General features: G+C 40.4%; 3 protein-coding genes across 4 annotated transcripts; 1 reads left to right on the forward strand and 2 right to left on the reverse strand.

Moving 5' to 3' along the window:
* Positions 1 to 746: 746 nt before the first annotated feature.
* Positions 747 to 32,634, reverse strand: LOC133530217 (titin-like). Its single transcript, XM_061868084.1, has 10 exons — positions 31,559 to 32,634; positions 22,877 to 23,051; positions 20,685 to 20,877; positions 19,884 to 20,138; positions 10,599 to 10,827; positions 10,001 to 10,249; positions 8,620 to 8,848; positions 6,107 to 7,913; positions 1,741 to 3,285; positions 747 to 851 (listed from the first exon to the last, which is right to left on the reverse strand). Exons 2-10 carry the CDS (start codon positions 23,048 to 23,050, stop codon positions 784 to 786), a joined length of 4,749 nt encoding a protein of 1,582 aa, XP_061724068.1. The 5' UTR covers position 23,051; positions 31,559 to 32,634; the 3' UTR covers positions 747 to 783.
* A 4,341-nt stretch (positions 32,635 to 36,975) lies between these two features.
* LOC133530215 (acrosin-like) lies at positions 36,976 to 45,782 on the reverse strand. Of its 2 annotated transcripts, XM_061868081.1 has the most exons (4): positions 45,694 to 45,782; positions 45,386 to 45,541; positions 40,620 to 40,871; positions 36,976 to 37,121 (listed from the first exon to the last, which is right to left on the reverse strand). In XM_061868081.1, the coding sequence occupies exons 3-4, from the start codon at positions 40,868 to 40,870 to the stop codon at positions 37,025 to 37,027; spliced, it is 348 nt and encodes a 115-aa protein (XP_061724065.1). In that variant the 5' UTR covers position 40,871; positions 45,386 to 45,541; positions 45,694 to 45,782; the 3' UTR covers positions 36,976 to 37,024. The 2 variants fall into 2 exon arrangements, with proteins under 2 accessions (XP_061724065.1, XP_061724066.1); XM_061868082.1 differs by lacking the exon at positions 45,694 to 45,782 and having other exon boundaries at positions 45,288 to 45,386.
* LOC133530211 (coiled-coil domain-containing protein 102A-like) lies at positions 37,205 to 45,684 on the forward strand. The gene is made up of 3 exons (XM_061868076.1): positions 37,205 to 37,569; positions 42,898 to 43,799; positions 45,071 to 45,684. The coding sequence occupies exons 2-3, from the start codon at positions 42,927 to 42,929 to the stop codon at positions 45,365 to 45,367; spliced, it is 1,170 nt and encodes a 389-aa protein (XP_061724060.1). The 5' UTR covers positions 37,205 to 37,569; positions 42,898 to 42,926; the 3' UTR covers positions 45,368 to 45,684.
* Positions 45,783 to 52,361: the final 6,579 nt, after the last annotated feature.

Below are 52,361 nucleotides of genomic sequence, written 5' to 3' on the forward strand. Positions count from 1 at the left end.
CGGTGTTAAACTGATCTGTTCCTTTAACCACATATTTGAAACCGCACGCCGAATACCTCCTAACAAGTAGGTTAATATGAAAAAGAAATTTACTAGAATCCATTGCACATTCAATGATTCTAAACAATTTTGGGGAATCAAAGGAGGTTCAGTTTAAAACCAAAAGACTAAACTCACAAATACACCGGAGGCTTTACATCTGACAGCTAAAACGCCCGCTAGCGGGCGGGAACTAAATATACAGCGTTTCCGTTATAAGAACTAAATTCAAACACTCTATATAGGCATCGTAACGAGAGTTACACACTGCTATTGCAAAATTACTGAACGTATTGATTATTCAATAAATGTCGAACGTTTTAACTATGCGCATCAACTTTGACCAAATGTGCTCGTTTACATAAAATTTCTCAATTACATTGGATAGTTTGTTGTATACAAATGCTTGCCTGGCCACCGATTACTTTGCATTCGGCGTCCAAATCGGTGTGATGATGATGACCCTAAAGAATTGTGAAAATAACGTTGAATTAACCATTAACATTTGAGGTTACTCTCGCTGCGATATCTATAGTACCCCAACCACGAGTTCAACACGGTTGTCACTCGCGTCTGCGTAAGCCGCCGGCACCAACACATCAGTATAAGGTCTCACGGTAAGGGCACAGCGGTCTCCGTCGCGGCATGGCGGCCTCCGGTGCGAGCGAGTCAGTCGCCCGGGTAGAGCAGGACGGGCGCGGGCGCGACGTGCGGCGCGGGGCGGGGCTCCGCGCGGCGCCGCCGTCACTTGCCGTCGCGCGACGCGCGGCGCCGGCGCACGCCGCCCGCCGCCGCCAGCGGACCGGCCTCCACTGTACAAACATATTCACGTTATGGGTATGCGTATGGGGTTTATCGACCGTAAAAGAATAGTTTCAGAATACGAGACGCCTAGGTTAAAGCAAAGCTCGGAACCGGTTTTAAATGGTAAGTACCGGTTTACTCCGAACTTTCATAAAAACGCGAACGTGTTAAGAACTCCGTTGTAACCAAACCGGTTTATTCGACGAGTGACAAGACGGCCGGCCGGCCTGGTAGCGTGCCACGTAAACATAGGAAGAAATAGGTTTTTATTGTTCTAAACCGATGAATCTGACAAGAACTTTATGGAAATGTAGGAGAACAGAAACCGGTTTAAAAATAACGATTTTACGAACGAAACTAAAATTAAAAGGTTTTGCGCCAAGATAACGGTTTGGAAATTTAGCCCGTTTCCGAGCCATGGGTTAAAGAAACCTAAGTAGATGCCGAATACTACCCCAAATTTTTAGGAATAAATGTTGTCTTTCCCATACAATTTGACACTCTTTAACAGCGTACGGCGTCTACTATATGAGATCAATATCCATAAACGTAGTCATATCATACGTAAGCTATCATCTGATTATCCAACCGAGAAGGGATTTGAATTGTTCAGTTTCCTCATGGTATTTCTCTTCAATAAGAACATGATGGTTGCGGCTATATAACGAAACGACAAGATACGTCCCTTTTAGATTTTTGACAACTCTTGATACTGAAAGCCGCGTCTGACATTATTTTGTCATAGTGCGATAACAGGGAACCTAACACTAACACACCTGTCAAATAGAAACGACCAAATTATCTAGTCGTCTAAAATAAGCCTGTCGTGAATGCAAAAAAGTCGGCAAGAACGCTAGAAAGCTGATGTTGAACCTAAAGGATGGTGAAGGTACTCACCGGCACTCCTGGTTTTCCTCCTAGCGGGCGCGTCGGGCGGCAGCGGCGGCGCGCCGGGCGCCTGGCGGCCCGAGCGCCGCGTGTTCACCCCCTCCGCGCCCGCGCCCTTCCCCTCCGCCTTCACCGCCTCCACCGGCCCCTTCACCGCCTTCACCACTTTGACGACTTTTGCTGGTGTCTTCCCTCGCACTTTGCAGATTAAAGGCTCGTCGCTGTCGCTGTCAGAGTCCTTTTTTCGGCCCTCCTTTTGGCCTTCAGCGCCGGGCGTTTGCTGTTTCACGCCATCGATGCGGCGGGGCTTCTTTTTAGGTCTTCCGGCTGGGGATAGGCCTTCTTCGCAGCTGATCGTGCTCGCGCAGGAGCTTTCGGACTCTCTCCGCTTCCGTTTCGCTCCTGGCGCCGGTTTGACCGGCACCGTTGCGACAGCGTTCACGGTTTTCGGGCTCGTTTTATCCACTGAGCCGCTCCTAAGGCAATTGCGTGGGGGATTCTGGAGCGCGGGGGAGTCGGACCTAGTTTCCAGTTTGGGTATACCGGGGCTGAGCCGCGGCGTTTTGGGCCCGTCGGCGGGGCTGTTCATCTTGCTGCTGGACCTCGTCCGGACGCTACTCCTGGCCACCCGTTCCAGCGCCGACGGGGACGGCGACTCGGGCCTTTTCGCCACGTAATCCGGAGTAGGGATCTCTATGAGAAGTTGCTCCAGTAGACTTTTATCGGGGAAGTCGGCCTTCATCGGCAACCTCTCCAGTTTGGGGTCCGGTTCCTTGTGTTCTTCCGACGCCTCGCCGTTTTCCGCTACAGGTTTTTCCTCTTTCACTTCCTCCGTCGCGCCTTTCTCTTGGTTTGAATACGTATATAACGGCGGGCTAACCCTGCTCGGGAGCGGATCGAAATCATCTGCTTTCTCCTTTTTAGGCTCCTCTTTCACGCTTTCCTCCGGCTGCGGTTCGGGATCAGGGTCGCGGCGGATCGGAGTCGGAGGTCGGGGTGGATCTGGGGGTCTGCGCGGCGCGTCATCGCCATTAACTTTTGGTGAAGATTGGTCGTGGTCGCCGTGCATTTTCGCCAGCTCCGCCTCTATATCGCCCAAGTCATCTAGATCGGGCGGCGGCTCGTACCTCGGGGGTGCAGTTAACGCTAACCTCTCCAGGAGCTCGTCCGACGCCGGCGGAGGGACGCCGATGATGCGATGTACGGAGGTAGGGGAGGTGGAGCGCGGCATATCGAGGCGTTCCTTCCGCTGCGGGCCGGGCGGGCTCTGGCTGGCCTGGTTGGGGGATTTCTCGGACAAGGCATCCATGGATTCTATGCCCGAGTCCTCGCCCTGAGCTTGGCCCGGCGAGCGCGCGACGAACTTGTCGTCGACGCGGTCGCCGCGGTCGGGGCGGTCGGGGCGGTCCTGCGCGGCGGTGGCCTGGCGGGCGCGCTCGGCGACGAGCTTGCAGTAGGACTTGTCCTTGGGGCGCTCGCGGCGGCGCGGCGGCGAGGCGGCGGCGCGCGGCGGCGACACGCGCACGGTGCCCACGTTGGTGGACCCCACCGGCTCTGCAAATCATACCGGCACTTGAAGGACTTGTTAATCCTGATGAGATTTATAGTCCAAATTATTCGTTTTTTGGTGGATTAACTTTCTCTTGATTGTAACTCTTAAATCACTCCTTAAAACCAATTTTTAATGCATCTGATCTTTAGGGTGCGTTTCGTCCAGAGCTAAAACGCAGCTCCAGCTATGTTTCGAATGTATGAAAACATAGGATAGCACGTCTCTGGCCGAAAGGCACCCTTAAGTCCTTGACAAATACTGGGTATATTAGTAAGATGTGTTCGGTAGGTAGATTTCTTTTAACAAATTGTGCTACTGTTGTTTCAGCACTACTGTATATCAGAATAGAATAACTACAAGAGATAGTTAATCCACCAGTTTTACACAAACCATGTGTTATATCTGTTTTTTTTTTTGTTATTGTATTACTATAAGTGATTCAGAAAGTCTAGTTAAGACGGTTATTTTAAATTGGAGCTTCTTAAAAAGTATTCTTAATCACAAGTTATGTACGAATTTCACCGACCGGGCAGCATCGGAGCGCATTTCACATTTATACAGCCGCGAGCCGGTCAGCTCCTCGTGGACGCGATCAGCTCCGGATGGACTCCATCGCGTCTGCCGTACATAATATATTTCAGCCGGTCGGTGGGAATGCGTACTTTAATAGGCGTGTCCAGACAAAACAAACAGCCTCAACAAATTGCCTCGGAAAACGGCTCTGTCTGTGTAGATTCGTCACTCGAGGCGAATGCAAGCGCGGCCCTGGACTACCCGTCGGCAGCCGATCGTAGGATCAGGCAGATAGTTTAATTCCTAGACATATTGTGAAACGTCAAATATTTTCTCGTACCCTCGAAGGAGCTCCGCTAATTTCTGGACAGTTTGAGAGTTCTGGAGTACGATCGATATGTACGTATACGTTAGGTTGCTTCAGATGACGATATTGGTTTAATGAGACTACCGTCAAAATATTACACAGGAACATTACGATCTGCCTGATCTTACGATCCGCCGCCAACAAATACATAAACTGAATCGCACCGCGCGGCCATTTCATTTTGGTAATGAGAATTGAAGCATTTTGTTTAACATTAGAGAACAGGAAGGTATAAAGAAGGCAACCATATTTTCAAGAAGTTTCACTTCTTTATCACACTCATTTTTTAAATTAGAAATGTCATTTAAAAGTACAGCAACTACTTTTGCAGCTGGGTGTACATTGTGCATGTAAGTACTTATACTATACCTCCTATTTATATAGTACGTTGTCTTAGGTAATTGAGCATTGGTCATGGTATACTCCATGCAAAATAAAGAGACACCATAATAGTATTTGTGATTTCATTTTAATCCAAAAGGACTCCAACAAGTTACATAGTTATGTCATAGGCACTACAAATAAATATATCATCTAGTTTTAGCTATACCATATGTATATTTAATTAGGATAATAAATACAAGAAATATAGCTATAATGGTGTCACTTTATTAACACCCAGTTGCAAAGTTATTAGTACATCTTCGATAGTTCATTCGTCGATTTGCCTCCATCATTCTTGCATATTAAAATAATAGAAAATGAAGCGAACGATCGAAGATGTACTTGGTAACCCCCCTGGTCCCTCACTATGATGTAACGTAACAAATAGTTCTTGCACACGGTGCATGTAGCTTGCACATTCCCAACATACTTTCACCAGTTACTGGCATGTGCTTGCACATCATGCATGTAACTGGCTCGAGGTACTTGCGTAAGGATGGTATTCCACCTGTCCAATTTCTTATTACAAGGTATATTTTCATCTCTAAGCAACATGCGCAAGTTACTTGCACCAGTTACTTGTGTATGCTTGCACATCATGCATGTAACTGGCGCGGGGTATTGTGTAAGCAGCATGCGCAAGTTACTTGGTCCAGTTATGCAGATCGCGCAGGTTACTTGCACATGGCTCCCACTTCGTCATGTGGTGAATATAACCCACGCATGTGCATGTTTTACATGTGCAGTATGCAAGAGCCATATTTATTGAATGATCCTTTGTTGTTCTTAGCTTATGTCGAGTGAACATCATAAATATGTATACATTTTGAACATAATATCGATATGAAAAACGTGAATACATATTTACGACCTTCACTGCTGCAAAACTTGCATATATGTGTACTATACATAAAAGGAGCCAAGATGTTAGTGCATGATTCATGCAAAATGTCTTTCACCACCTTGGCTGCTTTCATACATCTTTTGGTGTCTATGATAATTGCTTAACAGAGTTAGTGAAAAAAAAACATAAAATACAAATTTGTACTCTTGAAATTTGACCCTGATTTGTGTAAAATTGACCCTAACAGGCTAAAGATTAAAGGTAACAGGGTAAAGCTTGTTGTTTTTCAGTGTGTTGCCCCTAAGATTGCACATTTGTTAATGGAGAACCAACCCTGTGCTTATAGCGCCGGCTGTACACAATCGTCGAGTCTCGGCAACACTCTGATCCATTTGATCAATGATTGCGAGACGAGACGAGGAAGAGAGACGAGAAGGGAGTATGTACATACTTGTTCTCGGCCTGTCTCGGGGTGTCTCAACAAGTGTGTACAGCTCGCATAAACATTACGCTAATATTGTAAATGTCAGTTACCCTACTACCCTTATTTGCTTGACCAACTGTAATCCCACCACTTGCAAGGGACAGTCATACATCAACTAACTTTAATATCTATTTTGATTATTTCTCCATCAATATCTGTCTAATGTCTGCTAAGCAAAGAAGGCTGTAAAGGTATCCCACCTTTACAATATTCATAAGCAGATATACACACCTGGACAGGAACTATGGCTAATCTTCCTCTTCTTCTCCGTGATGAGCCCGTTGGGCGACACGACGCCGTCCACAGTCCGTTTGAGCTTATTGTCATCGCTGCACTTGTCCGCACTCTCGTCCGCACTGAGCGTCCGTTCCTTATGACACTTGAGCAACCTACTCTCCAACTCACTAGCACCACTAACACTCTCACTGTTCGGTTCCTCTTTACTGTCCGTTTTACTATCACATTTCGCGTCCTTGTCAGGTAACTTCTTCTTAGCCTCGTGGTTGTTCGGCGTCTCTCTGTAGCCCTCGTTCTGGGCGTACTTCCCCTCTTTGTCTAGCATGTCGTTCTTCCACTCTTTGTCGCGGTCCTTCTCCATGGATTTCCCGCTGTCGGTGAGCAGTTTGGACTTCTTTTTCTTTAGACTGTCTAAGCTTTGGACTTTGTTGTTGAGATGCTTGTAGTCCTTTGTGACTATGTGGGCGTTTTTGGATATCGTTTTCATGCGATAAACGACGTTGTTGTCTCCGGGGATCTCGGTCTTTATCGAGTCGCCCTCGTAGTGGTTGTTGAGCTTTAAGCTCTTCACGTGGAGATACTCGTCCTTCGAGTTCTCGGTGGGCTCGACCGGCTTCGAGGGCGTCTCGTCCTCCCGGCGATGCTTGTCGTCGGACTCCGAGTTTTTTCTGATCTTCAGTTTCTTGTGGAGGTCCCCCGGAGCGAATTTCTTTTTCTCCTTTTTGGAGTTTTTGATGACGGCGGAGTTCCTGCCCCGCAGGGAAATGTGGAGGGGAGGGACACGCAACTCGGGCTCGCCGGGCCGAGGGTTCGTGAAGCTGACGTCCGCCTTGTAGACGGGCTGGACCACGGGCTCGTTCTTATCCAGTTTAAGCCTTAGCTTTATGGATTCCTTTTCTCCCGGCGAGCGAGGTGCTTCGGGCGCCGTGGTCGGCCGCGGCGGGGCGGGCTTAGCCGGCTTAACGTCGCGCACGATTTTGTCCTTCAACGTGGCGGGTTTCTCCTTAGCGCCAGTCGTTCGCGGCTTCCCGCCCTTCTGCGCGAGGGGGTCCTTTTTCCTGAACTTTAGCGGGTCCGAGCGCGAGTCGTCCTCGGTGGTGGTGGTCTTGGCGATGCCGAACATCTCCGGCTCGCCGCCCTCGCGCTTGCACTGCGCCACAGTAAGCTCCTCCGGCTTCTTGTCCTCCTTCGGCGGCGGGATGTCTGTGTCGTCGCGCATGAGCGTCTTGATCAGGTACTGCTTGCTCTGCTCCTCGATCTCCCGGGCGGTGGCCTGGGAGCCGACGGTGGCGGTGGCGACGGGCGGCTGGGGGCGGGGCGGGGCCCGCACGGGCGCGGGCGGGGGCGGCGGCGGGGAGCGGAAGGGCGCGGGCGAGGGCGGCGCGGGGGGAGGGGGCATGTCGTCTTTAGAAGGCACTGGCGGCGGCGGGGCGCTGGGTGTACTGGGGGCACTAGGCGTGCCGGGGGCGCTCGGGAGGCTCGGGGAGTTGACGCTCGGCGCGGGCGACTCGTACGGCCCGTTGAAAGGGCCGGCGATCTCTTGCAGTATAGCGTCGGGCGTCGGCTGCTCGCGCGACTCGGTGTACAGGAGGTTGTCGGAGATGGAGGCGAGCGCGGAGTCGTCGAGCACGTCGAGCGTGGGCTGCAGCTGGTCGAGGTCGATGTCGGGCAGGTCGGGCAGCGCCAGCGCGAGGGAGTCCCGGTAGGGCTCGTTCCAGTCGGCCGTGGTGCCGGAGGCCCTCGCGCTGGCGGAGGCGGCGCGCTGCCGCGCGTTGTACTGCTGCTGGTAACGTTGGAATTCCTGCGGAATTAACACAGGATATATACATATACACAGTATATGAAGAAACTTCATTTCTTTAAGTCTCGGTGTTTTATTCAAATATGTTATGATGTCTATAGAGGCCTTACGCATCCAATGTTTGCTAGGAACATAAAAAGATGTGAATTGTATTGTTATGAAATATACAATACAGAAGTGAAGGACCGCCATAACTATGAAGCTTGGGCGGTCCTTTATTAATATATGGACATTTTTCAGCTGAGGAAGCCGAAAAGAACGCGTGACGCCGAGCAAGACATGCCCAAAAAATTCACCATTCGTTTATATCAGAAAGTTCAACCAAGATGACAATAGTTGATAAAAAACACCAAACAATACTTAAATAATACATGGAAATAGTCATATGACTACATATGACGGATCATCCTGAGTAGTTTGTCGAGGTGCGATTGTCATCTCTGCTAGGCGTGCAGATGTTGTGGTATCGGGGTATATAGGGAGCGTGCATGAACTGTAGGAGGCATCACATGAGCCGTCAGATTTTTGGCGCGAGGCGTAATAGTGATGTTTTTTGTTCCGATGTAGCCCACAAGATGGCAGAACCTACTATGCACAAGAAAACACGTGACATGTGCATGTGTATGGTTCCGATTCAGGCCACGAGATGGCAGACCCTCCAACGCGCACGGTCCCTATAGGTTGTCGGTGTGAAGGTCCCCCTCACCTGGAAGCTGGACTGCGTCTTCTGGTCCATGGAGGTGGTGGAGGGCGGCAGCAGCGCCTGCAGGTCCTCGTGCGTGACGCCGGGCTGCAGGCGCGGGCGCGGGTACTGCTTGTAGGGCGGCGGCGGCGCGAACTCCGCCGCGTAGCCCCCGGAGGGCGCGGGGAAGCGCGCGCGCGGCGGGCCCGCGGCGGCGCCCGCGCCGGCGCCGACCCCGGCCGGCAGCGCCGCTCTGTGGAAACATTACAACTTATAATATTTTTCACATAGCTTGGGTTTTGTGACAGCTGTCATCTCAATACAATTTAGCATTTTTTTTTAATGTTAGGCATTTTAAGGTTATAAATTGTATTGAGATGACAGCTGTCACAGAACCCAAACTATGTGAAAAATATTATAGTACTTGTATATAACTGTGAGGAGTTATATTTTGTGCATGTTTCTAAATAGAGTAAGTATAAATAGGTAACGCTTTTCTGAGTAAATGTCAGTATTTACGCGGTACTCGTATTGTTTACATGCTGTGCTACTTCCCGGCCCAGGATTCGAACCTGGAATCTTCTCATCCCGCCCCACAAAACTGCGGTATATAGTTGTCATGTTTTTTTAAATAAAAGGTGGTTGCATTGCAAACTAAAATTGTAAATATATTTTGATAATTGGAACAACATTACAATTTACCTGTAATATTAGTTATAATGACATTAATAAGTTTTTTGCAAAAATTTCATTTTTGGTACAAGCTTTTATCGCTGACTGTACTTTTTTTTCCATGGGCAACTTAATACTCATCGAGACCCGAGAATTCTAAAAACCCCAAACACAATTAATTAGGTTGCGTTGTTTTATCACAGAGCTCCTATGGCTACCTATCCTGTCTCCATCATCAGATCAGCTTGATGGTACCATAATATTGCATTGTCACCCGACTTACATATGTATGCAAATTTCCAGCTTCATCAGAAACCGGGTCAAATTTTACTTGCAAGATTTGTCCCATACATACTAAGAGGGCAAGTTAAATAAAACCTTGTAATATTATGTAAAAATTTCATAATTTTTCTTTCGTAAACGTAGGAGATAAGGATGGAATGGTATTTTTTACATTTTCCTGCATAAAACAATTTACATGTTCACTGTAAAAAAGTTTTGGAATGTACAATCGCCATCATATATATCTGAACACGCCTCTATTGTCAAGGTCAAGGCGTTAAAGTGCTTGTTCAAATATTTTTGAACACCTTGGCCGCTCCGATATATCTGATGGTGACTGTACCACTTAAGTTCTTGAGTACCCCACTTGAATTGGTAACTAGACGGCGTATGCATATTTTAATTACAACTTGATATAACGTCGATCTCTGGTTATAACAATGATACTAACCTGTAGACCGGCTGCTGCGGCAACTGCGGCCTCTGCGGCGGCAGCGCGCGGCGCGGCGGCGGCGGGCGCGGCGCGGGCCGCGGGGAGGCCGCCGGCCCCGGCATCGGCGTCGGCGTCGTCGGCGGCGGCGGCGGCGGCGTCGGCCCCAGCGCCGGCGGCGGCGTCGGCGCAGGCGAGGCCGGCGGCCGAGGTAAGGGTGGCCGCGGCGCGCGGTATTCAAACGGCGCGCGACCCACGGCTAGTTTCCATCTGGAATACGGACGTTTCTATATCATGAAGCTGACACATCTGAACCGTGCACATCATAGGCATTCAAAGGTTTAAATATGCAATGTGATTTGCTGTTTACGAGGTTCAAATTCCTTTGACTACAAAGACAGGCGTTGCGTTGTTTCATCACAGAATTCCTCTAGCCACCTCCTATGTCCATCATAAGATCCTGTGTCTAAAAGCTTCCATAAAAACAATCTCACCTTGGTCGGCTTGGATAGCTTGGATCTCAGCACGTCACATTCACGTCAAATAATTTAAGTAGGTTCGCTGTCGTCGGTAACCAACGAAAATTTCCATAATGTCTCTCCAAAATATAAAAAAAAACCTTACCTGTCCGTCCTGGCTGTCCAGCTTGGCCGTATGCGGCTTGGGCAGCTTGGGTCTGGGCGCGGGCGCGGCGGCGTCGTTCTGCAGCAGGTTCACCAGCAGCGGCGACGACATGGCCACGTTGGGGGGTGTCGGCTTGGCGGGGTAGGGCGGCGGCGGGCCCGCGAACGACGTGGAGGGGCGGGGGAACTCCGCCGGCGGGCGGACGGTCGCGGGGCCGGGGATACCTGTGGAAGAGGGAATTTATTAACAGATATATCATACATATATTCAAGCCTTTTCGGTGCCCAAGTCTGTAAAAAAATGTCAACAATATGGGTGCACCCTGAAACTTTTATGAGGAGTTTCTGTGGTAGAGCACAGCACATCGGATGTCATTCCAGATCTAGAGCAGAGCCCAACTGGGGAAGTACCTCCACCTTACAGAAAACAGCAGCCAAATAACACTAGACCCTACTCATAGACTCATAGTGTTGTGTTCCTGCCGGTGAGTAAGGGTACAGAACTCAACGAGGGTGCGGAGTGTTAGGGTCGGCAACGCGCATGTTATTCCCGATATTATACCTACACAAAAAATGGTGCTCTGAAGTTTAAAAAGCGCGCAATATAAAAATCTGATAATCACAGTTGCAAAATCTATTTAATATACTTAATAATTTTTAGAATGTGAATCTATACAGCTGACCTGTTGGCAAAAAAAAATATTTCTTATTTTTATTCTTCTTCTTCCTCGCATTGTCCCGGCGCATTTGCCACGGGTCGTGGCCTAGTGTCCGCTTGGCAACTAATCCCGAGAATTGTCGTTGGCTCTAATTTTTACGAAAGCGACTGCAATCTGACCTTTCAACTCAAGAGGGTAAACTAGGCCTTACTGGGATTAGTCCGGTTTCCTCGAATGGTAAATATCAAATGATATTTCGTACATAACTTCCGAAAAACTCATTGGCGAGCCGGGGTTTGAACCCGCGACCGCCGAATTGCAAGTCGCACGCTCTTACCGCTAGACCACCAGCGCTTCTTCTTATTTTTATTACGAAAGATAAATTATCAGTGTTATAAATACTGTTGAATCCTCAGTTTAAAATAGCAAAGACCTTATCATAATGTCAAAAGCACCGATCACATTAGCTAAAAGATGGAATGTGTAACCTCTAGCCAGTCTAGCCGCCCACGAAATAAAACTTGCCAAGACAAATGCTATTAGTTTCATGCATGAATTTTCTGAAATATGGCAATGGATTCTACTTCCCGTGAGATTCAAATGTCTCTATGAAACCTGATATCTACATATTATATATTCCAATATAAATAATTCTGGTTTTACGCTGTTCGCCTTTACACCGGTAGAAGAGATCACTGAAAATGGGTACTTTCCAAAAAGCAAGAAAATTTGAAACATCCTACATGCCTGATTTCGAAACACTTAAAATTACATCGAAGTTTCGTGCAATTCATAATAAATAACAAATTTAGTATGTTGTCTCTTGAACAGAGGCCTCGAAGCGACGTATCTCTAGGAACAAGTAACCCTGGGTCCATCACAAATATTGCTAATCGAATTTGGGAAAACGAGGCATAGCTGTCATAGTTATCGTAAAGACTGGGGTACATATGCGGCTAAAGTACAACGAACTACGATGAAAGTCAGTTCAGGGAGCCTACCGCGAAAATCGAAGTTCGTCAATTCCGGGCATTTTTCTTTGTCACTCTAATTTGGTCCTAGTGAGAGTAAAAAAGAAAGATCCCCGCAATTTGCGAATTTCGGTTTTCGCGGTAGGCCCCCAGTTCTTCGTACGAAGGTTAGGATAACTAAAGTTACAGAAAATGTGTGTTACTTAATTCTAGGCCAAGTCGAAAATCATACAATTTCCTTCGTACAAAAATCGCATTTGGTAGTTGTCATAGAATAGAGTAAGAGCTCCAAACGTCCTGCAGTGCCGTTCTTTCAACTATTATTGGGCTCAAATCAAAAGTGTTTTAAAAGAGAAGAATGAAACAACCAAAATAACATTAACAATTCCAGCAGGTGACGGGCTGATGCAGGCAAATATGAAAAACGAGTCCGTAAAAAGCTGCCACGGAATGCGCTAGGAAGCGGCTGCCTATCACTCCTACAGAAAAAAATAGTAAAAAAAAACTGAACTGAACTAAATTAAAAGTAGCTTTCTATTATACTTATTCTAAAAACCTTATTTTGTTCTCAGTCGCATCAGTTTTTTTCATTTGAAGTATACACTATACAGTTTTCTCGGTACACCCCTTAAGTGATAGACCTATAAAAGCTGTTGATACAATCACACAAAAAGTGCTAGATTACGAAGAAATTAAGGTAAATTGGTTTGTTTATATTATTTGCCATTCCTATTGAACTCCACTTTAAACTCTTCATAATGCGGTGTCTGTGGTCGAAGGTCAAAGATCGCTTGACAACTATTGAACGACGAACGACAAAGCGGGCGGCCTGCCTGGTGGTGTGCCACGTAAACATAAGACACCGTCATAGAAAGAAACCTGTTTTTATTGCTCTAAACCGGTTAATTTGACAAGAACTGTTCTCATAAATACCAGTTTAAAATAACGGTTTTTCGAGCGAAACCGTAATTAAAAGGTTTTGCGCCAAGTACGTGATAACGGTTTGGAAATTTAACCGGTTTTCGAGCCTTGGTCCCTATCTCCCGTCATTTTGAGTCAAGTTAAAAATGTTGACACAATGACACATGTTTGTTAGAAAGAGACGAAAAATAACAGTATTGCTAAGTTTTATAAGAGGGGGGGAACTATACTAGATAAAAAAATAAAAGCTTAACGTTGACGTCCATACATTAACATCATATATATGATACTCACGAGGAACCCAAAATATTATAACCACGCATTTCTGAGGCAAAAAAGGAGGAAAAAAAACGCCTAAATATTCTCGCAAAAGGAAAAAGCGGAACCCTGATAGGAACAGTTTGTTGTCCGTCTGTCTGTCTGTCAAGACCCTTTGTCTCGGGAAAGCGTGGAGGTATCCAGTTGAAATGAAAACAGTCCCTTGAAGCTGTGAAAAAATCAAACTTCTCAGAGTTAACGTAAAAAAAAATACAGCCGTTTATGCCGAATAAAACGTATATTTCGTCACACTCAAGGGAATCAAAATTGATAGGGTCCCGTTGACCTAGAACTGTGATATTTGGCTAATAATATCGTCTTACACTACACTACAAATCTTTAAACTATAAATTTGTAAGAAATCTGTACGGAATAGCGTTGAAAAAATCCGGAAAATTTCCAAACGCCTAGTTTTTTTCAAGTTTCTTTCGGAAAAAAATTACTTTAGTTACAATACTTCCGAAAAAACCAAATAAAGCCGAAAAGTTTTTTTACCCTTAGTATTTTTCAATATCAAAAAAATGTATCATGTGTTACATGAATAAATAAATTAATAGTTTAAAAAAGCGGCCAAGTGCGAGTCGGACTCGCCCATGAAGGGTTCCTTTATGACGTATTAAAAAAAACTACTTAAACTACTAGATCTCGTTCAACATTTTACCACTTTGGACACACATTTTACCACTTTGGTAGTGTCTCTCGCGCAAACTATTCACTTTAGAAAAAAAATATATTAGGAACCTAAATATCATTTTTGAAGACCTATCCATAGATACCCCACACGTATGGGTTTGACGAAAAAAAATTTTTTTTTAATTTTATGACGTATTAAAAAAAACTACTCACTAGATCTCGTTCAAACCAATTTTCGTTAGAAGTTTGCATCGTAATGTATATCATATATTTTTTTTAGATTTTTCATTCTGTTATTTTAGAAGTTACAGGGGGGGGGGGACGCTTTTTTTACTTTGGGAGGCTCTCTCGCGCAAACTATTCAGTTTAGAAAAAAATGATATTAGAAACTTTAATATCATTTTTGAAGACCTATCCATAGATACCCCACATGTATGGGTATGTTGAAAAAAAATTTTTTTTTTTTAATTTCATGACGTATTAAAAAAAAACTACTTACTAGATCTCGTTCAAACCAATTTTCGGTGGAAGTTTACATGGCAATGTATATCATATATTTTTTTTAGATTTTTCATTCTGTTAATTTAGAAGTTACAGGGGGGGGGGGGACACACTTTTTTTACTTTGGGAGGCTCTCTCGCGCAAACTATTCAGTTTAGAAAAAAATGATATTAGAAACCTTAATATCATTTTTGAAGACCTATCCATAGATACCCCACATGTATGGGTATGTTGAAAAAAAAATTTTTTTTTTAATTTCATGACGTATTAAAAAAAAACTACTTACTAGATCTCGTTCAAACCAATTTTCGGTGGAAGTTTACATGGCAATGTATATCATATATTTTTTTTAGATTTTTCATTCTGTTAATTTAGAAGTTACGGGGGGGGGGGGGGGGGGGGGAGAGACACACATTTTACCACTTTGGAAGTGTCTCTCGCGCAAACTATTCATTTTAGAAAAAAATGATATTAGAAACCTCAATATCATTTTTGAAGACCTATCCATAGATACCCCACACGTATGGGTTTGATGAAAAAAGATTTTTTGAGTTTCAGTTCTAAGTATGGGGAACCCCCAAAATTTATTGTTTTTTTTTTCTATTTTTGTGTGAAAATCTTAATGCGGTTCATAGAATACATCCACTTACTAAGTTTGAACAGTACAGCTCTTATAGTTTCGGAAAAAAGTGGCTGTGACAGAATCGGACAGACAGACGGACATGACGAATCTATAAGGGTTCCGTTTTTTGCCATTTGGCTACGGAACCCTAAAAACACAACAAAAACACCCTTTTATAAATGCACGTAAAAATCGTGGTCAAAGTTCATTACAAGACTTTTCTGACAAATCCAAACACAGCTATGATATGATGTTCCATCATGAAGTTCCAGTTCATATCTTCCGGCTCCATCATCAGATCAGTTCGACAGAACCATATTATTGTATTGTCATCAGAACTACATACAGCTGCCAATTTTCATGACGCTATGATCCTTGGAAGATGGTTAAATTTGTTACCTAAGATTCGTTAGTTACATACAGGTCGACCTAATTGAAGCGTGTAAAAATAAAATATATTTTCATTGATTCATTCAATATGTTCTTAATTAGGAACTTATACAGGCAGGTTAAGGTTGCACGTCTTAAGCGCCACTTTCACCATCCCACTAACCCGCGGTTAACCGGTTAAACCGGTTAATCCAGTGTCAAATTGTACTGGAAACCATGATAACTCAAGGTTTAACCGGTACTCCGAGTTAGTGGTGCAAGTGGCCCTTATGTGTATGGAAGGTAGAGGCTAGGAACAGAATCTCCTTTGGCAGAACTGTTGCAAAAGTGTCCAGCTGTCAGCTATAAATAATAGTTCCAAAGCTCAGAACCTAGGCGTTATTGACGGAGTGAAGTGCGCTGTCTATCATTAGATTATTTTCTCAAGTATTCTTGTAGCGCCACCTATCTATGGTTTTTTGTCGGATACTTTTTGTTATATGGAGATTCTGTTCCTTGCCTCTACCTTCCATACTTATGTGTTAGTTTCTGGCATTTTATTGACTTTGACAGTGTCACCACTCATCAGTAGATTGTGTATCAGGTATTTAATTTTTCTGAATAAAACTGGAAAACCAAAGAAAACGTAATTTTGAAAACTTTCCGAAAAAAACATTTAATTTTTTCCGGAATTTTCAGCTAAAGTACGGAACCCTCGGTGGGAGAGCCCGACTCGCACTTGTCCGGTTTTTTTTTTTAATTGGTCAAATTACTCTGATACTAGGCGAATCCCAGAAAAGTAAATAGGACATCTACGTCTTTAAATATGCAAAAAAGCTAACATGATCAGTAATACACTTGAAACCTTTCGGGTTCCTCGTAAACACCGTGTATTATTTAATTATGTTATTTCATTTGTGTAAAATTTTGTATGACTTATCAATCTCTTTTTATAAAAGGGATAAATAATCATTTTTCCCTAAAGATATCATATTGTTGAACTAATAAGGAAGATGGGCTAATTTTCGTGTTCATTAGGCGCGTTTTCCTCGCCCGAACGCGCCGCCTCGGCCCAGGCACGTCTACACTGGCCGTTTTGTGCGCGAGGAAATTGCCTTGCGCGTATCCTCGCTCTGTCGGGACCCGCCTATTTCCGAACAGCCGAATAGGGTTGTTTCCATCTACAAATCTCAGGATCGAATTGTATCCCAGTAAATTCTTTTGGATTATAAGAACATGTTAAACTACTTTTAGGGGACCTGTAATGACCATATTTTAAACCATGATAACTCAAGGTTTAACCGGTACTCCGAGTTAGTGGTGCAAGTGGCCCTTATGTGTATGGAAGGTAGAGGCTAGGAACAGAATCTCCTTTGGCAGAACTGTTGCAAAAGTGTCCAGCTGTCAGCTATAAATAATAGTTCCAAAGCTCAGAACCTAGGCGTTATTGACGGAGTGAAGTGCGCTGTCTATCATTAGATTATTTTCTCAAGTATTCTTGTAGCGCCACCTATCTATGGTTTTTTGTCGGATACTTTTTGTTATATGGAGATTCTGTTCCTTGCCTCTACCTTCCATACTTATGTGTTAGTTTCTGGCATTTTATTGACTTTGACAGTGTCACCACTCATCAGTAGATTGTGTATCAGGTATTTAATTTTTCTGAATAAAACTGGAAAACCAAAGAAAACGTAATTTTGAAAACTTTCCGAAAAAAACATTTAATTTTTTCCGGAATTTTCAGCTAAAGTACGGAACCCTCGGTGGGAGAGCCCGACTCGCACTTGTCCGGTTTTTTTTTAATTGGTCAAATTACTCTGATACTAGGCGAATCCCAGAAAAGTAAATAGGACATCTACGTCTTTAAATATGCAAAAAAGCTAACATGATCAGTAATACACTTGAAACCTTTCGGGTTCCTCGTAAACACCGTGTATTATTTAATTATGTTATTTCATTTGTGTAAAATTTTGTATGACTTATCAATCTCTTTTTATAAAAGGGATAAATAATCATTTTTCCCTAAAGATATCATATTGTTGAACTAATAAGGAAGATGGGCTAATTTTCGTGTTCATTAGGCGCGTTTTCCTCGCCCGAACGCGCCGCCTCGGCCCAGGCACGTCTACACTGGCCGTTTTGTGCGCGAGGAAATTGCCTTGCGCGTATCCTCGCTCTGTCGGGACCCGCCTATTTCCGAACAGCCGAATAGGGTTGTTTCCATCTACAAATCTCAGGATCGAATTGTATCCCAGTAAATTCTTTTGGATTATAAGAACATGTTAAACTACTTTTAGGGGACCTGTAATGACCATATTTTTGTAAATATTGAATTTAAAATATTTTTTGGCACACGTCACGTGACCAAACTCGAAACGTCATTGAAGATTCTGATAACGTCACAACTCTCGGATTGACACTGTTGACAGTTAGGCGATAAACAACAAATGACAAATGTCAGTTGACAGTTCATATCTTCTACGTGTGTATGTAGTTATGTGTCAAACCGTAAACTGTGACGTCACACAATTTTCAAAGAGCGTTTTGGGCGCCAAAGCATCTGTCAAAATATATGTTGTTAAATTAACATATTCAAAGCCGTTTTTAGTATAAAAGTTGCCCTAAACTTTTAGTTAATATAGAACGTGATACAAGCGTTTCGAAAAATTGGAAACAACCCTATTACGCTCGCTAACACAATCGAAATATAAACGTGTTAAGTTATGAATGTATATACCGTGGGCTACTTAAACCCGACAAATATTAACCACGCATTCCTAGTCATAAGGAGCAAAATTTTATGAATATTGGCCCAATTAGCCAAAGAAAATCATTTTTTTTTTTCGAAAAAATACATTTTTTCCCGTTTTTTACGGTTTAAAGATTCTTTATTCTCATAAGAATTTGTACAATTCACTTAAAATGAGAACTTAAAATATATTCATTTTATTTACATATTCCATGTCACAAAAGGAGCGACGGACACTGATTGCAATTTACAATAAGCACTTGTTGTTATTTTGCCGGTAAGTATGTTTAAGTAAGTATTTGTATTAGGGGGTAGGTAAGTGGACAAACAGTGCGCGTAATACTCGTACGTAGATCGCTGACGTTTTCTGCACAGGACGCGTTATTTGTTTTTACACCTTGGTGAAAAAAAAAAACGGTAAAAGTTTTTTTTTATTATGAGTAGGGCCTAGCGTAGTTTGGCTGCGGTTTTCTGTTAGGTGAAGATACTTCCCCAGTTGGGCTCTGCTCTAGATCTGGAATGACATCCGCTGTGCTGTGCCCTACCACACAAAGCGAGATGACATTCACTGTGCCTATACCTTTCTTTTGGATGTGGAATATTACCAGGACCAAGTTCATTACCTCGAAATTGTAAAATTTTATTTATACAACACAGTTCTAGAGATCCTGGTCGTGTAGAAAAAATTACCCTAGCTTGCGTCATAGTCGCAAACGGAAACTCTCATCCATCCCACGTAGGACTAGGAATATTTTGGGGTAGTTTCCCGTCTATGGCACATAGTATTGGCACACAAATTATACATCACTCTAAATGTAGGTTTCTTGTTTTACCTATACCTAGAGTATTCTCCTTCCGATGTGACCCTAGCTTGCGTCACATTTCCAAACGGACACTTGCATCTATCCGACTTAAGAGTAAGAATATTTTGGGGTAGTTTCCCGTCTATGGCACACTTGTGTGCCAGCACAAGTTATACATCACTCTAAATGTAGGTTTGTTGTCTTACATACCTTGAATATTCTTCTTCCGATGTGGCCCTAGCTTGCGTCATAATTTCGAACGGGAACTCGATCTATCCGACGTAGGGGTCGGTATATTCTGCGGCAGTTTGCCGTCGTGGCACACAGTTTACTGGGACACAAGTTAAACATCACTCTAAATGTAGGTTTATTGTCTTACCTAGAGTTTCTCCTTCCGTTGTATGATCCTAGATTACGTCATACTCCTAAACGGAAACTCACATCTATCCGACGAAGGAGTAGGTATATTCTGTGGCAGTTTCCCGTCCGTGGCATACAGTACTGGGATACAAGTTATACATCAATCTAAATATAGGTCTTACCTAGAGTATTCTCCTTGCGATGTGACCCTAGCTTGCTTCATACTTACAAACTGAAACTCGCATCCGTAGGAAGTAGGAGTACCTAGGTATATTCAGTGGCAGTTTCTAATCCATGGCACAAAGTACTGGGACACAAGTTATACATAACTCTAAATTAGTGTAAATCTGTTTTTTAAAGACAAGCTAATCTTACCTAGCGTATTTTCTTTCCGATGTATGACCCTAGCTTGCGTCATACTTCCAAACGGAAACTCGCATCTATCAGACGTAGGGGTAGGGATATTCTGCGGCAGTTTCCCGTCCATGGGACACACGGTGTTGGGACTCTTGAAATTGTCCCGGGGGGGTTCGGCGCTGGTGGAGGCTCCGTCGTCGGAGAGGAGCCGGCCGATGCCGCCGAGGCCCGAGAGGAGCTCGGCGTTGGGTTGGGTGCGGGAGGTGCTCGCATCTGGAAAATACGAGCGTGTTAGTTCATATACGTTGGATTTATCGTCTCTAGCCACCCAGACATGAAAACTTGCCAAGAAAAATGCAATTTGATTTATCAAAATCAAAAAACAAGGAATGGGAGACCATAGGGCTCTGGGCGGCTAGAGGTTATAGAGGTTACTAGGCCGATATGTATACTGTCCACTATGGGCGAGATAGCAGGGATATTGTGTACTTCTTGGTTACACTGATAATAGTAATATATAATTATACGAGCGCGAGCTAAGCGGGCGCCAGTCCATCCCTATCCATAATCTCTAGCATTTCGTTATCCATGTCTAGCGGAACAACAAGAGGCTCCTTCTTTGTTGCTATTGGGGTAGCCATAACCACCTGTTTAGTCTGAAGTCCGGCTCTGTCAGGATGCTCTGGTGAAGAATTCCGACCTCATGGAATGCAGCGACGCTAGGTACTAATCTCGCGCTCTGCGCTTCGAATGAGGTCGAATGGTCGGATAGGGCCTCTACGTGTACCAAAATGCGCCTACCCTGAGTAAAGTAGCTACCTTCATCCGTGTTGATCCGCAGCTCGGTCCCGTGCTGCAGCCGCAGCGACACGGCCTGGTCGCCGTCGAGCTGCACGGACAGTATGCCGAGCGCGCGCAGCTGGGGCGCCCCGGCCGCCGCGAGCGCCCGCAGGCGCGCCGCCGCCGCGCGCGGCACGGATAGCGTCACACGCACTGAGTTCCACGGCTCCACCTGGACAAAATAGACTTATTAATATGCAGTGACGGATTCTGGATTGTGATTTGGGAAGGGCGTGAACCTAATGAGAATAGGCTAAATGACACCATTGCATCAAAGCAGTGGAAGTCAGAAATAGTCGTACTTCAGTCGCGAAACGCTCCTAACAAAACGATAAGTGAACGTGACGTCACGGTTATTGAGAGGCCATCTTGAAGTATCAAAAACAAGATAATTGAGATTTTGTCGGTGAAGTATTGCGTTTTTATATAGTGTCGTTGCTATACAATCTTTACAGTACATATGGGGCTACTTTATAGCACTAGTGCGAGAAGTAGCATATTACGTTACTGTGTCGAACATTTAAAGGGCCATATGTACTGTAAAACGTTGTACGATACATGTGCGAATAGGTAATTCGCAACTCGTGTCGATTTAAAACACTCCCTTCGGTCGTGTTTTAATTTATCGCCACTCGTTTCGAATTTCCTATTTTTCGCACTCGTATCGTAATGTACTATTTTATCACTTCCATATATTATTTTAATACGAGTATCCCCATTATTGATAAATTGCTCATTTGCTATCTATTTTATGGTCATCATCCCTATAAGTTTAAGTCCCGACCCTAAATATTTTCAGACACCTAAATAGAACCTCAGATGCCTTTGGGCTTGAGCTACTTAGCCACCCCTTACATCTTCAACTGTTAGTATAGGGACCGTGCGCGTTGGAGGGTCTGCCATCTTGTGGCCTGAATCGGAACCATAAACATGCACATTTACACGTCACGTGTTTTCTTGTGCATAGTAGGTTCTGCCATCTTGTGGGCTACATCGGAACAATAAACATCACATTTACGCCTCGCGCCAAAAATCTGACGGCTCCTGTGCTGCCTCCTACAGTTCATGCACGCTCCCTATAGCCAACGTGTAAGACCTTTATATATCTATTGAAGTTTATAACCAGTCTCAAAATAAAGTGGAACCAACAGCGTCACACGCCCTACGTTCCACGGCTCCACCTGAAGTAGAGTCTTATTAATATGGTCATCGAGTAGGACGAAATATTGAAGTAGATTTAAGTTACAAATTTACAGTACCTGGCGGTAAAATACATTGTACTGCACATCAGTCTTTGGAAAGAGAATCAGAATCCGTTTTTATTTGCTAAAACATGTTACAAAAGGTCATGCATATTTTAAAAAAAAGAACTACATGTTTCGTCACAAAGACATAGAAATATTTAAGAATGTCTTGTCATGAGACCCAGCTAATTTCGGCGAATTTTGAACCAACGTTTTTAGGACAGCAGCGTTTTGTTCGCGGAAAGTAAACCATCTCACACTGGAACTATAGATACTCTCTATACATTCGAGCCAAGCCAAGTAAGATTTGGGATCTCAGATCGACCCAGTGCGACAGTGAGGTAGATAGAAACACCTTGCCTTACCTTGTTGACTTTGAGTGTGTTGAGGTGCGGCTCGGCAAGCAAGGTGCGCAGCTCGCGCAACAGGCGGAGGAGGCGCAGATCGAAGTGAGACAGCATCACAGCAACTATGCCTTGTTCACTTTAGTGTGTGTTGAGGTGCGGCTCGGCGAGCAAGGTGCGACTCGGCGAGCAAGGTCCGCAGCTCGCGCAACAGGCGGCGGCGGCGGCGGCGGAAAAGCGCGGGGAAACACGGGTTGGAGTGACATAGGTTGGAGTGCGGGTTTTCACGCTCGAGCTACAACTACAATGATCTCACTTCCACCGCGGATCGTATAAGTCCTAAAACGCACTTGTGGAGTAGAAGAGGAAGACAGCAACTATACCTTGATCACTTTGAGTGTATTTGGGTGCGGCTCGGCGAGCAAGGTGCGCAGCTCACGCAGCAGGCGGCGGAGGCGCGCGGCTTGGAGTGAGATAGGTTGGAGTGCGGTTTTTCGCGCTCGAGCTACTCTTCCACCGCGGGTCTTATACCTAAGTCCTAAAACGCACTGTTGGAGTTAGAAGAGGAAGACAGCAACTATACCTTGTTCACTTTGAGTGTGTTGGGGTGCGGCTCGGCGAGCAAGGTTCGCAGCTCGCGCAGCAGGCGGCGGAGGCGCGCGGGGAAGCGCGGGTCGCGCAGGTCTCCCTCGCAGGTCACAACCACGCCGCACGCGCCGCCGCCCGCCGAGCCTAGCCCGTCGCTGTCCGCTGCCATGCTGGAATTGTAGGTTTAGTTTAAATCGATTTCTAAGGACCTTAAAGCAAGTATAGACGCTCAGTATGAAGAATTTTCTACATATTGCTATCTCATATCGCATAATTAAATGCCACTGTGCGAGCCTAAACAGTATGTCTATGATAGAAAATAGCAATTTCTCTACTACTTCTACTACAGACTACTTCCACAAGATCATCTCGTTCGTTCATCTCCCTCTCCCTTGTCACCTCTATAGTATTGTTCATCTGAGATACAACCTGCGCATACCGGCGGACGGTAGCGCAGATCATCAAAGATAACTTTTGATCAATTCGAAGAGCGCCCGGGCTATCGATACAAAGTCGCCGCAAAGATGCATGCGTGAAAGGGACACAAATGAAAAAGCACTTCTTTACTAAATCACGTCGTTCTTCTTTTGCCGTGGTATGTAAAAATAAAAAAGGAATTATCAAGATTTTTTCCGGACATGCTATAGTGTTGTTATGTTTAACGGTTAGTTAAATTTTTTCAAACTCATTATTTAACAAAAATAAGTAATTTTCCTAAAATAACATATTTAATTGACCTCTAAACATTCAAAATGGGGGATAGAAATATGTAGTTGGCAAACAAACATACCCATACATTCGTGGCATCTAATATAATTACAGAAAATCGCAGCCAAATAACACTAGACCCTACTCATAGTGTTGTGTTCCTGCAGGTGAGTAAGGTTGCCAGAGCTCAACGAGAGGAGGGCGGGGGTTAGGGTCGGCAACGCGCATGTAACTCCTCTGGAGTTGCAGGCGTACATAGGCTACGGATACTGCTTACCATCAGGCCGGCCGTATGCTTGTTTGCCACCGACGTAGTATAAAAAAAAAAAACGACTAGAGGTCAGTTCACTAAAAGCTGTAACCTAAAGAGATGTAAATAAAGAGAAAATACTACAGGCATCCGCTAGAATCGCATGTTTCAAGCTTTCAAGAAATTGAGGGCTTACCGCGAACACCGAAGTACGCAAATTGCGGACATCTTACTCTTTTACTCCAATTAAGGCGTAACTAGAGTGACAGAGAAAGATGCCCGCTATTTGCGACCCTCTGTGTTCGCGGTAGGCCCTCTGACTTGAAACAAGTTACAAATCTACAAGTCTAAACTGGCAACACTGGTTATATAAGATGATAAGTCTTCTCAACTTGGGGGTGAATCGCGAAAAAGTGTACATGGTTAATAACTATAATTAACCCTAATTTAGTTGACTTCATGGTGTTGTGCGAAAATTAGTTTTTTTTTTTAAGTTACATGCATGTGTGTTGGTATAAGTTTTAACCTCATCTCATATGTATGAAATAATTACTATACTATAAATCTAATAAAAAACTTGTACGGATAATTATTGTAATAAAATGCAAACAATGACTTGTAGATGAATTAAGACAACCTTAGTCAAACCAATATCAATCACTTAACCCCTTGTATGGGACCTGTCCAGGATAGAGCGAAGTGGAAGGAGAAAAGTAGGAACGCGGACCCCGTCACAGTACGGGACAAACGCTAGGAGGAGGAGGAGGAGGAGGAGGAGGAGGAGGAGGAGGAGGAGGAGGAGGAGGATGATGATGATGATGATGATGATGATGGGACCTGTCAAAATTTGAAACAATAGATTCAAACCTGTCCGTCACAGCATATGAGGGGTTAATGTTGCCCTAAGACAATAATTGTGTTAAAAAAGCTTAATGTTCGCGGTTAAGTCCATACAAAAAACCGGCCAAGTGCGAGTTGGACTCGCGCACGAAAGGTTCCGTACCATCTCTAAAAACGGCAAAAAAATTACGTTTGTTGTATGGGAGGCCCCTTAAATATTTATTGTATTCTGTTTTATAGTATTTGTTGTTATAGCGGCAACAGAAATACATCATCTGTGAAAATTTCAACTGTCTAACTATCACGGTTCATGAGATACAGCCTGGTGACAGACGGACGAACGGACAGCGGAGTCTTAGTAATAGGGTCCCGTTTTACGCTTTGGGTACGGAACCCTAAAAAAAGGTTAATATTATTCTAATGCACATATTTTCCCTAAATCGAAAAATACTTTTGGAATACCATAATATTTTTGAATGCCTATCTAATGCCAGTTGGAAGACCTTCACCCTGTCCCATCAAAATTTACAAAAACTGGGTCTAAAAAAATAGAGTTTTTTTTTTATATACCACGACGGTGGCAAGCAAGCATACGGCCCGCCTGATGGTAAGCAGTCACCGAAGCCTATGGACGCCTGCAACTCCAGAGGTGTTACATGCGCGTTGCCGACCCTTTAAAAATCTGTACACTCCTTTTTTGACGAACCTCATACTGTAGACCCTCGGGAAAACCTTTTTTTCCTTAATTAGTATTTAAACAAGCATTAACCCTTAGATGGCGGGTTAATACTATTTACATAAGTTATTGGGGTCCTTTTAAAAAAAATTTGGTAAATTCATGTGCATAATTATAAAAAATGTTTCCATAAACAACAGGTGACTTCTGTATTCACATAATTGGATTAATTGCTAATCCATTCAAGTTTTAATTTTTAAAAGGACGTAGGATAATGTAGATGTAGGATGAAGCGCTGGTGGCCTAGCGGTAAGAGCGTGCGACTTGCAATCCGGAGATCGCGGGTTCAAACCCCGGCTCGTACCAATGAGTTTTTCGGAGCTTTTCGGTGAAGGAAAACATCGTGAGAAAACCGGACTAATCCCAACAAGGCCTAGTTTACCCTCTGGGTTGGAAGGTTTTCTCATTAGGTCTTAAGTAATATCAAACATTGTAATTTACCCAACAAAATTAATTAACAACAAACAACACATTATCAAGCAAATTCTGAAATTAGCTCTACACTATGATTTGTGTGATATCATCAATAGTTCTGTCAAAGAGAATTTGAAATAGAGGTGGATTGTCAAAGTAAACTTTAGTAGCCACAGTAAATTTACTGCCATCTTTTGTCACATGATTAAGACTTTTAGAACACCATTTGACTTTGATCGTTATTCTTACACTGGTACTAAAATTTCAAGAAATAAGCACAAGTTCTTTATTAACAAATGAATTATCATGATAGTTTAACTTTAACACTAATAATATGAAAAATGTCCTTAAATATTCTAAAGAGTTGGAGAAATTACCATATTAATTTATGATAATATTGATAATTTATCTGCACACATCCACCATCACTAATGATACAGTCACCTGCAATTATAATATGTTACACAACAAAGGGCCTAAAATATGTGATTCTGTCTCACTGTGCTACAAATAGTGTTGATTAAGACTCGAGTCCTTTAAGTCCTCTGCTTTGAAACTTGACTGAGTTTTTCAGACTCACATATTAAGTCTACACTCGAGTTCTTTTCACCATGTTAGACTGGAGTCTTTTGTAGAGACTCGAGTCCTTTTCAGAGAAATCGTTTTTTTTTTTGTTCGCTTAATTTTGAAATGCATTGTGTTTAAGTAAAATTCGTGGATTAGGCACATAAATCATACAATAACGCATAATTTCTTTTTTATTTAGGTAGGACCTATGAGGCTAAAGCCCCTTTAAGTTGTGCTTAAAAAAACCTCAATAAACACTCATCTCGGGACTTAAAAGACTCGGAAGTTTTTTAAACGTCAGCACTAGCTACAAATAAGACCATGTCAAATATTTTTGCAGCCTGCTTTGTATAAAATATTATTGCACACTGTACACTGGCAAATTTCAGAAACTGGATTTTTTATTTACTTGGCATTTGTTTTTATTTAATATAAAAATCATATCACTCACTGACGAAAAGCACTGAATAGGGGATATTACGCAAAACTCTGCGTAAAGGGCGCCTCAAGCTCTTACTGAGGGCCTACTGCGAAACACGAAAATCGAAATTGCATATTCAATAAAGAGGCAGAAAACGAAATAATAATATTCGCGTTTCACTGTAGGCCTCTGTAAACAAACCGCCTTGATGCATCAATGTCAAAGTGAAAACTTCTCAAAAAAACTGTTCAAGGCATATTATGTATGAGTTACTCTATGATTTAGAACAGGGGTCACCAAATGGCGGACCGCGGTCCGAATCCAAACTCGTGACCTATATTATTTTTCTACTTATTCAAGAAGTTGAACAGACCGCAATGGTCATTTTATTTTAAAAACCGCACTCCTGACAAAACTAATTGGTAACCCCTGGTTTAGAATATGTGCTAGTGCTGCTCTCTGACGGCAAAACATTACAGTAATACTTCCTATTAAATGTCCGTCTATTACAGGCACAAAACATAAGGCGTTTGATCATGTGATAACATGTAATAAAATAAGCTATATTTTTAAGTTAGCATAATGTTAGAAAACATAAATTTTACGATACATATCTGACAATCCATATAAAAAGGTAGCTTATGGCGGTCGGCGCTTACGTCACGTCGTACCGCATTAGTATTGGCGCGCCGCTAATAATAGCGTAAGCGCCGACCGCCATAAGGTCACTTTTAATTTCAATTGCCACATATAAAAAAACAATATAACATATTTGAATTTAATATGCATTCACCTATATTAAAATTACTTAAGTCCATGTAAATGGGTGGTATTCAAATGGCATGAATTTTGTTTTATTAACATTTACAGTGCCAAGAAACCGCTAGTTCATTTTATATTGAATAAAAACCGGTCAAGAGCATGTCGGGCCACGCTCAGTGTAGGGTTCCATAGTTACTCTTCCGTCACAATAAGCTAAACTGAAGCTTATAGTATAGTAAATTGTTAACCAAGGGATGAAACGGTACCTTTCACGCGAGTTAAACAAATAGGCAAATTTGCATAATCAGTACCTAATTAAAGTAAGTCTTTTTACTATGAAGGGCAAACTTTTTGCGATAACTCAAAAACAGGTAAACTGATCATGTCCGCTACAGTTTTCATTTAATGTCTTTCTTAAGCTCTACTTCCTCGATTTTTTTCATATTTTTTGGACCTATGGTTCAAAAGTTAGAGGGGGGGGGGACATTTTTTTTTTCTTTCAGTGCGATTATCTCCGAATAGATTCACTTTATCAAAAAATGTTTGTTGAAGACCCCTATTCGTTTTGAAAAACCTTTCCAACAATACCCCACATTGTAGGGTTGAAGCAAAAAAAAAATTCACCCCCACTTTACGTGTAGGTTAGGTACCCTTAAAAAAAATTAAATTTTTAGATTTTATTGTACGACTTTGTCGGCTTTATTGATTTATATATTCATGCCGAATTTCAGCTTTCTAGCACTAACGGCCACGGAACAAAGCCTCGGACAGACAGACATACAGATGGACATGGCGAAGGGTTCCTAGTTGACTACGGAACCCTAAAAATGGGGCGCTTGGCACTGAAAATGTTAAAAACCTGGGTATTACATGACACTTTCCCTTTATCTATGATTTTTTAGGTAATATGATATTTCCCACATTTAGCCTCTTGTTTGTAAAATTAATTCACTGAAAATCCGACATTTAGACACTTGCTATTAATTATTATTTTATTATTATTATTAGCACTTTTATTGAATCAAAAACATAAATGTGAAAATGAGAGCCAAGTTCAAGATTACTTATTAGTTTTAGTTCTTTCAAGTGTGCAGTAGAATTATTGTACTTAACCAACAAAAGAATGCCTGCAACATGCTGGTAGATAATTAGATAACTTATGATCATGCTTATCATTTTTATTTTTCTTGAACTTCTAAAAGTTCTAATGGTTTTTTTAATACAGTTTTTTAATAAAGTTGGATTTCGCGAACTAGTGCTTTTTACTTTTCCACTTGTTCCAATTCATGACTACTTATTGATGATTGTTACTGTTAGTTTTCTTTAAAAGTGGTAAACAACATAAAAACCTACTGTTAATGTAAAAATAATAATAAATATAAGCATATTTCATATTTTATTACTTTTCTCTTCATCATTATAACACGTTTATATTTGAATATTGAAAAACCGTTCTTAATAAGTTGTCTGAATGGAACGGAATAGCTGCCAAAACTCCTGTCAAAGCACAGGAGTTTTTCCTTACTGCAAGAATGTTTTAAGTTTCCAAAGGCTACATTCAATATTGTTTTCATACAATTTAAATATATGATACACAAATAATCGTAAATAACGATACTTAAATAGGTAATAATAATATAATATTTTATACTTCCAATTGTTTCTGTCTTATAGAACATGCATAAAAAAGTACTTGTTGTTTTTCTTAAACGTCGTTCGCTACGTGCAGAAATGTACACTAGCATCAAAATGTACTTACTATATTCATGTGTTGAAAGATGGCAGTAAATTTACTGTGGCTACAAAGTTTTCTTTGACAAGCCACCTCTATTTCAAATTCTCTTTGCTCAAGGTAATAATTTTTCCACTTATAAATTTATTTTAAGCTTAATAGCATTATTTGCAGACGTTTCTGGTTCTTAAAAATTAATAAAGAAGTAAGTTTCTCAGACTCACTATTTTTTATCTTTATTCATCCCAATAAAAATTCCAGTCTACTGCCCCTACCACTACTAAAGTATTAAACTATTATTATTATAGTATTAACTAAAGTATTAAGTGGTATGTAATAGTAAGTTATTATTAGTAAGTTAGATAGCACCCCCACACATCTACATTTACTATATAGATTTACATATTTTATTTGCTATCTAACACTGTAGTTGGACATCGTGAAACAGGCCCTTGAACTATGCCAAAATTGTCTTATTAATAAAAGATTTCTGCAACTACCGCCCACCTATCCAAAGTGGCCCTGACCTGGAAGATGCCTGGCAAACAGAAACATGGACACCCTAAATTTACTTCGCACCATCCTGTGGACCAAGAGCCGGATGTATTGGGGATGGGGTGGGAGGAGGTTACCCAAGCTGCCCAGGACTGGAGTCAGTGGAAGAATATGTTTCGAGCCCTACACCCCAGCAAGGGGTAACAGGATGAAAAGAAAGAAGTTATAGAAATCATAACAAAGCAGTTAACTTAAATTGGTCAACTTCACACAAATAATTACGTACATGAAAATATACAGTTAACCTTGTAAGACCCAGGGCAGTTCTTGTCCTTTGAATTTGAAACTTTCTTTTATTTCTACAAAAATTCGAAACTCGAATTGAATTTGTACTTGTACAAGGGGCTTAGTAGGTTAAAGAAAAACTAAGCATCTAGGTCTGATTTTACAAACATTTCACTGATGTGATTAAAATAATAAATAAAAGTATATAGAAAGAAAGAAGCATATGTTGGAAGTTAAAGTCAAATTTAGACTGTAGAACCTGTCACAATAGATTATTTTAACACCTTTTAGATTATCTACAGTCCACTGATAAATTTACTTGCTAAATAGAAAAAAACTATTTTTAAATATTAAAACTTACATTGAAATTAAATCATAAGATTGTTTTTAGATGAATTCATAGCATAGATATTTTTGCAATTACTGAGTTTCTATTTTTACCTATAATTTTATAATAAAAATCTGTACATGGTAAAGAAACACTTTAACCTTTAAAAAAAGTGATAAATTTACTTGCTAGATAGAAAAAAAACTATTTTTAAATATTAAAACATACATTGAAACTAAATCATGAGGCAGTGTTGTGTTTTTAGATTAATTCATAGCATAGATATTTTTGCAATTACTGAGTTTCTATTTTTCACTATAATTTTATAATAAAAAACTGTACATAGTAAAGAAACACTTTAACCTTGAAACAAAAGTATCATATTATCTTTTAAATATTTTGAACAGTTGCAACAAATGTCCATCATTTTGTTTAAATGAAATCTAGATAAAATAACAAGAAACATACATCATAAATTTTAGAAACTCAAGATGAACTCATGTAGAATAACTTTAACATTACTTAAGTATTTGTAAACAATATTTTTTCAGAGATATTATACAATGAAGCAAGGTACTGACATAACAGAAATGTATATAATATGATAAAATGAGACAATAAAAAAACAATGCACTGATAATATTAACTTCATTCATAAAGCACTGTTATCAAATCTATTACTGAAAGTTAGGAACATACTGTTGTAATATTCCATGCCTAACCTAACATCTATTTACGTAGTTGACACTATTGACAAACAATCATGTGCTAATACTAATAAGAATGAAATAACCTGGTATATAATTTCATCTTTCATCAGCACACAATCAGAATATAAGCTACAGGAGCAATTAAATGTCACACTAGAATATGAGATCCTTTGCACGTAACCGCAAGGTCGTCGTTTCGACAGCCGAAAAACATAACAACACTAGTTACACAACCCGAAAATTTAACTTAATTAGCGTGCAGATTAAAACATAGGAAATTAAATGTGCGTTTACACCCGCTCGGACCACGGGGACACGGCCGCGGCCGCTCGGATGGCCGCAACACCACTTGGCTCGACCCCATGTCCATTTCGACGTACCACCCTTAACACTACGCGAAATGTAAATAAACCAAAAAAATAAACTTACCTCTCATACAATGTCACATTCCGTTCAATTCCACACAAGTTCTATTGCATTATGATGAAAATCATCCTGGAAATTCAAGCGCAACATTACTATCCGGCGCGATCGCTTCGCTAGGCAATATCAGTCTTTAATGGCCAGTGTCCACTACTCCAAAAACATATGATACGCCACTTTTGTCCCGCCCCAGGTGCGTTCGGGGCTTTCTTCTTGGCTTATTTTCGATTTTTCACAACGAATCACAAGACTAGAATCACTGATATTGCTACACAAATCGAGTCCACTGATCTATGTTCCAGTGACGCAAAGCTCATACATCGTGAAGAGCAGCAGCCATTTTGAAATGTACGGGGGAGTGCAGTCACGGCATGGAACATTCGCAAATTACGGCCGTTCCTGACTCTTTTTTCACTTTAAACGTAACGCGATGGTTAAAATACTTTATGCAGATTCCATTTTAACACTTTAGGTCACAGAACTTCACTCCATTTTCCTATTGAAACTATCCAAAACAACCTAAGCGACATCCGATAATTCCAGCTTACCCCATTTGCATGACACACATAAAATACCGAAAAATCACTCGAAGCACATAAAAACGTACATAAAATGCGTCGTGCCGAATTTTAAGAAGTTACAGTATCGCATCAATATATCAGTCCAGTAGAAAAATCGCTAAAAAGATTGGTATATAATTTACAAATAGTTAATTCGGTACGAACAATAACAACGGCCGCCATTTGCAATTTTCAACTTGACATGCGCATTGACTCGAACTAGACAAACATGCAAGTTATAACTTTTGTGAGGTGGATATTTTTGGATGAAATATAAAATTCATAATACGTTATTATATATTGTGACGAAATATATTAAAATAGCTCTAAACTTTTATGTGAATCTAGGATAGCGGGCAGATGGAATACCCCAAACATTCGTTGAAAATTAAATAATTTACTTAAAAGAGAACTACATTACAAAGTTATATCGATGGACTTTCATGCTCCGATGAAGATTGCGCACCATTGGTGGAAAATATAATCTCTATATTTTGTAATAAATTACGAAGATTCCTATTGGTTGCCGCCATGAAACGTGAGGACACGAATCACTTCCTGTGATCACTTTTTTATACCAGCAATATTTTAAAAAGTTTACGTTCTTAATAGGACTTGATTTTAATTGATCGAAGTTCATTTTATTACACTGTCGTTATTTGATAAAACTGTTATTGCAACACAAGAAATGGGCATATGCGATGCCAGTAAAATAAACTGTACTGTTTTATAGACATTTTACAAGGAATACCCGCTAAGCTTGCTACAGAGGCCCTATACATTCTGAGAAAAAATGAACTCCTATTTATTTTAGGAAATCCTCTTAATTCAAGTCTATTGTTATACATCCACAGTCCTGCGTTGTAAACTTCGTAACTTGTTCCCCATCCCTACATCAACTACATGGTTAACTCTTCCACAAACCTACCCACTGGTGAATTTAATTTCTCCACCCCTTTCAGTGGTGATCGTGAACGTGCCGTTGTAAAAACTTTATTAATATGTTGTTTACCGTACATTTTCCTCGGCGCTAGATGTTTTTACTTGTCACTTTGAAGAAGAAATACCTTGATAAAATGCGCTTTGAAGTAGTTTGAAGTGAGCAAAATCTTTCAGGATTTTCGCTTCATGCCGAGCCATCGTTTTATTATGTAGCTAATACGCTAGTTTTAAAGGCCTGATATTCTTATGCTCCAATGACAAACGACTCTTGCCAAACATGTTAAGTGTAGGAAACTAAAGCAATCGCCCTTTGAGGCCTAGCTTAGACTAACATGTATTACTTACTCCAAACCCCCTTCGACCCCTAAATAGTCTTACGCTTAGAGCATTTAACCAACTGGAGTCGCCTTACCTATCTGTAATTTTCTGTACAAAACAGTATACCGATTTTTGCGGGGGAGGGGCACGTCAAATGTGTGGCTCATCATGGCATATCATATAAACGTCAGTTCATACAGTAAGTATAACTATTGGCCGAGGTTTTCGACAGAGGGGTAACGGCTCCTCTACACGATGGCCCAGTGTAGGCCAGTCTAAGGGACGAAGCTATGCGGTGGAATGAGATAGCAATATCACTTGATCCCTCTAACGCATAAATGCGTCCCTTGGAATGGCCTACGCTCGGCCATCGTGTAGAGAAGCCATAAGCTTTTAAATATGGAGGGTAGAAGTAAGGAGAACAATCTCTTATGGGAGAAGTGAGAACAGGGCTGTAACCGCGAAAATCGAAGTTCGTCAATTATAGGCCCCCTGTTGCTAAAGTGTCCAGCTGACAGCTGTAAATAATAGATCGAAATCTCTCCGGTGGCGCTAGGGTAGCACAAGGACATGCCATGAACTTAGTGTAAGGCCTGAGTGGACGCTCGAGTTGGGCGTGCAGTGGGGAGGGGCGTGCGGCCTTAGTGCACGCTGGTCAAATTACTTGTGAGCCCGACGCTGTACGCTGCACGCCCCGCCGAACGCTCCGCTTCGAGGGTCCAATCAGGCCGTTATTACTTAGACGTTATTAACGGAGTGAAGTGCGCTGTCAGTGATCTGAATTTTTTTATCAGTCTAAAATTTGTTCCCGATCTATTGTGGCTCCATCTGTTTTTGGTTTTGTGATAGACACTTTTCATACACATTGATTGTTCTCCTTAACCCTACCCTCCATACTCTTAAAGGCGACTCCGGTTGGTTAAATGCTCTAAGGCAGGGGTTCCCAAAGTGTGCGCCGCGGCGCCCTGGTGCGCCGTAGAAAGTAAAGAGGGGCGCCGTGAGTTCTATCATTATCCAAAACCACAAATATTCGCGGGTACCTATTTGAGCGCTCGCATCGGTAAATAATATAGCGTCGTGTCACTCTTTTTCGACCGTGATTTTAAATTTACAAGGGCGCCGTTGCAAAATATTAAACTTGTAACTGCGCCGCATGTTGAAAAAGATTGGGAACCCCTGCTCTAAGGTCTTACGTAATACTCGTAATACGTAAACGCCTGTCAAACAACTTTGTCAGTAGAAAACGGGGCAATATTCAAATTATCTATGGGATGAAAGCTATACGAAAACCCTTCGCGCTTATATTCTTAAAATTTGCCGCTTTTTTCTACTGTACAAAATGGCTTGACAGACTATATTTGATCATAATGACATGGCAGCCGGAAGTGTTCAAAACGATCAAAATAATCCATGCAAGACATAGGGGTACAATAAGAAGTATGGAGATGAAATGGTAGACTTTACTCTTTGATGGAAGAGCCTACAGATCAAAGAATATAATACTCACTAGGAGCTACAGATGACCGAACGAGATGTACTTATGGGACTTTCAGTAGAAGTATTATTATTAAATATAAATAACAATAATAATAGGATGGCGGATGGACCTCAGCAAAATTTAACGAAATATTTATAAACATATTGTACCTTCGGCGTACCTCAGTGTACCTTTAATAGAATCCAGTGTACCTCTCCCTAAAACGAGATATTTAACAACAAAGGTCCACCCGCCATTCAGACGCTCACTTTCTCGTACTAATTATTATTATTATTGTTATTTATATTTAATAATAATACTCCTACTGAAAGTCCCATAAGAACATCTCGTTCGGTCATCGCCAAGCTCTACCTTTTAGGAGTAAAGTAAATATATGTATAGGTCTACCATTTCATCTCCATACTACAATGTTTATAAATATTTTTATAATATAGTTCAAGAGAGAGCATTATTATTGTATTATTTTTTGCCCTTGTCACAATCACACATTTTTACAAGCTTTTATTTACTTTCACCTGACCGTTGTCTGTTTGTAATCAAATCTTGCAAGTTAAATTTGATCCACTTCTCGGTTTCCGATTGAGCTAAAAATTTGCATACGTAAGTCGGGTGACAATGCAATATTATGGTACCATCGAGCTGATCTAATGATGGAGACAAGAGGTGGATATAGGAACTCTGTGATAAAACAACGCAACCTAATTGTGTTTGGGGTTTTTAGAATTTGCTCGATGAGTATTAGTTGCCTGTGGAAAGAAAAGTACAGTCAGCGATAAAAGCTTGTACCAAAAATGATTTTTTTTGCCAAAAACTTATTATTTATTTAACTTGCCCTGTTAGTATGTATCGGACAAATCTTGCAAGTTAAATTTGACCCACTTCCCGGTTTCCGATGAAGCTGAAAATTTGGATACATATGTAAGTCGGGTGACAATGCAATATTATGGTATCATCAAGCTGATCTGATGATGGAGACAGGAGGTAGCCATAGGAACTCTGTGATAAAACAAGGCAACCTAATTGTGTTTGGGTTTTTTAGAATAGGGTTGTTTCCATCTACAAATCTTAGGGCAGAATTGTATCCCAATAAATTCTTTTGGATTATAAGAGCATGTTAAACTACCTGTAATGACCATATTTTTGTAAATATTGAATTTTAAATATCTTTTGGCACACGTCACGTGACCAAACTCGAAACGTCATTGAAGATTCTGATGACGTCACAACTCTCGGATTGACACTGTTGACAGTTAGGCGATAAACAACAAATGATAAATGTCAGTTGACAGTTCGTATCTTCTACGTGTGTATGTAGTTATGTGTCAAACCGTAAACTGTGACGTCACACAATTTTCAAAGAGCGTTTTGGGCGCGAAAGCATCTGTCAAAATATATTTTGTTAATTTAACATATTTAAAGCCGTTTTTAGTATAAAAGTTGAATTTTAGGGCAACTTTTTAGTTAATATAGAACGTAATACAAGCGTTTCAAAAAATTGGAAACAAACCTATTGTCTCGATGAGTATTAGTTGCCTGTGGAAAGAAAGGAACAGTCAGCGTTAAGCATGAAATTTTTGCCAATAACTTATTTTGAATTCCCCACCATAAAATTTAGTATAGTTTATGGTGGGGAACAAATAACCCAACCAAATTACGTAGGTTTGTTTTTGGTATGTTGTCAGCAATGTTAAAACGTATTTTTAATTTTGTCGCATTGTGTATGTTCTGTCCCTCACAGGGCCCGCAAGCGTAGCTCATCTATAGAAAATACACTAAATCTATGATGCAAGAAAGGAAATAGATGAACGAAACTTGGAATTTTTTATTTCGGTTGACTCGCCGATTACGAACTATATTACCGATAAAATGAAAATGTGCGTTTGGGGGAATCATTCAAATTTCGAGAGTCTAATTATCACCATAAATCTAAAATTGGTGATTAAATCATTGGAAACTGGCGCCAATTTCTTTTCTGATCAAATCGGTCGATTTGATCCTCCCGTCTGGACTGGCCTTAATGAGGTTACAAAGAGTGATAGAGAGGCATAACGAGCTCGGTAGTAATTTCTCGGCATGCCCTTTATGTAATAAATGAAATGATTAAAGCCACAAAACAATATCTATATAACATTAATAATGACAAATAAATACAAATCATTTTTTGTCTTTCTTTGGGAAGCCTTCTTTAGGAACCGATTGAAACAGACCCTTTTTTGCCATTTCATCGGCCCATTCTTCAAAATCTGAAAGCCTGAAACAAAATACATTCGTTTACTAAAATGTATTATTATCGACGTTGATGTTGATTAATAACCACGTTCGCTGCGTAGATCGAAACGTATGCGTCACTGCGTCATGATAAAGGCTATTCTCACTACACTATATTTATTTCGATTTGCATTTTATCAGATTTTATCTAATTTTCTATGTTAACACAGTGTTTTAATAATTGGTCAAAAGTAAGGGACTTATAAGTCCTTCAATATAAATTTAATAGCTTCTATTATAAAATACTTCCACAAAAAAAAGCCGTATTTTACCAATGAGTACGGACCTTAAAAGTATAAAAATGGTTGATTGTATGAAAAGGCCTAGTTTAGACATTTAATTGCAAAAATAAATAGTGTTATCTACTATCGCAGTGTATAAGTGCTAATACAATGAAAATACGTTAACGGTGCTTGTTTCACACTGTGCAGGTATTTATATTTTATATAATTTTAAGCTCAATTTTGGAATCAATCGATTTATGTTCTACTTTAGAAATTGTCCAAATTGTCTTGTTATTTGTTGTAGTAGCGATTGTTAAAAATAACAAAAGAGAAAGGAGAACCTGTCAATTGAAACAGTTTATATTGACTTGACAGTTCCTTTTCTTTTATGGGTCCTCTACATGATGGCCCAGCGCAGGCCAGTCCAAGGGATGCATTTATGCGTTAGAGGGAGTAAGTGATATTGCTATCTCATTTCATCGCATAGCTGCGTCCCTTAGATTGGACTACGCTGGGCCATCGTGGAGAGGAGCCCTTACCCGTAATTTATTACATTTAAATGAATGTAATGTACAGTAATTGTTGTAACGCCACCTAGTGCCCTAAATGTCTAACTAGTCATACTTCACCGTCTATCAATCGGACAGTGAGTTGTATTTCATGAACAAAGACAATTTGGGCAATATTTATATGAAAAGGTGTTTCACACCTACCAAAAAATGCTTTATTTACATAATAGATATGTACAGATGTAATAACTAGCTTAAATTTAAAATAGGATACTGGTGGCATTTCCTCTTTGTATCGCAAAGCCAATACATTGTGCGAGGAAGCCGCTAGCTCTTCGGTCATCAGTTCACCACCATCAGTCAGAAGCTTATTAATAGAAAATATATCTGGTCTATCTACTGTTATCTAGCAATATATCTATGGAATAATAAGGATGCTACCCACCCACTAGCCAGGCGGCAGGAATGCATGGCCTAAGGGCTGCATTATCAGTTGTTAATTACATTCATCAAATTTATTTAATATATTGTAGATATTACATCTGAGTCACCTAACTTCAAATTCGGATAAATCCAACGGCATTTTGGGAAAGGTCCAATAGATGTTAAGTGACTTATTTAAGAACTACAATAACTCCTAAAGTAACAGCTTAGGTTGAGAACCAACCTATGAAGGTGGAGTTGTATTTGAAACAATTTATGGATGTTTCTATATATTTTGAGTCATTTTGACTAAGTGCTACAGTAAGCTCAATAAGGCTTGTGTTATGGGTACTTGGACGACGATATAGGGTAGGTGCGTAGGGTAGGTGGGTAGGGTAGGGTAGTTGCCAACTTTGTTATGTGAAAAAATCTTAAAGTTGAGGACATACATCTGTACATATCTATTATGCTTGTGGTTAGACTTGTGCATTCTCTGGTGTTACCAATCTTTCTCTATGGTTGTGAGATATGGACTAAACGAGCAGATTTGATCAAGCATATCAACATGTTTGAAATGTGGTGTTGGCACCGGCTTTTGAAGGCATCAGACCTCAGGGCCCTCCCCCTAGTAGATGGTGTGCTCAAATCACTGTACCTATGCAATTAAAACTGCACAAGGCCATGCGCTTGGCGAGGAATAGAAGCCTATGGAGGAATCTGGTCTTCTACAGATGGACATGATGTCACGATCCTCAGCATTTAGGGACCAACTGAAGAAGAAGATATCTATTATGTAAATAAAGCATTTTTTGGTAGGTGTGAAACACTTTTCATATAAATATTTTGTATGGATAGTCATAAACCTGGCTCATAAATACAGGATGGGCAAATAAGAAGTATTCATTTTGATTTTAAATTTTAACTATATTAAGTGCAAAGATTATTAAGTACAGTTTTAAAAGTATATTATTCAGGGTTGGCAAATACATGCGGAACATAATGTTTGACAAATGTGTCCACCACTGGCAGCAGGCATATGGGAGCCCTTATCATGGCAATTTTCAGCATATTTTCGGACATTTTCAGTGTTATCCTAGTAAATGGTGTCTGATGGTCGGTTTTAACTGTTTAAATTTCATCAGCTTGTTAAATGCCGGATTTAGAGGTCTGGAGGCCTCGGGAAATATAGGAGTGGAGGCCCCCTGGCCCCAAATTATTTTCCAAATAAAATGGTATTTTTTCTGAAGTCTCTATTGTGGGGGCCCCTCTTTTGTGGAGGCCCCGGGGCTGTAGCCCCGGTTTCCCTCCCCTAAATCCGGCCCTGGCTTGTTAGCATAGATTTTAGATAGTACATATAACTCGGGCATAAATGTCGATTTTTATCCACGACTATACATCGGGTAAAAATGGATCACTTTATGTTATATTGTCTAGATGTTAGAGTGCGTGTCCAGATATTTGTGAGCGCCTTAGCTGCTCCGATATATCTGATGGCGACTGTACAATCTACTATGTATTAGTGAACATTATTTTTAATTTGGTTTTTTAAGCGGTGGTTTTATACGATAAACATTCGCAGCTTTGAAAGCAGTCGAATGTAGAATGTAGGAAAAATTACAATGCGCTTATCGCTGCGTTTACCGTAAAAAACAATCAAGTCCATCAAAAGTGACCAAGGTGGACTTGGTCACTTTCTTTATAGTGTATGACATCTATTTCAGTTTATTAATTGGAATTACCCCAAACAGATCTGACACGTTATCTAAAAACCCCCTGTAGGGGTCAATCGAGCGTCTAAGAGGCCACTACCACTACCTTGACTTTTTTTGCACTTTCGTACCTTGAACGCCAAGACACAGTACAAAAACAGTAGGTAATCTTCATAGAAATGTGTCCCTGCCACACACAGATTATCATAATTTACGGGAGAATACGGTGGCGGTAGCGTGGGCCGTACCGCGACTGTGATCGCGCGCATTCGAGTAGGCTGCACGTCCGCTCGCATTTGCCTGCTCTTACCGGCCTTAATTTATGTATTGATAGAACATTTCATTATATTATATAAATAGAAACCTAGTGCTACTCATAATACGCAAATAGTATTTAACTAAAAATAAAAGTGACAACCCTAAGCGCTAACGCAATAGTAGGCAAATAACTTGCCGAGCGGCCTTAGATTCACTACTGTTCTTAGTGTACTGTGGCCAAGATTCCAAGAACCGTTCAAGGCGACGTAAGTGTAGCTTAATGATAGAGATATTGGCGTGTGTATGAAATTCTTGGATTTGACAGAAAGGTTTCAAAGGGTTAATAAATAAAACTCACGCATAAAACTCTCTATAACGCTCCATATGCGGCCTTGTATACGTAAAGTATATCACCAGTCCGCCAAAAGCGCTAAGTAGCAGCCCTTCAGTCAGCCTTCTCGTGGTCTGTGCCCAGTGCAACCCCCGCATGATGGGTTTAACCCGACATGCTGGTGGAGGAGGGGGTGGGGGGCACACGGCGGGGCACGGCGGCTGCGGCGGCGGCGGGCATTGGAACGGCGGACACGGGGTCTGCGGTGTCTTCACCATGCTGTGTTACAAAAAATTCAAGACTTACCTAATAGGTTTAACGTAAAATTTAACTAGCCTATGGTCACAGACATTAATTGTTGATCCATTTAGGCTTCAAGTTAATTTGGTTGTCAATCTCAATACTAGTAGCACAATCGGATTAGGACCAACCTCGAAATCTCGGGAACAGTCATGAAGTTTGGTATGTATATAAACCCCCCTTATTAAAGGCCCCTTTTTCATGCCCAACCCATCTGACATTTGGGGACCTCGAGGAATCGCAGCCATCTTGGAAAATGTGTACCATCCAGGAGAAATTCACGTTTTACTCTAAATCTACATTCTTTATGGAAATATCGTGTAAGGCAACATTCAAGTTTATTAAATTCTACAAAAATTAGTACTAGAAATATTTGCGGAAAAATTACATTTTGCTATAAAAATACTTGCTGAACCCGGATTTAGCGCTTATACTTCAGGGGATATTCTCTTAATGGGAAACTTGGAAGAATATGAATTCCACTTTTAACTATACATGATCTACCCCAATATCAATATTTTACTTGACTGCGACTTAACCAGAAAGTATGGTTATGGGTTTAAGTACAGCTGATTCAGTACACCGGTATCGGTAGATTACTCTTGCCCTTCACAACCTATTTTATTTATTTATTTAAACTTTATTGCACACATAAAGAAAAATGTACAAATGGCGAACTTAATGCCAAAAGGCATTCTCTACCAGTCAACCATTGGGTCAAACAGAGACACACTAACACTATTTTCACTTGTTCTATTAATCAATACAGCCGCCTAGCTCCTAAACTATTGAGCGGATTTCAATAAGATAGACACCAGTAGATGCACAATTAGTACACAAGTACTATGCAATACAAAGTTACTAAAATTGACGACAAAAAAAGTTTAGGGCTACACAATGATTGCAAAAACAGATTTTAGGTCTTAAATGGGGTTCAAAAAATTGTGACAGTAATCAAATTTCACACTAAAAATTTCTGGGATCCCTGTTTGCGTGTCTTTCCTCCGAGTTTCCTATTAAGAGAATGTCCCCTGGAAGTGTATAAGCGTTAAACTTAGATTCAGCAAGTATTTTCTATAACAAGAACAAGATTTCTATAAGAAGATATATATATATATATAAGAAGTCTAGGACAATTTTAATGTTGCCTTACACTATATTTTCATAAAGAATGTAGATTAAGAGTAAAACGCGAATTTCACCTGGATGGTACACATTTCCCAAGATGGCTGGGATTCCTCGAGGTCCCCAAACGTCAAATGGTGTGTGCATGAAAAAGGGGTCTTTAATTCATATACATACCAAATTTTATGACTGTTCCAGAGATTTCGAGGTTGGTCCTAAATCGATTTTGCTATAACGGTATCATGTCTAATGTAAAGTAAAACCTACATTACATAGTAGGTACCTATTGTACCCCACCAAGAGTTGACCTCATTTGAAGCTACAGTCGATTTTCTACAAAAATGTGTCACTACTGGTACAACATAACTTTTAATATTTATTTATCTGCCTCATCTGCCTAAATACATGCTGTGACTACTACACTAGTCATATTATGTACTAGTCATAAAAAATATACTCGATGATTTTTCCGGTCACGGGTTTTATCCCCACCCAGTTAGTGTTGGTTAACACATTCACTGCCAGACAAAAAAACGGCGCACTACCCCAGAAACCGGTGGTCTATAGCTGCGTACAAAACAACCCGCCCAGCGGGTTGTCCGGAATCTGATTTCCGGTAGTGAATGTGTTAAGACTCCGGAGTCCTTTGAGTCCTCTGCTTTAAGACTCGACTCAGTTTTGCAGACTCTTATGACGAAACACGAGTCCTTTTCGACTTATTAGAGTCCCGAGTCGTTTGTAGAGACTTGAGTCCCTTTCGGAGAACTTGTTTTTTTTACAAATAACTTCGAAATGCGTTGTCTTTATGTAAAATTCATGGATGTACATAAAATAAATCATACAATAACGCCTATTTTCTTTACTTTTTTTTCTATTGCAGATTTCTATTCATTTGTTACTAAATGAAAAATGGCGCAAAGCTCACACGGAGGCAGTCACCGCCGGAGCCGGGAGCCGGACCTGCGGTACTCCACCACAGACTGGGAGGCCAAGGAGGCTCTCATACAACGGGAGCTCGACGAAGCCCGAGCCAGAGCCACGCAGATGGAAAAAACTATGCGCTGGTGGTCCGACTGCACTGCCAATTGGAGAGATAAGTGGAGCAAGGTCCGAAATGAAAGAAATAAAGCTAGAGAAGAAGCTAAACAACTGAAAATTAAAGTAGACACTTTAAGCAAAGAACTCTCTATGCTCAAGGCGGAAAAAACTAATCTAGGCCAACAGTTAACTGACGTTATCAAAGACAACGAAAAGTTATTAACTATTGGTGAAAGCAGAATAGTCTCCGGAGAGCTCACAACTGAAGACGGTGTAGAATTACGAAGGAAAGGTTATGTCTCTCCGAATGAACCTCGACAGAGAGCATCATTAGATTCGCACAAATTTTCAAATGTAGATAATGTTTTGGCTAGTAAACTAAGCGAGATGAGATTGAGATTAGATGAGACCTGTAAAAGTTTACAGACGGAGAAAGATCAGAAAGCGTTTCTTCTAGCTAAAGTAGAAACGTTGACTGCTGAGATAAACAATATGAAAATGCAGGAAACGCATAATGATAGGACATTAGGATCAACAGATTCTAGTCACAGTGAGGTAGAGCGGCTTCAGAATGAGTTACAGGATGAGGTAGCGGCAAAGCAGACGCTAGAAGAGAAGATAGCGGAGCTGAAGATGGAGATTGAGAAGCTGAAATCGGAGAACACGATACAGTGGAGTAAGCGGGAGTTGATGGAGACGGAGAATATTGCGATACTGAGGGAAAATAAAAAACTATATAGTCAGGTAATTCAATTTATTTTCTAAACTTGCTCAACCCATTTGAAATTCAGTTTGTACTATTTCTATTGCCCTAGGATTTAAGGTGTATTTTAAAAGATAAAGTAAGTAGCCTATGTTGATTTCTAAGCGTTTTCTATATGCCATTTTCATTTTAAATTGATAAATAAGTTTTACTTTTAAAATACTGACGTTTATAATTTATTATTTTTGTTTATGTTTAAAATTATTGAATTTGATTAATTTAACAGCCATTTAAAATATTTTTACATATTTTTTAAATCGTGGCTGAATGTCGAATAGGTCTGTGCCTTCGATGTCTAACCTGTCCATTACAAGATGGCGGACGAATGTTTGATATGTCACCGTATTTAAGAATGATTTCGCTTAAAATTAAGTTTTTTCTTCGCAAGTGTGATGAAAAACATTGTGTGTAACTCCGGGGGTAAGAATATTGCAAACTCGGGTCTTTAATTCCCACCCTCGTCGTTGCACAATGTACTATTGACCGTCAAAAAAGTCTGACGCGCGCAGTAATACTTGACCCAATATCATCTTTCGTGCATTAAGACAAGGTTCACCTAAAGTGTTGATTGCTTTCTGTGACGCATAACTGCGTTGACTAGGTGCACCGACCCGAGGCCCGAGGTTTGCAACATCTGAATGGGACATAACACGAATGTTTCGTTTTTTTTACACGCATTTTACTCCACTAGAGTTGCAAGCGCCCATAGGCTGCGGTGGCTGCTTAAGATTAGGTGATCACACGGTGACACGTTTATTTGCCACCGTTATGATTTATAAAAAATATCGGTGGCAAATTACCATACCGCCCACCTAAGCGGTCACCGTAGCCTGACGCCTGCAACTCTAAGAGGTGCCACGTTGCCGAGGACTTAGATATTTTGTTGTTCATAAATGGGTACTACTATATTAAATAACTTTAGTCCTAGCTAGCTATAAGAATACTTGCAATACCCATTTCAGGGTGCCATGTGTTTCTATAATTTAAATGTAATAACTATGTACCATGGCTCGCAATAAATGATTTCTGATTACTGAATGTATTTCCGCAACGTAAATACATTCACCTGATTGTATTCATTAGCTGCCAACTGCCAAATAGACAATAACCCACACCCACTATGGAGCCCCACAGTCATGGACGGAGCGAAAAGTCTGGGCCTTGAGATAACCTCAGCATTTTTCGTAATTTTCACATAATCAAAGTGAGATGATATTGTTATTAACATTATAAAACGCCTATCTTTTTCCAGGTTTGTGAACTAAGAGAGCAGATACACAAACTAAACAGAATCTCAGATGGCAGTGCCTACGGCACCACCTTTGACTACAGACTAGACTCCGACTACCACAGAAAAGCAAGTGGAAGTCCCCGGTCCCATGAAAAACCAAGAGATTTCAAATACAATGAATACTCCAGGTTAGACCCAAATCTTTATGAAGATGATAAGAAACACAGCAGTCGCTCACATTCAAGTAATGATTCTTCCGAAGCTAATTTTCAAAAAACTGATGATGACCTTGCCATATTAGAGAAAAGTGGGCATTAAAAATTAAAATCAATTTACCTTTTATGAGTCCTGGTAATTTTTTGACAGAGACGAAAAGTCAAATGTGACAGGATATTTTAACTAACTTTTTTTGCGAATTTGACTGTTGAGGTTTTTATATTTATTTCAAAACTGTCAGATAATACTGTATATGCTTGAAGAGGATTGACATCTCTTAAGTGGGTGATAGACGGGCGAGTAAGTTTGCGAACTTATGGCTTGACGACTTTTTTTGCTTGTAAAGTACACGTACTTAGGCTGACACACGAGCGAAAAAGGTCGTCGAGCCGTAAGTTCGCGAACTTACTCGCACATCTATCCGGGACTTTATGGTAGAACAAAAGTGTCCAGCTGTTAGCTATAAATAATAGTTCCAAATCTCTCCAGAGTAGCGTTAGAGTAGCTAAGAACGTAGGCGCTATTGACGGAGTGAAGTGCTCTGTCTATGATTTGACTTTTTTGTTCAAGTATTCTAGGTATTGTAGCGCCACCTATTTAAGGTTTTTTGATGACACTTTTTGGTACATGGAGATTTATTTCCTTACCTCCACCTTCCGTAGATAGATCGTTGTTTTGGCAATAACTAAGCAATATTAAAAATATTAGTTTTTAATGAAATATATATAAGTTCGTGTCATCTACCCTGACGCGCAGATTTGTCAAATCTAACCTTTAATAACATTGCAATACGAATCAAGGCAAGCGTCTTCGTGAATGACACGATCTATAACTACCAGCAGTTTTTGGTTAGGCGGCAATTATATTATAGAAATTGATCATAGATATAGAAGTCATTGAAAAATGAAATACCTATGATTGTGTAATTTAACGAATTCGACGTATGTAATATAATCATAATAGGGAATATTACGCGAAACTATGCGTAGAGGGCGCCACTACCACAATCCATCATAATCTGAGGGTCTACCGCGAAACAAGAAATACTAAAAAATGTTATCTAACCTCTCTATCACTCTTGCTCATTTGAGCGAAAAAGACGCAGATAACTAAATTTCGATTTTCACTTTTCCGGTAGGCCCTTTGTAAACTAACCGCCTTGATGCATCAATGTCATATTTTATTATCTGTGAACATTTGTCAAAATACAGTTTAAGCCATAGTATGTATAAGTTACTCTATGGTTTAAGATACGTGCTGGTGCTGCACTCTGGCGGCAGAACATTGCAGTAATATTCCCTATTGTAGGATTACTGTCAGACACGACAACTTATATAATTATGATCATTTCTATGATAGCCTAATTAGTAAAAAAACATCGCAAACAATGAAAAAAATAGATTTAATTAGATTTGAACCTGATCGTCTTAGATAATACAACTACGTTCGCTTTACGAATTAAAGCTATGAACTACGAGAATAATAAAAATGTAAACGATTTGTTTCACATTTTACGCAAATATAACAAATGCGTAGGTATGCAATACAAGACGATTCCGGTCCAATGTAATACTCGTACGGAAACGAAACGCTAGCAATGTGACCACTTACATATAATCGCAGACATTACAACTAGCGTGTGCGTTGAATCTGGTGTTTCAGCCCTAACATGTACAATAGCATTCCAATGCATTTATACAAGTCACAAATACTAAATTGTTCGCTGAAATGGCATTTAGTACAGCAATATTGGATGGAAAGAGTGCCAAATAGTTGGTTAATGATTTTAAGGGAGTTTTAGGGAATGAGTGAAGTATGAATTGTCTGTGTGAATTTTCATTTCTCTTGCTCACAAAGAGGGTCATTATTGTTCTTTGAAGTGTGCAGAAAATGATAAGTTTTTGCACTAGAGCATTTTACTTTCAAAGTACTTTTTGTTTACAATAAGCAATTAAAGTTTGGTTTAATATGGATTTGTTGTACAATTTTCATTCGGATAAATAACTTAACTTTTACATAATTGTTAATTGGAAAAGAAAAAAATAAAACCCAAGAAAGAAATATTATAAAGTTTATACTTATAAACCGCGAGCCAGGAACAAATTTCCATGACCAATTGCCTCCCGGCCGAAAACTCGTGTAGTGGTTAACGGCTAGGTATGATGAACCCTCGTGGACGTCAGCTGCCGCTTCGTTGGTGGTTTAGGAATGGCAGCCACCGAACCACGTAAAACAAAAAAAAAATTGTCATCGCCTCCCGTTTGATACTTTGTCAAATGATAGTTCAGATGCTATTGTTAGTTAAAAAAAATCGTCAGCCGATTATATCGCGGTGGTATCTTTGTATGAGTAAAAAATCATGAAACTTTCATCAGGCGTAACGCTTGTAAAGCCATCAACGGATTACGCAATTTACACATTACGCGTACTATGCCGCACATAAAGTGGAAACGGGCATATTTTTTACATGTTAATTTTACAGCTGGCGGTATTTCCACGCGATACAACCGGCTGACGGTTTTTTTAACCTTTTGAACGCCACGCCTATCGTACGCGGCGTGTAATCGTGAACCTTGTCGGTATGCATGAAGGTTGATATTGGGCTGTCGCCGCGCGCGTCATATGACGTCTTTGGCGGTCAAAAGGTTAAAACATCATCTAAACTATCATCTGACAAAGTATCAGCCGGGAGGCGATGACTGACGAAATATGCTCCTGGCCCGCTGTTTATTAGTCATGTTTTTTTTTCGTATTCGAAACAAAAAGTAGAGTCTTTAACTCGGGTGAAAGGCTCATATCAGCCTCGGACTATACTAAACTTCCTCGACTGTAATGAGTGCCTTTCATCCCTTGGTTAACAATTTACTATTTACTTGTCCTAACTGGAAAAAGACCGAAATTAAAATGAACTCATTTCATATTACAAATATACAATTAAACGTTTTGTTAATCATAAGTCTCGCAGTATTAAAATAACAACATTGTTGAAATGTTAAAAAAATCTGATTGTCCTCGTAAGGCCTAACATGTACCATATTATCCTATTTTTAATTTGAACCTTATTCTATAAGTAAATTGGAGTCATTTTCGTTTGTTTTAAGATGCAATAATACAAAGAAATGCTTTTTATATTTGGTTTATAAAAGGTCTTATTTATATTGCAACGAATATGTACATTTTAATGTACATTGAGCCTTTCGGAGAGTATTTTTCAAATAGCTTGGGTGACAGCTGTCATCTCAATGCATATTTCCTTTTTTAGGTTATAAATGATGTGGAGATTTGAGAACTTGAGTATTTGAGAACAGTTGTCACCATACCCAAGCTATGTGGAAAATACTACCTCCGTAATGAATTCAAAATGGTAGTACAAGGCAGTTTCTTTTATACATATATCTATATTGTATATATGTAAGTCGTTTTGATATGCCCTCTTCTTATAATTTGATTCCTATATTAATAAATAGTATACCTAATTTTGTGCTTGTCTATTAAAATAACATATGATATGAATACAGAGTGTCTGTGTCTCAAAAATAGTGACATGGGCATAGAGAAATAAATAACCATAGAGTGCTCACTCCATACATTAGTTTTCTTACCAAAACGCTTGTTATTTTCGTAGTCGACATATATCTCAAGTAGCAGATTTAACAGTACTGCTACTTGACAATAGATGTCGCGTCGGACGAAACGTCTAATGCTCAACAATTTTCAGCCAGTATTATAACCGGAACTCTGTTTTCTCCTTCTGCTTGTAATATTAGTTGTAAATTGACCTTTTGAACGCCACGCCTATCGTACGCGGCGCGTAATCGTGAACCTTGCCGGTACGCATGAAGGTTGATATTGGGTTGTAGCCGTGCGCGTCATATGACGTCTTTGGCGGTCAAACGGTTAAGCAATATACTTTTCATCAGTCGCGACATCTAGTGTCAAGTAGCTGAAATAGCGGCACTGATAATAAGCGTTTTGGTTTGAAAACTGATGTGTGGACTGAGCACTATGCGACTATGCTTACTTATTTTTCTATGGATACGGGATAGATAATGGTAAAGACCAGAGCATACCAGCTGCGTCCGCCTAGATGTGCACGTGGGCTAAAATTTTGGAACCGTGCACGCAAACGTTACGCAAGCGGTGTGCCGTCTCCCATAAGGATCTGTATAATACAACGTGTACGTGCTCGTCTACGTAAACGCATCCGGTGTGCACAGGCCTTAATGCTGCTCCAGTTTAGTTATTATTTTGAGACAATTTGTATAAAATTTAACTGACAAAATAAACGCCTAAGTAGAAGTAGGTCCTATATGTTAGTGATTGTTGAGAATTGTGATAGTCTAGTACAGTTAGCAACGATTATGTTACTTGAGTAGGACAGAATTAGAATTGGGGGTATTACTTCAATATTCTGCCGCCAGAGTGCAGCACTAGCACATATTGTAAACCATAGATTAACGTTTATATACTATGCCTTAAACAGTTTATTGACAAGTTTTCACAGATTATAGTGGAGTCCAGACGGGATGAATAAATCGACCGATTTGTTCAAAAATAAATTGGCGTCGTTCTCGCGAAGCGTCCCGTTGATGTAACTGGTGACCGAAGAGCTGGCGGCTTCCTCGCACAAAGTATCATTATTGCGGTACAACGAGGAAATGCCGCCAGCATCCTTGGTACAATGCCTCAAGGGCCTATTTTAGATTTAAGTTAGCTATAGTAATCCTCTGTATATATCCATTATGTATATTGTTTTTGTAAATAAAGGCTGAAACCTTAAAAATTTAATCACCAATTTTAGGTTTATGGTGATATTCGAGCTCACTAAGTAAAAGAATGCCCTAAACGAAAATACTAGCGTCACAAATTGGTATTCTTACGTCCGCATCTCCATTTTATTGGTAATATCAGTCACGGCCTGATTTGATCGGACAATTTTATCAGATTGGCGAAAAATTGTCCCGTCTAGACTGGGGTTATATGTTACGAATAAATATGATATTGATGCATCAAGGTTTACTTACAGTATGTGCTAGTGGCGCCCCCTTCGCAGAGTTTTGCGTAATATTACCTATTAACATTAAGTTTGTGGTGTACCAGTTTGGTCAGCTGCAGAGAACTTGTATACTACCTTCTGCCCTTGACTTAGTCTGTGTGAAATGATGATGATGATTGTTAAAATGGCAAGTGCGAGTCGGACTCGCGCACGAAGGGTTCCGTACCATTATTTATAAAAACACTAAAAAAATGTTTGTTGTATGGGAGCCCCCCTTAAATATTTATTTTATTCTGGTTTTTTGTATTTGCTGTTATAGCGGCAACAGAAATACATCATCTGTGAAAATTTCAACTGTCTAGCTATCACGGTTCATGAGATACAGCCTGGTGACAGACGGACGGACGGACAGCGAAGTCTCAGTAATAGGGTCCCGTTTGACCCTTTGGGTATGGAACCCTAAAAACTATCCTGTGTCCTTTCCCGGGCTTCAAACTATACATAAAATTCAGTAAGAAAAATCAATGAAATATTTACCAATTGCTTTTCAGTGAAACAAAACGTCGTGAGAAAACTAGTGCTTATGTCAATAGGGGTTAGGTTTCAAGGCGGACCCCAGGCTCCCCAAGTTGTGGCGAAATACTGGGACAACACTAGGAGGATCATCATATTCATAATGTTAGGTAGTCTCTAACATTTACTAGTCTCGGGCTTAATTGTATATATATATTATGTATCTTTTTTATTTCTAATCATAATCAAAGAGAATTAAGAAGACTAAGAGTGCTCACTCCATACAACGGTTTTGTTACCAAAAATACTATTATTTTCGTATTCTACATCTAGCGTCAAGTAGCGGAACTCTCAGTACTGCTACTCGATAATAGATGTCGCGGCAAACAATAAGTCTAATGTTCAACGATTTTCAAAACCATTGTATGCGAGCACTCTTGGTCTTCTTAATTCTCTTCGTCATAATCAACTGCTAATCTGGTACACCAAAGTCTTCGAGCGACATAGTAGAAGATTTGTGACTAAAATACTGGGATTAGGTTATCGAAACAAATTAACAAAATATACGTAAATTATATATGTGAGTCGACTAAGTTCAGAACCCTTAGTGTAAATTTATTCAATAGCGTGACGTGACGTACCCGTTTGCGTTAAGTCTCATTTTGTATGGGATTTAGTAACAGCGCGCCGAGCGGGACGTTTTGGAAACTCAAAATCCCATACAAAATGAGGCTTAACGCAAACGCGTACGTCACATCACGTCACGCTATCGAATAAATTTACACTAGGGGTACAGTACATTTTCTGTGTATAACTTTAAATACTAACTTTATAATTATATTGTAGTTGGTTCTTCAAAAAAGGAGTGTACAGATTTTTAAAGGGTCGGCAACGCGCATGTAACACCTCTGGAGTTGCAGGCGTCCATAGGCTACGGTGACTGCTTACCATCAGGCGGGTCATATACTTGTTTGCCACCTTCGTAGTATAAAAAAAAAGTTAAACAAATCTTAAAATGCCAAGCTCTCAGTTTTGTATTCTAAAATCTAAAGAAAACTTTGATTAAGAATCAGGATCTAACTAAATAGTATTATCCAGATCCGACGGATCTTACGTATAATTATGATCCGTAGTGCAAATACTTTGTTGTGCATTTTAAGAATGGTTTCCTCTCTACAAAGTATGTATTAATTTCACATTTTTTGTACACTTAGATTTTACAATTAAGTGAATATTAGAAGAACTTTACTATACAAAGTGTAACAAAAATAGTGGGGGATCCGTTTAAGGGCATATTTGGTATTGTTTTGACGCGAAAATATTATTTTTTATGTTATGGTCGTATAAGTCGGCCAACCTTCCATACAAAGGCCAAATATTATTCGCGTCAGTAGCCACAGTAAATTTACTGCCATCTTTCAACACATGATTAAAACTTTTAGAAGGCCATTTGACTTTGATCCTTATTCTTTCACTGATATGTGTTAAATTTGTTAAATATTGAAAAGTGGCGCCATCTAATAGATCAAAGGCCAAAGGTATGGCAGCATCGTTTCGAGCGATGGCGCCATAACCTTTAGGTTATGC

Source organism: Cydia pomonella, chromosome 22, assembly GCF_033807575.1.
Source record: "Cydia pomonella isolate Wapato2018A chromosome 22, ilCydPomo1, whole genome shotgun sequence".
Lineage (NCBI taxonomy): Eukaryota > Metazoa > Arthropoda > Insecta > Lepidoptera > Tortricidae > Cydia > Cydia pomonella.

Coding starts and splice junctions, on each gene's coding strand:
- LOC133530217 (XM_061868084.1), bottom strand. CDS start 23,050: ATGGCAGCGGACAGCGACGGGCTAGGCTCGGCGGGCGGCGGCGCGTGC. Junction 10,828..19,883: donor TCGGAAAGAAAATACGCTAG/GTAAGATTAGCT, acceptor CCTCTTCCACAG/GTATCCCCGGCCCCGCGACC. Junction 7,914..8,619: donor AGACGCAGTCCAGCTTCCAG/GTGAGGGGGACC, acceptor TTAATTCCGCAG/GAATTCCAACGTTACCAGCA.
- LOC133530215 (XM_061868081.1), bottom strand. CDS start 40,870: ATGGTGAAGACACCGCAGACCCCGTGTCCGCCGTTCCAATGCCCGCCG. Junction 37,122..40,619: donor CGTTATAGAGAGTTTTATGC/GTGAGTTTTATT, acceptor ATTTTGTTTCAG/GCTTTCAGATTTTGAAGAAT.
- LOC133530211 (XM_061868076.1), top strand. CDS start 42,927: ATGGCGCAAAGCTCACACGGAGGCAGTCACCGCCGGAGCCGGGAGCCG. Junction 43,800..45,070: donor ATAAAAAACTATATAGTCAG/GTAATTCAATTT, acceptor ATCTTTTTCCAG/GTTTGTGAACTAAGAGAGCA.